At 43.4% G+C, this 54,124-nt stretch overlaps 2 protein-coding genes and 1 pseudogene across 2 annotated transcripts; 1 reads left to right on the top strand and 2 right to left on the bottom strand.

Annotated features, from left to right (window-relative positions):
• The first annotated feature begins 13,627 nt into the window (after window positions 1–13,627).
• Window positions 13,628–16,279, top strand: LOC116648872 (olfactory receptor 2A12-like). The gene is given in 2 exon segments (XM_032431208.1): window positions 13,628–14,265; window positions 14,267–16,279. Coding segments are annotated over 2 exon segments (939 nt in total). The 3' UTR covers window positions 14,568–16,279.
• Window positions 16,280–19,755: 3,476 nt separating this feature from the next.
• On the bottom strand, window positions 19,756–22,462 carry LOC116638638 (annotated as a pseudogene).
• A 14,132-nt stretch (window positions 22,463–36,594) lies between these two features.
• Window positions 36,595–37,533, bottom strand: LOC116640299 (olfactory receptor 2A12-like). Its single transcript, XM_032417219.1, has one exon. The coding sequence runs from the start codon at window positions 37,531–37,533 to the stop codon at window positions 36,595–36,597; it is 939 nt and encodes a 312-aa protein (XP_032273110.1).
• Between the last annotated feature and the right edge of the window lie 16,591 nt (window positions 37,534–54,124).

The raw sequence follows: 54,124 nt of genomic DNA, 5'->3' as shown, positions 1-54,124 counted from the left end.
TCCGTGGACACTGGAACCTGAAAAACAAGTTATATGCTTTCAAGATAAAATCATGGACAGACATAGAGTAAGCATCCCTTTAAAAGAAGTAGAATGTGGAAGAAATAAATGTGTCACAGGTACCAAGCAAGTGTGAGATCCAGGAGGGCAAATCCTATTAGGTTTCAAGGCTGAAGAAGAACCTCTATGGCTTGACGCTCTGCCCTCCCGCTTCTGCTTTCCCCTCTGCCTCTGCCCTTGGAGTCGTTCTTTCTTTTCCTGAAGGGTAGCACATGTTTGCAGACAGCAAAGGAGTTCAGCAGAGAGAGGGGAGAACAGGTTCCATGACTGAGCCTAGGTGCACACCACCTTTAAGAGGTAGACTCTGCAAAAGAGATTGAGAAGGGGCACTGGAGAGGTAGGAGGGATACAGGAAGTGGGCTGTCCTGGAATCCACATGAAGGAAGTGTTTCAAGGAAGGAGCGATCAGTTGTATAAACGCTGTCAATGAGAGTGACGACTGAGAATTGGTTTAAAAACGGGAGCTTGATTACAGTGGATTCAAAAGAGGAAGAGAGGAGGAATTTGGGACAGTGAGTATATCGCCTTTTTTTTTTTTTTTTTTTTTTGAGGAAATTTGCTGTAAAGGACAGCAGAAAAATAGATAGGTAGTTGCAGGATGAAGTGGAGTCAGAAGAGCTTTTTTTTGGTTTGCTTTTGTTTTTGTTTTGTTTTGAATAAACTTCATTGCAAAGATAGTATAAAGATTTCTCATACACCCCACAATGTGTTTCCCCTGTTGTCAGCATCTTATGTTATTATGGTGCGTTTGTTGCGATTAATGAACCAATACCAATATATAGCTATTAACTGAAGTCTATACTTTATTTAGATTTCCTTATTCTTTAACCCCCTACCCCCACCAAATGTCCTTTCTCTTTTCCAAGATCATCCAGGATACCACACACTTTTAGTTGTCCTGTCTCCTCAGGCTCCTCCAAATCATAACTTACAGAACACAGCTGGGGGTGGGGCAGCACCTTGTAATTAAATATTTTGGCGCCAAAATGTATAAATGTTCAAACCAGGTTAGGTCAGATCGGTCTTTTCCAGGTTTTGCCTCTAAATAAGTTATGAAAGAAACTGGTTTTCACAGTTTTTGTTTTTGTTTTTGTTTTTAAAGATTTTATTTATTTATTTGACAGAGAGAGACACAGCGAAAGAGGGAACACAAGCAGGGGGAGTGGGAGAGGGAGAAACAGGCTTCCCACGGAGCAGGAAGCCCGATGCAGGGCTCGATCCTAGGACCCTGGGATCATGACCTGAGCCAAAGGCAGACGCTTAACGACTGAGCCACCCAGGCGCCCCCGGTTTTCAGAGTTTTGTTGTTGTTTTTAGAATTGAGGAGGAGGGAGTTTAGACTTCTCTATTTGTCAAGAAACAACAAATGTTGGAGAGGTTGTGGAGAAAGGGGAATCCTCTTACGCTGTTGGTGGGAATGCAAGTTGGTACAGCCTCTTTGGAAAACAGTGTGGAGGTTCCTCAAAAAGTTAAAAATAGAGCTACCCTATGACCCAGCAATTGCACTACTGGGTATTTACCCCAAAGATACAGATGTAGTGAAAAGAAGGGCCACATGCACCCCAATGTTCATAGCAGCAATGTCCACAATAGCCAAACTGTGGAAGGAGCCAAGAAGCCCTTCAACAGATGAATGGATAAAGAAGATGTGGTCCATATATACAATGGAATATCACTCAGCCATCAGAAAGGATGAATACCCACCATTTGCATCGACATGGATGGAACTGGAGGAGATTATGCTAAGTGAAATAAGTCAAGCAGAGAAAGACAATTATCATATGGTTTCACTTACTTGTGGAACATAAGGAATAGCATGGAGGACATTAGGAGAAGGAAGGGAAAAATGAAGGGGGGGAATCAGAGGGAGAGATGAACCATGAGAGACTATGGACTACGGGAAACAAACTGAGGGTTTTAGAGGGGAAGGAGTTGGGGGGATGGGTTAGCCCGGTGATGGGTATTAAGGAGGGCATGTATTGCATGGAGCACTGGGTGTTATACGCAAACAATAAATCATGGAACACTACATCAAAAACTAATGATGTACTGTATGGTGACTAACATAACATAATAAAAAATTTATTAAAAAACGACTTCTCTGTTTGTGATTTTTGCACTTATATTCATTTTTGGGGTTAGTCAATGAGTTTCTCTTCTTATGTTGCCCTTGTTTAGTTTTGGTGTCAAGGGTAAATTCGATTCATAAAATGAATTGGGTAACTCTCCCTCTCTCCACTCTTTGAAACAGAGTGCTAGGGATTTGGTCAAACTGCCCTGCTTGATGACTGTCTTGGGGGAGCAGCACTAAGGGCATAGAAGATAATCTGAGGATGGGTTAAACTGATGATTGAGATTAAAAAGCCTCTAGTTTTGGGCGAAGCCCAGGACAAGATAAGGTTCTGAAGCAGGTCCAGACTGTGATGCAAGCTGCTCTGCCATTTGAACCGTATGGGTCGGCAGATCTGATGGTGCTCGAAGTGTCAGCAGCAGCAGAGAGATGTTGTTTGGAGCCTTTGACAGGCCACGAAAGGTGAATCACGACACAGACCCTGAGGATTTTGGAGTAAAGCTTTGCTATCCTCTGAGGATAACTACTCTCCTTTTGAGAAACAGCTTTTGGCTTGCCATCGGGCTCTCGTAGAGACTGAACACTTGACCGTGAACCACCAAGTGACCATGTGACCTAAATTCCCACTGTGAACTTGATCTTGTCTGACTTACCAGGTCAAACATTGGCATGTACAGTAACACTACATCATCAAATAGAAGTGAAATGTGTGAAACTGGACTCCAGCAATTCCTGAAGGTACAAGTAATTTGCACGAGGAAGTGGCCCAAATGCCTGTGGTCTCATTGCGGGGTGGGGGGAGCTCTGTGATTAATTGACGAGGAAGAGAAAACTCAGGCCCAGTTTACAGATGGGTCTGCATGATACACAGGCACCACCTGAATGTGGACAGCTATGCTGCTCGAGCTCCTTTCTGGGACATCCCTGAAGTCCGTGGTGGAAAGAAATCCTCCTAGGGGGCAGATCATCAAGCAGGGTACTTGGTGGTTCATTTCATCTGGAAGGAAAAATGGCCAGAGGTAAGAATCTATATTAACTAATGGACTGTAGCCAGTGAGTTGGCTAGATGGCCAGGGACTTGGAAGAAAACTGGTGAGAGCTGGTCTGAGGATAGTCCTTTTTCAGCTGACAAAGAATGTGATGATATTTGTGTCCCGTGTGAATGCTCACCAAAGGGTGCCCTCAGCAGAAGGATTTTAATAATCAAGTGGATAGAATGATCTGTTCTGTGGATACCGGTCAGCCTCTTTCCCCAACTACCACTATCACTGCTCAATAGGTTCATGAACAAAGTGGCCATGGTAGCAAGGACGGAGGATAGGCACGGGCTTAGCGACTTGGACTTTGACTCACCACGGCTGACCTGGCTGCAAGTCAGACTTGATGTATTTTCTTCCTTCCTTTCTTTCTAGAGAGTCAGTTGTTAAACTTTTAACATCATACCACTTGTTAATACCTAGACTGTCAGGTCGTGGCTATAGGACATAGTTCATATTACTAAATCTCCATGACTCAGTTTCCTCATCTGCAAAATGATGAAGATAACGCCGTCTATTTCATAGGGATATTTTGAATATTAAATGAGTTATTGTAAGTAAAGCATTTAGAAGAGGACCAGGCACACAGGAAGCAATACCTCATAAGGTTTGGCTATTACTACTATCATTACCATCATCAGTATCACTGTGTTTGCTGTTATTATCATTACTATACCTGTAGCTTGTCTGCATGGCCTTCCATTGGCTCACACGAGATTCAAAGCCTTGGGGGATGTAAACACCCAGGAGTCAAGATGCTGAGGGGATGCCTGGTTGGGTCCCTGCGAGTGACTTATTATTGCTGGTCAGATGGACAGCTCATTCTTCAATTTCTCAGAGAACAGAGCAGGGGAGGAAGGTTGGGGACGATGGAATGGGCCCATGGCTGAGAGGCAGGATGTCTGGGTTCTAGTCTCCTCCACTAAGTCATACAGGCCAATGACTTTCCTTCTCTGGGCTTAATTTTCCTGGCTATAGAAGAGGAGTGGGGAGCTGGGCCTGCTGACCTTGAATGCCCCTTTTGACTCAGCAGCAAAGTGACTAAAACCACTATCAATGCCTCCCTGAGGACCTGGCCTATGACAAATGCTCAGCAAGTGTCTGTCACCATCTTTGTCATCATCTGTAAAATGGGGACCATAACACCTTCCTCACAGGAGTACTGAGAGGACCTGCTGAAAAAAACAAAAACAAAAACATGTAAAAGTGCTCTGTAAACTGTAAAGTGCTGGGAGCCTGTCCCAAAGCGCCAGTAAGATAATCTTGATAATTAGAATCATCACCACCTCCTGCTATCCTTTCAGCTCCTTCCCCAGACACAAACCCAGAAAACTTTCTGGGGCGCCTGTCTTAGCAAATGAGGGCCAATTCCCACAGGGTCCCTCCCAGCGGCATTCTCCGCCTGGGGCCAATTAGACAGCCCCGGTAGTTAGCACTGTGCGCCCTGGCCCTCCCCTTCTCAAGAGCCCACCCTCTGCTCCTTGAGGCCTGTGGGCCCCTGGGTCCAGAATCAAGCATCTGGAGTGCAGTCTTCTCTCTCATGCCAACCCCTGGCTGGCCTCAACCCCCCTGGCGACTGCAACCAGCTCTGGGGACAGCAAGCAGGATTTCAGTTGGAGGTCGGGTACAGCCGTCAGTCTAGACTGGAGCCCTGAAGCATGTGATATTGTGGACACAGCCCCAGGCCAGGAGGCAGGCACCAGGGTTCCGGTGCTGGCTGTTCCATTGTTTAGCTCTGTGGTTTTGGCCAAATCCCTCGGCTCTTCCTGGCCACATTTCATTTTCTGGGAAACAGAGGGTAGGACCATGCTTGGCAGTCTTTAAGTAATTCTGTCATTTGAAAACTCACGGTGGCCTGAGTTTTGTCCTGTTCATGATTCTAGATTGCTTCTGACCTGGGGCAAGTCACTGTACCTGCCTGGGCCTCAGTTTTTCTCATCCATCCAGTGAGGAGATAGGCACCTGCGTGGACACCTCTTCACAGCTGAAGTGAGGGTACAAGACAAGTATGAGGAGAGTTAGGGCCTTGGCTCAGAGCAAGGGGTGCTTATCATTTGCATCATGGTTCTGAGAAAGAGAATTGAACGAGGTGCATTTTCATCATCCTGAGTTCTGGGCCCAAACTCCCTCCTCCCCTGAATCTCTGAGCTCATCGGGCTGGGCTGGAGGAAGTGAGGGGATGTGGTTGGGGTACAGGGGAAGACTCCCACAGGGCAGTCCCCTGAGAGTGTAGCTGAGGCTGAGGAAGAGCTGAGGTTTGGAGAGAGGCTTGGGATCACGCAGGAGGGAATGTGTCCCCTCCCTGCCATGTGTGACTCGAGGGGAGATCAGGAAGTAGACACAGGGATGAGATTGACCTTTACTAAGTGCTTCTTCTATGCTAAGCCCTGGGCTCCAACACACACACGCACGCACGCACGCGCGCGCGCCATCTCTCGATTTGCATCGTAACACGGTGTGAGAAGGAAGTCTTCCCTGTTCTAGAGAAGTGGAAACTGCGCTTGCCTCAGACCACAGTCATCTGAGGCAGCAGCGGACTCTGCCCCTGGGCTCCTCTGCTTCCCAGCCATGTGACCTTTGGCAAGTTCCTTACTATTTCCTTATCAGTCACATCCCTGTCTCTGGAGGCTGAAGTGGTGCCCATGCAAACTAGGCTTGGAGTAATTTTGGCCTTTGCTTCCAGTGGGGCCTAGCAGGTGTTTCTGCTTCCCGAACAGCCAAATGACAGTGCTGGCTGCTACACGGTCCACACCAGAAGCCTCGACCATGGGTGGTCCTGCTGAAGTTTCTGGGGAGGCTGACAAAGGTCCAGACAGAGGGGAGGAAGGGCCAAGGGCTCTGCCAGGTTTTCTGAGAGCCTCTATCGGGCTGAGAAGGACTGGAGCTGCTGGGCTGTGCCTCTCCTGGATGAGGCTGCTCGTCGAGGGCTCTGCTGAGTCCCACCAATAGCAGAGTGGGATGCCTCCAGCATTAGATTATCCTGAGGTATCTAGATTCTTAGGACTCAGGACTAGAAGCAGTGGTGTGTTGGTACATGTTTAATAATCATTCCTGGAAGGGAGGGAGGGGTTCTGATTTGTATCGTTTGCTGACTTCTATGGTGTTAATAACCCATCATGGCCAATTTCAAGCTAAAAACATGGTGTCACTGCACCCAGAGGTGGGAAGAGATGCACAGAATTACCTCATTATAGAGTATTTCCTTCATACAGATCCAGTAGGTGCAAACAACTTCTAGAACATGGAGAACAATAAAATGTAGAATAATTAAGGTATGAAGAGTTTTGAGCGTTTTTTGACCTTTTTTTTTTTTTTCATTTTGTAAGCTGATTTTTGCCCCAAATTATTGGGCTATAATTGACATGTAACACTGTGTAAGTCTAAGATATACAGATGTGATTATTGGATACCGGTACATATTGCAAAATGTTTACTGCAATAAAGTTAGTTAACACATCCTCACCTCATGTAATTACCATCTTGTTGCCATGAGAACATTATAGCTCTACTCTCATAGAAACTTCCAAGCATGCAATACGGTAGTGCTAACCATAGCCACATGAACTTACTCATAACTGAAAGTTTGTATCTCTTGACCAACCTCTCCATCTCCCCCACCCCTCAGGCCCTGGCAACCATCCTTGTTTCTGAGTTTGATGTTTTTATGTTCCACAAATAAGTGAGATCATACGGTATTTGTCTTTGTCTGATTTATTTCACTTCGCATAATAGCCTCAAGGTCCATTGTCATTTGTGTTAGTGTAATTTACTTAATCGCTGTTTACATAGATCAACTTTAATAATGGTTTTGTTTAATAACCATCTTATGACATTTCTGAAAATTCACATGGGTTCTGTGGCCTGTGCTGATGGCGGAGGGGGGAGCGGGTATCAGAGCCCGACTTCCTCATTCTGAATAGCTGGGGAATGGAGGCCCAGACGGAAGGCAGGTGCAAGAACTCCAAGGCATGGAGGCATGGCCAGGACTTGTGCCCGGGCTTTCAACACATTATCTCATTAATTCTCCCAGCCACTGTAGAAGGTTGGGGATATTAAGAAATTATTATCATTTTACAGAGGAGAATGCTGAAGCAGGCTAACAGCAAATTTAAGAGAACAGGCCCTAGAACCTGATAGATCCTGCTTTGAGTTCCGGTTCTATTCTTAGAAGATGTGAGCCCTTGGGCAAATTCCTTACTCCGAGGGACCTCAGCTTCCTTATATGCAATATGGGGCTGCTCCATTTACTTTCCAGTTACTGTTTGCCAGGATTGGCTCAAGACCTGGTATAGGGTAGGTGCTTCACGGTCAACTCTATAATTATCATCAGAGAGGCTGAGTCACTTGTCCAAGGTATTGGACTGGTGGGGAATGAGGGGAGGATTGTGATTTGTCCCAAGTGGTTCAGTAAGCAATAGAGGTATGACTCAAACATGGTCTAATCGACAAGTTGGGGGAACAGGGGAAGTAAGAGGCGAATCAGAATGAGGCCTTCATGAAGTTCTTAACATTTCTTCAAGGTGACCAGGTCCAACCCCTTCTCCCCTGGGCTGATCATATCCCCCAGAAGGCTGGAATAGGAAATAGGCAGGTCACTACCCTCCCCCCTGCCCCAACGTGGGTGTTGTTTGTGCACTCTGTCCACAAAGGCCTCTTCCTTGTAGCGTTCTTGTTAACAACATCAGAGAATACCATTTGGCACCCTCACCAGGGACAGGGATGGAGGCAGCAGGAGGCAGAGGGATGGCCCTTCTTCAGCTCTCCTAGGACAGCCTGGTGAGGAGGCAGGTCCATAAAGCCTCAGCAGCTTGGATCACTGAGGGGAGCCTGGGATAGCCAAAGCTCCCTCTGTCTGTGCCCCAGGACCAGGCAGGAAAGGCCTTTAGGAGCCAGAGCTGGCCTGGCCAGGCGCAGACAGCTGCACAATGGAGAGATGGCAGGGGGTTCAGACTCCAACCTCTCAGAAATCTCATGCCTTTCTGGAGACTAGGGACACTGGACTCAACTGCCCAGGTGTGTTCCCATTAAGTCAATCTCTTTTCCTCAAGTTCAAGTGACAGCCTCTCTGTGACTTGTTTCTGTGACTCTCTGAGGGGTGAGATGGTCACTGGGCTTGGGGCTGTGGGCAGGATCCAGGCATGTATAGGGGCTGGAGATCAGAAGAAGCCCTGAGTCCTCTCTGGACCTCCCCACCAACGTCCCTCTGGCCCTGTTACCTTATTTCCTAGTGTTCTTTCCTCACCACTTCACACCTCAATCCCCTCCCATTCCTTCCTTCTTCCTAGACCCCCTTCTTTCTTTCACTTATTAATTTAATAAATATTTATTCATAGTTCCCCTGTGTCAAGCCATGTTCTGAGGGCTAGAAACAGAGAAATGAATAACATAATTTCCTGAGCTCAAAGATCTTCAAGTCTAGCTGAGAGATATCCAGGAAAGGATAATGATGGTTGTCTTGGGGAGAAGGCTTCAATGATGACAGGGGTCACCATGATGACTAGGACCCACCTCCATGTTCTCGCGAGGCTGGCTTGGGTATTGTCTATTAAGACAGAAACTGCTGGGCTGACAGAATCTTAGAAGATTTGTTTTTTTTTTTTGAAACTATGGGATGTCCCCCATCCCATGAAATCAAGTGTGACTCGAGAGGCTTTTACAAAGATTTACTAAGTTACAGAATGGCAATACTTTCCCAAGTCCTCTTCCATGGATTCCCTCTGCTTCTAACCAATCCCATGGCTCCTCATCCCCATACGATGGGAGCAGATGGAGGGAGATTTATCACGAGAGAGAGCTTGTGGCTGCCACTTTAGCCCTTTGCCTTTGTAGGATTCTGATCCGGTCTTGTCAGGTGGTTGGCTGAAACTTATAGGCTATGATTCCACAGTAGCTCCTGCCAAATCTCAAGATCAAATTTGTGTGTAGATGGGGATGCATTCTTTACCCTTCCCACTTAGAGCCTGTTTGCTGGAAGCAAGTGAAGTTAATAATTAAGGGTTGGCTCTGAAGCCACATTGCCTCCATTCAAACCCCAGGTCCACCACACAAACCAAGCTACTTGGATTGAATCACTTCTCTCTCTGTGCCTTTATTTTTCCCTCTGTAAAATGGAGGTCATTATACTTACCTCAGTGAGCTGTTGTGAAGATGAGGTAGTGTAACAATGCCTGGCACAAAGAAATTAGTTAAATATTGTCTATTATCTATTATTATTATTATTGAAAGGGAGGTTATAAATTCACCCACATATCCATACTTTATTACAGGTATTCCAACTCAGTTAGTGGGAATTAAGTTAACAGGAGAGGGAGAAAGTTTTCCTGAGATACTAGATCTCAAACCACATATCAGAACCCTATAACTTGCTGGTAAGCACAGGGGGCCTGGGAGAAATAAAGGCAGCATCTATTCGAGGTTTGGGAGTGGGAGATGGTGGTGTAGGTCAATGGAGGCTTCTTGGTGGGATGACACTAAAGCTGAGACCTAATGTAGGAATGAATAAGAGTTGGATGTGCAACAGAGAGTGTGTGGGTGGCAGGATGCAGCAGGTGGGCAGATGGTGCTCCTCCATGCTGAAGACCTCAGCAAAGGTGTGAAGGTGCGACAGAGGTAGACACATACAGGAAATTGAGCATACCTGTATGGAGACTAGGCTTGTATGGAAGGAGATGAGGTGGGGAGAGGGTTGGTCCTGAGGCTGAAGAAGTCTGCAGGGGGCAGATCTTTCAGGAAGGGCTCTGTGCATCTGTCTAAAGCGATGAGGCATGGGGAACCCTGAAAGGATTTTCAGGAGGGGAAAAACAGTGCTTCCTATTGTATTTATTTTGAAATAGATTTTTAGCCAATTTCATGGTAATCAGAGAATATACTCTAAATGACTTCCATCCTTTGGATTTTTGGATCTTACATTTCTTTTTTTAAGATTTTATTTATTTATTTGACAGAGAGAGAGAGCGCGTGAGCACAAGCAGGGGGAGTTGCAGGCAGAGGGAGAAACAGGCTCCCTGCTGAGCAGGGAGCCCCATACAGGACTCGATCCTAGGATCCCGGGATCATGACCTGAGCTGAAGACAGATGCTTAACCGAATGAGCCACCCAGGCACCCCTGGATCTTACATTTCTGATGCAGCAGATGCTCAATTTTGATAAATGTTTCATGAAGCTACATGTCTTTTTGGTTAGTATCTGCATGGTATATTTTCTTCCGTTCTTTTTTCCTAGTGGGCCTGTGTCCTTAAGATGTGTTCCTCTCCTCCACCCCAGTTTTATTGAGATATAATTGACATAACGTTGTGTAAGTTTAAGGTGTGCATTGATTTAATACACTGAAATATTGGAAAGTGATTAAGGTGCTTTTCTTGTAAGCAATATGTAGGTTTTTTTTAAACTCAATTTGAAAATACGCCTTTTATTAAAATATTTAGTCCTTTTGCATTTAAAGTAATTGCTTAAATGCTTAAGTTCACATTTACCATCTTTCTACTTATTTTCTATTTGGCCTACCTGTTTTCTGTTTGATTTTTTCCTCTCTCAAAAGAGCATTATTTTGGATTAGTAAACATTTTTTTGGTCCATTTTCTACTACTTTAGGTTGTTAGTAATGCATTATTTATTCTTTTAATGATTTTAGAGATTACAACATAAATCTTGACTTATCAAAGTCTAATGCAAATAATTAGTTTTACCACTTTTCCAATTACACTAAATATTTAGAAAACTCTGACTTTTTTTACCCCCTCCATTTCTTGTGTTATTGTCATGATCTTTGTCTTTCATTTTTTTAATTCCACAAGACTTTATTATTGTTTTTCATTCATTTTAAATTTATATTTACCCACATATTTATCTTTTCCTTGAGGGACTTGTCCCTCTTTTTTGCATTTTCATGTTTCTATCACTTTCTTTCTGCCTGAAGAACTCCCTTCACATAATCTTTTTTTTATTATTTTATGTTAATCATCATACATTACATCATTAGTTTTTGATGTAGTGTTCCATGATTCATTGTTTGCGTATAACACCCAGCTCCATTCAATATGTGCCCTCTTTAATACCCATCACCAGGCTAACTCATCTGCCCACCCCTCTCCCCTCTAGAACTCTGTTTGTTTCTCAGAGTCCAGTCTCTCATGGTTCGTCTGCCCTTCACATAATCTTACTTTTTGTTCGTCTGAAAAAGTTATTTCACATTTAAATTTTTTTTAATTTTTAAAAAACTTTTTTGAAATAATTTCAAATTTATAGGAAGGCTGAAAGAATACTACAAAAAATCCCATATGCCCCATACCCAGATTTATTAATTTTTAATAATTTGTCATGTTAATGTTATGTTTTCCAGAATGCTTTGAGAGTAATTTGCAGACATCACATTCCTTTACCCCTTAATACTTCAGTGAATAGTTCCTGAGAATAGAGGAATATTCTCTTATATAGTAGCTGTTAAATTCAGGAAATTTAACATTGACACATTTATCTAATCTAATTCATATTCCAATTTTATCAGTTGTCACTGATTTTTTGCCATTCCTCCCTTCCAGAATTACATATTGCATTAATTGTTATGCTTTGTTTTTCAGTATTCTTCCATCTATTATTGATTCTCAGCTTTTCTTTCTTTCTTTTCTTTTCTTTCTTTCTTTCTCTCTCTCCTTTCTTTCTTTCTTTTTTTTTTAAAGAGAGAGAGAAAGAGCACTTGCGTGGGTCAGGGGGATGAGTGAGGGGAGAGGCAGAGGGAGAGAGAGAGCTTAAGCAGGCTCCCCGCTCAGCGCCGAGTGGGACTCGGGGCTTGATCCCATGACCCTGCGATCATGACCTGAGCCTAAGAGTTGGGCGCTTAACCGCCTGAACCGTCCAGGCACCCCGATTCTCAGCCTCTCTTTGTCTTTCATGATAAAGATATTTTTGAAGATTAAAAGCTAGGTATTTTTATAGAGTATCCCTCAATTTAGGTTTCTTTGATGTTTCCTCATGATTAGATTCAGGTTTTGCATTTGGAGCTGAAATAATATATAGATACTATATTGTTAGGATTTCAGATATGGAGACACACTGTGTCTATCTGCTCCTTACTGGTGATGTTAACTGTAATCGCTCATTTAAGATATTGTCCAGTTTCTCCACTGATAGCTAATACTTCTTACTTTTGTAGTTAATAATACTTTATGGATAGATAGCTTGTAACTATGTCACATTCTATTTCTTATCAAAATTACTTGCCATAGAGTTAGCATCCATACCAGTCAGGATGCTGTCAGGAAACAACACACCAGTGATGATGTGAACAGGGAAAATTTAATATAAAGAATCATTGAGGGGCACCTGGGTGGCTCAGTCATTAAGCGTCTGCCTTTGGCTCAGGTTATGGGATTGAGCCCCACATCGGGCTCCCTGCTCTGCCGGAGGCCTGCTTCTCCCTCTCGCACTCCCCCTGCTTGTGTTCCCTCCCTCGCTGGATCTCTTTCTGTCAAATAAATAAATAAAAATCTTAAAAAAAAAAATCATTGACAGGTAAAAGGTGGGTAACTACCAAAAAGGTTGAAAGAGATCCAGAAGTAGCAAGGAAAAAAAAAAAAAAAGCAGCTACTACCTCATGGCTGAAAGAGAGGACATATTGAAGGGACTGAGGATTTAGAACCTATCTCTCTCCCTCCCCTGCTCCTGGCACTCCCCCACCTCTGCCAAAAAAAAAAAGAAAGAAAAAAAGACTGAATTCAGACTTTTTCAAAGAGGGTGTGCCTACCACAGGGATACCTGTCAGCTGCTGGTCGGGACAGGCCAGAGTTTGCATAGAAGTGGCCACTGGGTGGAGAAAGTGTGGCCTGAGTGTGTGACTATAGTTGGTCCACTGAGGTCAGTTGAGGTGAGTGCTACAGGCCCTTCCAAGCACCAGCCCGCTGGCTCTCAAGCTGAGTGACTGAGGAAGGACTGCTGCCCCAACCTAAGTGCCTTCCTGGGGTTAGCACATCACAATGCCCCTCTAGCGCCCTCTATTGACAAAACCTCACATTGACAGCCGGCAAAGGAGAAAGGTTTGCAGAGTGAGGAGAGGCTTGGAGCAGCACTTCTAGACAAAGGATCTTTAAGGCAGAGGCGAACTCCACCTCTAAAGGTTTGAGGGCTGGAGCTGATGTGGTGTACATTGATTGTCACTAGACGTGGGCAACCAATCTGTCCACCGAAGGTGATTGCATATGAGCACTTTGCCATTATTTATTCTTTTAAGGCATATGTCAGATGCTTCATATATATTGCCTCTACTCCTCATAAAAACCCTGAGAGACGAGTATTACTAGCTACATTTTACAGATGAGGAGACTGAGGTTCAGAGATGTTAAGTAACTTGTTCAAGAGAGTAGAGTAATGGAGGTCAGAATTAAAATCCCTGCCTCCAGGGCCGACATTCTTGCTGGACTACCATACTTCGGATTTAAATGAGTGTGGTTCTCTTATAGGCCTCACCATGTGGATGGCTCCAGGGCAGAACCAAAGCTGGGTTTCTGAATTAATTCTGCTTGGCTTCCCCAGTGACCCCACATCCAACAGAGTCCTCTCCATTGCCTTCCTTCTCCTTTACCTGAGCTCAGTCCTGGGCAATGCGCTCATCATCACCCTGATCTGCCTGGACATGCAGCTCCTCACGCCCATGTACTTCTTCCTCTGCATCCTCTCCCTGCTAGATATGAACTGTGTCACCACCACCATGCCCCAGATGTTAGTGCATCTCCTCCCTCACTCTCAGACCATCTCCTTCGCTGGCTGTTGGCTGCAGATATATGTGTTTGGTGCCCTGGGCCTAACTGAGTGTATTTTCTTCGTAGTTATGGCTTATGACCAATATGTGGCCATCTGCCACCCACTGCGTTATACTGTCATCCTCAGCTGGGACCTCTGCACACAGCTGACAGCTGGGACCTGGGCCTGTGGTTTCTTCTTCTCTCTGATCCATACATTCCTCACCATAAGGCTGCCATACTGTGGGCCCAATGTGGTCAACCACTACTTCTGTGAAGGCCCCTCAGTACAAAGCTTGGCTTGCATGGATATCAACCTCATTGAGATGGTGGACCTGGTCATCAGTGTCTTCATGGTTGTTATCCCTCATTCTGGCTTCCTACATCCGTACTGGCCAGATCATTCTCAAGATCAAGTCCACTCAGGGCTGCTGCAAGGCTTTCTCCACTGGTGCTTCCGACCTGACTGTGGTCACACTCTTCTATGCTCCAGCCGCGTACATCTACATGAGGCCCAACTCCAGCTATTCTCCTGAGCGGGACAAGCAGATCTCACTCTTTTATAATGTCTTCACTGCCTTCTTCAACCCTGTGGTCTACAGTCTGAGGAACAAGGACATCAAGGGGGCTTTTCTCAAAGTGATGGGGTGGGGTAGGGTGGCCTGGTGAATTGGAAGACAGGAGAAGCCTGAGGTAGAGTGTCCAATGCTAAGGAAAAGGACAGCATTTATAATGTATGCAAACAATATGGTGCATTGGAACCAATATAGCCCCTGGTCAGGGGAACGAATGTGGTACATGAAACCAACATGGCTGTCTTGCTGAACTTGCTACATTGTGGTGCAGTGACAAACAATTCCATAATCTTCCTGGCTTACAACAGCAGAAGCTCATTTATTGCTCATTTTCCATGAAAGTTGTAAGTGGACTATGGCCTTCTGCCATTGGATTCTTGGATCCAATCTGAAAAAGGAGGCTCTATCTGGAATATCCCATTCTTATGACAAAGAGAAAGACACATGATGACTCTTAAAGCTTCTGCTCAGAAGTGACACACATCTCTTTGCTGATATCCTACTGGCCAAAGCAAGTCACATGGTCAAGCCCCATAGCAAAAGGGCAGGAAGTATTTTCTTCCCACAGAAAAGTAACACATGTCACATGGCAGTGGGTATGGATATATAATTCTTCTATAGTGAAAGCAGCAATAATGGAGGTGATAATATAATCTACCATAATGGCACTGGAATGAATAGGATACATGTAACGAACATGAAACATGGTAATTGTAAGTGACATGGTACATGGACACAGTAGAGGGCCAAGATGATTTAGGCAATCAAAGTGGTACATGTAAACAGTGAATATATGTAGCCAACATTAAAAATTAAGCCACTGGAACCAAGTGGCTCACAAACCTGACTTGGTGCATAGAACCAATGTGCATTGTGTTACAGAAGGACACAGAACCTGACATTAAGTGACCTGGGTTCTAATCCCAACGTTGTAACTTGTTTTATGACTTTGGGCAATTCATTTTCTTTCTCTGAATCTTAATTTATTCATCTATAAAATGATCATCTTAAATGTAATGGTATCCAAGACCTCTGTATTTCTAAAATTCTATGCCACAGTAGGTGGAATAATTGAAACTCAAGTGCAATAAACTTGAGAATCCTCTCTGAACCATAAAACGAGTAAGGAGAGCATAGAGGAGTAAAAGTCGCTGCATGTGTGTTGTCCTTTGTAAACCACAGTAGGCAGCACACATAGCAGTGACTCTCATTCTTTCAAGGGATCAAAATGACACATGAAGCTAAGAATCCTGGCATGGGGCCTCAGAGTTAGCATGAACATCCAGCTTCCTTTCAGACCTCATTGGTGGCCCAAAGGCCTCAAGGATGAGTCGATGCTGTTCCAGTATTTCTTGAACATCCATTATGGCCAGCCTTGGGGAAACCGAAACAGATATGTGGAGAGATTTACAGTCATAAAATTACAATGCCAAACCCAATGCCACAGTGACCCTGAAGGGCTGATGACCTCATAGGAATGAGGTTCTCTCTATGGGTGTCAGACATAGAGGACCAGACTGCTTCTCACCCTACTTCCATCCACCACTGCATACCCCAGCACTTTGTAAGCTCTCCAGAACTTGGAGTCAGGGAGAGGGAGATAGAAACCCCAAGAAGATGAATATTATTTCTCCCACCACTGGAATGATAGCTCAAAATGGAAATTAAGCTCAGTTACTGAGAAATGAAGTTACAGTTGTCTCAGGAAACAAGTAGTTACTGTAATAGAGAAAAATGGAGGGATCAAAAAGGAGAATTACAGACCAATATCCCTGATGAACATGGATGCAAAAATTCTCACCAAAATACTAGCCAATAGGATCCAACAGTACATTAAAAGGATTATTCACCACCACCAAGTCGGATTTATCCCTGGGCTGCAAGGTTGGTTCAACATCCGCAAATCAATCAACGTGATACAATACATTAACAAAAGAAAGAACAAAAATCATATGATCCTCTCAATAGATGCAGAAAAAGCATTTGACAAAGTACAGCATCCTTTCTTGATCAAAACTCTTCAGAGTATAGGGATAGAGGGTACATACCTCAATATCATAAAAGCCATCTATGAAAAACCTACAGCGAATATCATTCTCAATGGGGAAAAACTGAGAGCTTTCCCCCTAAGGTCAGGAACGCGGCAGGGATGTCCACTATCACCACTGCTATTCAACATAGTATTGGAAGTCCTAGCCACAGCAATCAGACAACAAAAAGAAATCAAAGGCATCCAAATTGGCAAAGAAGAAGTCAAACTCTCACTCCTTGCAGATGATATGATACTTTATGTGGAAAATCCCAAAGACTCCACCCCAAAACTGCTAGAACTCATACAGGAATTCAGTAAAGTGGCAGGATATAAAATCAATGCACAGAAGTCAGTGGCATTCCTATACACCAACAACAAGTCAGAAGAAAGAGAAATTAAGGAGTCGATCCCATTTACAATTGCACCCAAAACCATAAGATACCTAGGAATAAATCTAACCAAAGAGGCAAAGGATCTGTACTCAGAAAACTATAAAATACTCATGAAAGAAATTGAGGAAGACACAAAGAAATGGAAAAACGTTCCGTGCTCATGGATTGGAAGAACAAATATTGTGAAGATGTCAATCCTACCAAGAGCAATCTACACATTCAATGCAATCCCCATCAAAATACCATTCACTTTTTTCAAAGAAATGGAACAAATAATCCTAAAATTTGTATGGAACCAGAAAAGACCCCGCATAGCCAGAGGAATGTTGAAAAAGAAAAGCAAAGCTGGCGGCATCACAATTCCGGACTTCCAGCTCTACTACAAAGCTGTCATCATCAAGACAGTATGGTACTGGCACAAAAACAGACACATAGATCAATGGAACAGAACAGAGAGCCCAGAAATGGACCCTCAACTATATGGTCAACTAATCTTTGACAAAGCAGGAAAGAATGTCCAATGGAAAAAAGACAGTCTCTTCAACAAATGGTGTTGGGAAAACTGGACAGCCACATGCAGAAGAATGAAACTGGACCATTTCCTTACACCACACACAAAAATAGACTCCAAATGGTTGAAAGACCTCAATGTGAGACAGGAGTCCATCAAAATCCTAAAGGAGAACACAGGCAGCAACCTCTTCGACCTCAGCCGCAGCAACTTCTTCCTAGAAACATCGCCAAAGGCAAGGGAAGCAAGGGCAAAAATGAACTATTGGGACTTCATCAAGATAAAAAGCTTTTGCACAGCAAAGGAAACAGTCAACAAAACCAAAAGACAACGGACAGAATGGGAGAAGATATTTGCAAATGACATATCAGATAAAGGGCTAGTATCCAAAATCTATAAAGAACTCATCAAACTCAACACCAAAAGAACAAAGAATCCAATCAAGAAATGGGCAGAAGACATGAACAGACATTTTTCCAAAGAAGACATCCAAACAGCCAACAGACACATGAAAAAGTGTTCAATATCGCTCGGCATCAGGGAAATCCAAATCAAAACCTCAATGAGATACCACCTCACACCAGTCAGAATGGCTAAAATTAACAAGTCAGGAAATGACAGATGTTGGCGGGGATGCGGAGAAAGGGGAACCCTCCTACACTGTTGGTGGGAATGCAAGCTGGTGCAGCCACTCTGGAAAACAGTATGGAGGTTCCTCAAAAAGTTGAAAATAGAGCTACCATATGATCCAGCAATTGCACTCCTGGGTATTTACCCCAAAGATACAAAAGTAGGGACCCGAAAGGGTACGTGCACCCCAATGTTTATAGCAGCAATGTCCACAATAGCCAAACTGTGGAAAGAGCCAAGATGTCCATCAACAGATGAATGGATAAAGAAGATGTGGTATATATATACAATGGAATATTATGCAGCCATCAAAAGGAATGAGATCTTGCCATTTGCAACGACGTGGATGGAACTGGAGGGTATTATGCTGAGCGAAATAAGTCAAACAGAGAAAGACATGTATCATATGACCTCACTGATATGAGGAATTCTTAATCTCAGGAAACAAACTGAGGGTTGCTGGAGTGGGGGGTGGGGGGGGAGGGATGGGATGACTGGGTGATGGACACTGGGGAGGGTATGTGCTCTGGTAAGCGCTGTGAATTGTGCAAGACTGTTGAATCTCAGATCTGTACCTCTGAAACAAATAATGCAATATATGTTAAGAAAGAAAAAAAGAAGAAGAAGAATGTAGCAGGAGGGGAAGAAGGAAGGGGGGGAAATCGGAGGGGGAGAAGAACCATGAGAGACAATGGACTCTGAAAAACAAACTGAGGGTTCTAGAGGGGAGGGGGGTGGGAGGATGGGTTAGCCTGGTGATGGGTATTGAGGAGGGCACGTTCTGCATGGAGCACTGGGTGTTATGCACAAACAATGAATCATGGAACACTATATCTAAAACTAATGATGTAATGTATGGGGATTAACATAACAATAAAAAATTAAAAAAATAAAAAAAAAAAAAGAAAAATTGGAGAGATTACAGACCAAGGACAGAGGTGGGGCTGGGAAAAATCATTCAACAAATATGTATTGAGAAGTTAATGCTCGACAGCACAATGCTATTTACTTAGGCTATGGAATGCTGGTGAGGAAGATCTAAAGTATCCAGTAGAGCTCTAGACTTCATGGGTCTTACCCTGTAGTTATGACATAGAATGATAATCATAAGTGTACATTTTCCTCAATACCATCCCATCCATTATCTCAGCTGAGCCTCAAAAATCTCTATTAACAATTCAAGAAATAGCATAATATAATAGATAAGAGTCTGGGCTCTGGAACCATACTACCTGGGTTCAAATCTCAGTTGTGTTACTTTTTAGCTGGGTGGCATTTAGCAACTTTCCTAATCTTCTTGCGCTTCAGTTTCTTTATCTGTATGATGAAGATAATAATACCTATCTCTGGAGTTGTTATAAGAATTAAAATAATAAGTGCATATAAAGCACTCAGACAGTGACATTATATGCAAAGTGATCAATAAAGTCAGTTATTATTACTTAAGCACAATGAGTATCATGAAAAACATTTTACATGTGGAAATTACATCTCAGAGAAGTAAGGTGACTCTTCCAAAGCTGCAGAAGGCCAATGATGTATTTAAGCTTTGAACACAGTTCTCCCTGAGTCCTTTCCTAATATTTCCAGTGTCCAAGTTAATGCAAAAGTGGTTTTTTTCTAGATATTTTCCTCACCCTGGGCTCCTCATCCAGTCCAATGACTTCAGTGGAAGTGTGGATGGAGCAGACAGAGATCAGGGTGGGACAGACAGAGATCAGAGATCAGGGCACTGTAGGCAGTCCTAGTCCATGGCCTATTGACCGTCCTCACTCATTCCAATTAACTTGAGGAAAGCCCTCTTCACATCTTTGTTCCGGAGGCTATAAATGATGGGATTCAGAAAGGCAGAAATGACATTGTAGAACAGGGCCAACTTCTTGTCATCCTCTGGGGAGGCTTCAGAGCCAGGCTTCATATACATGACCATGCATGGAATACAGAACATAGTGACCACAGTGATGTGTGAAGCACAGGTGGAGAAGGCTTTGATTCATCCCTGTGTGGAGCGAATCTTTAGAACAGCCATGAAGATGTGAACATATGAGGTCAGGATGAGAGATAATGGGATCAGGAGCAAGATGAAACCCAAGATAAAGTCCACTTGGTCATTGAGGGATGTATCTGCACAGGCCAACTTTAAGACAGCAGGAATTTCACAAAAGAAGTGATTGATTTCATTGGGGCCACAGTAGGGCAGATTCACTGCAAAGACTGTGTAGACAAGGGCACGGGTGAGACCACAAAGGGCAGAGCTGACTGCCAGGACTACACACAGAGTGGCCCATCTTGACCCCATAATGGAGTGGATAGCATATGGCAACATATCATAGGCCATGGCTGCAAAAATCCAAGTCTCAGTGATGCCTAAGGTCAGGAACATGTATTCTGGACCACACACCCAATATAAGATATGGTCTTTTTCTTGCTTATTAGATGGACCAACATCTGGGGCACTGTGGTAGTGGCATAGCTGAGATCCAGTACAGAGAGGATGCTGAGGAAGAAGTACATGGGGTGTGTAGGCGGACATCTACTCTGATCAGGGTAACAATGAGCCCATTGCCCAGGACTGTAAATAAGTAAAGAAAGAGGAAGAGGAAGAAAAGAATCCAGTTGGTCCTGGGATTTCTGGAGAAGCCCAGGAGGATAAACTCAGTTACAGAGCTGTCGTTTCTCCAGCCTCAGCTACACATGGCCTTCCTTCTGAGGAAAGAAGAGAACATATTCCTGAATCCCTTGCAGTCTCAATGAGAGGACACCACATGAGATCCACAGATGCAGGGACCAAAGGCATCTCAGAGCTAAACAATCAAACCAAGTATGCACTTCCATGCCTAGGGAACATTCTGTTCCAATTGGCCAACTGTTGCTGCAGGCACTTAGTAGGGATTCTATAAATATGTATTGGTTTGTCTAACTAACTAGCTGTGATAAAATTCCAAGGGTGCTGTGGAAGGAATTATACCAGCAGAAGTCTTATTTTGAAGAACACACACACACACACACACACACACACACACACACACACACTAAACCAAAGTATGGAGGCTAGAAAAAAAAAAAGTTTTACAGTAAACCAAAAAGTTGTAGAGGTTTCTATAGTTCTCAAAGTCATTCTTTCAAATATCAAGGCTAATAGGTGTTGCAAAGGACAGTGTACATGTGAAACAAATAAAACCCTTAGCTGCTTCTCTTTGCCTTCTTCCTCTCTGGTGCTATACCTTTGAAAACCCACATACCATAAGTTTTCAGGAAAAAGGAAAGTTTCAAATAACCTTTTTGGGGAAGAGGAATCTTTCCCCTAAAACTTTTATCTCCTTTTATATCCCCACCTTCCAGGCCTACCTGCAGTGATTACAATTATAAAGAACAAGTTGGCAGGTAAATATGGGCAGAGACTCAGCAACTGAAACCTAGAGAAAACGTCTGTGCCCCTGGCATTTCTCAAGAAAATGAAGCATATTTACTTGGGAATTAGGTGTCTGTGTGTCTGGAAGCTTTTCTTAAAAACTAGTAAGGACTCCTTCACAGCCACATTGCTCCCAGGAGAGAGTCAGGTGGCAGGTGAGATTCCAGTTGGACCCGGGCTCAATCTTTGATCCCACCTGGGCAAACCTGGGTGACAGAACATGTCACTGACCAGTCCTACTCTCTTAATCCTTGTGCTAGCCCCTAAATGGCTGCAACAGAACATGGACAGCGGGGTGTACACATTTTCCAGACTCAAAAGAAGGAAAGGGTCATTTATAAAATGGCACTCTATAAAAATGTTCTAATAAATGTGATTTCACTAGATTATCAACACAACCCACAGAGGTCAGTATCACTATTCTCATTTCATAAAATCAGCCATCCAAGGTCAGACAGAGAGTAGGACTCAAACTTTCAAGTCCTATGCTCTTCCCACCATATTAAGCTGAAATGTGTTTCTCACACCATTAGCTTTCATGCAGGGTTTAGCAGTTACCAAGCACAAAATAAGCCCACTTTAGGTGACATTGTGAGAGAAAACCGACCTGTGTAATCACACTTGTAGAGGGCAGAAAGTGCATATTGCATAGCATTGCAGATGGTCAGGTCTTTTCACAGAGAACCCTAAAACCTTGGATCAGGATTTCAATATCTGGGTCATTGTACTGGTAGTGAAAAGGCTGAGAGTGTCAATTTGGTTTAAAATAATGCCATATAAAGTCATAGACAGGACTCAGGCTCAGAGGGGTGAGAATAATAACATTGATACTCATGTTAGAGAGACGATGCAATAGAATGGGGGCTAGCGGGATTTGAATATAAATCCTCACTCTGATTGCAGATACAACCTAAGGCTTTAAATACTGGTGTATGCTGAAAAATCTGAACTATATCTCCATCCTAGATGTCTTCTCTTAATTTATCTATCCAATTGCCTACTTGCCATCCATCTTCATTTGGATATCTAATAGAAATGTTAAAATAAACATTTTCTAAAGTCAAACTTCAGATCCCCTATAAGCTTGCTCCTCTCACGGCTCAAGCTCAATCACAGCAATTCCATCCTTTAATGTGGCTAAGAGTTTTTTAAAAAGCAACTCAAAGACTTTCTAACTTTTCTCTTTCTCCCATGTAATACATCAGCAATATTGCCAGTTCTCTTTAAAATATGTATCCCCCAAAAAGATCACTTCTCCTCATCTACACCATTACTGCTCTGATCCAGATCATCATCTTCTCTTGCCGGGAATATTGCAATATCCTGTAACCAGTTCCAGGGAATCCACTCTCTTCCCCTACAGTCTATTCTCAGCACAGTAACTAGAGTGATCTTATTAAAGTGAAAGTCAGATCATTTAAACATTATGTAAATCCTCCTCTCAAACTTTCCAGTGGCTTCAGGTAATGCCCAGAAGAAAAACCAAGGCCCTCATCACCTCCTTGGCTCCATCTCCTACCTCCCACCTCTCACTCTGTCTGTCCAGCCATCCAGCCTTTTGTTGCTCCTCATTCAAGGCATATTCCTACCTCAGAGCCTTTGCACTTACTGTTCTCACTGCTAGAAATTCTCTTTCCCCCTCATCTCCTTCAAGTATTTTCTCAATCTTCTCAGGGAAGACTTGAGTTTTTCTGACCATCCTGCTTAAAACTAAAATGTCCCACACTCCCTATTCCCATCTCCTGTTTTATCTTTCTTCATAGTAGTTAGCATCTTCTAATGTACAATATAATTTTAACAGTTTCCCTCACAAGAATGCAGGGATTTTTATCTTCCTGATTTATTGTGTACCATCAGATTTTAGAACAGTGCCTGGCATGTAGTAGGCATTATAAAAGTTGGATAAATGGATAGACTGGATCTGAGCAGGGCCTTGAGGCAAGCCACAGGTGCTACTTATGGTGGAACTATATTTAGTGCTGACCTTTGCGTCCTATAAAGCTAGCCATTGTCCTGAGCTCATTTTGGGTATTTCTTTGGACTTATATAGCTCTCGACATTTTTCTAAATAAGAACTGGACCAGACCATCTACAGATATCATCTACAGTCATCCCACAAGGCCACAAAGTCAATACCTGCTATTAATTAGGTAGAGTCCAAGGGCTGTGCAGAGCAGTTTTTAATTTTCGGACCTGCAATTTAAAAGGGAAAATGACAAACTAGAGCTTGTCTACACAGAGAAAAGAGCTTTTCAGTAAAGGACCCATGAAAGCACGAGAAAAGAGTTTTTCAGTAAAGGACCTGTGAAACCATGCTATTTAGGGAAGAGTGGGAGATACTGAGAATGCTTAGCTTGGGGACTTATGAGGAACCAGAGAGACCTCACCAAAGACTTCAAAAGTTGTCTACAGAAAAAGGTGGAAATGTGTGCTGTGTGTTCTCAGAGCAAAAAATTAGAAATGATTAGTGGAAGTTGTGGGGCGGGGTGTGAGGGGACAAGCTTTAAGCGCAATTTACAAAAAAAAAAAAAAAAAATCCAAAACCTCTAGTGATTAATCTGCCTGATAATGAAATATTCTGCTGGTAGTGGGAGAGTGAAATGACAAGCTCACCATTTTCAGAAGTGTTCAAGCATAAGTTATAAGTCTGTATCATTCAGGGACACTATCACTGCTTTGGAAGTGAAGTCAGAATGTACAACTTTAAAAGTCCCTTTTACCACAAATATCCTAAGGTTCTAAAGCTCAGTGACACCAAGATTCAGAGAATCTATGATTTTAGGGGTGACTTTTCACTATGCTTCCAACCTCATAACACAATCTAGAGTCAAAACAAAGTAATATGGTACTGATGAAAACCAAGGAAGCCTGAAAGAACGTGGGAATGCAGTATTAGTCAATTGGAGTGTGAACATTTAAAGGATAATTTAAAGGTTTTACTGGCTTATTTTTGCAGAAATATGCATGGTATACTATGCTTGGTACCCAGGAGGGGTTACTCTCCCGCCTTCTGAGCAAGCCCCACATAGGCTCTATTCAGGAAGGAAAAGGGAGAGCCTAAGAAAAAGAGCAGGCTAGAAGCTAAAGGAAGAACATTATTATAAAGCCTGCTTTAAATCTTTATGTTTTCCTGTTGAAAATACTTTATTCTTGTCTCCTTTGAGAGAATGTTCTAAGAATCAAATGAGGGAAATATGGAGTACTTAAAAAATTGTTAAGTAGCAGCTGTATGTAAATCACAAGAGGACTACACAAGATCCAAGACAGAGTGTGGACAAGAAATGTCCCGGAAGAGTATTTCCACTAAAGAAGAACAAAAACGTCTTCCCAGATCTTTCCTGTTCTAGTCTTTCTTCCATCCATCCCATCTTACACACTGCCAGAGAGACTGTTCAAAAAGGCAGAGCTGACCATGCTATTGCCCTGCTTGAAAGTCCTTTGAGGACTCCTGTTATCTAGGAACTAATGCCCAAAGTCCTTAGCACGGTGCTCAATTCCCTTTAGAATCTGATCCTTACCTACTGGCATCCTACCTTTACTTCCTGTGCTTCTGCTCAATCTTCATGCTTTTATATGGCCCTCCAGCTAGGAATGGGTTTTGCATTTTAGCATGGTTGAAGAAAATTATTCATTGATGTCTGTGGCTGCTTTTGCCTATGACAAGAGTGGAGAAGCTGTGATAAAGACCATATGTGTCCCACAAAGCCTAAAATATTTACTGGTCCTTTACAGGCAGGGTTTGCTGACTCCAGCTGAAGACAAACCAACTTGTTCACCATCCTCCAAATATTCCAGATCCTTTCACAAAGCTGTTTTCCATGAGGCGGTGTGTACCAAGGAGGCAGGAGAAGCTCTGGGGTCAAAGAAAATTAGATTTGAATCCAACTGTGCCACAACAGCACAACCATGAGAGTCATTTACCTCACTAAACCTTCATTTCATCATTTGTAAGGGGCGCCTGGCTGGCTCAGTTGGTAGAACATGCGACTCTTAATCTCAGGGTTGTGAGTTCAAGCCCCATGTAGAGATTACTTAAAATAAAATCTTTTTAAAAAATGTTAGCATTTCATCATTTGTAAAATTGGGAGAATAACATCTACCTTGAAGGTTTTTATGAAGATTAAGTGTTATCTTAGGTATATGTAACACTACAGCAGTAAACATCTGTTATTATTGCTGCTACTATCATCAAATGACTGCCCAGTTGAAATGCTCTTCTCTGTTTTCTCCTCTTGGTAAAATCCTAATCAGGGAATTGTTCTGTGATTCCCACCAAGCTTCTCCTGTGATTCTCACCATACTTCTGGGCTATGATAACACCTTTAATGTGCTTCTGTTACTCCCCAGACATGGGCTGGTACACACACTGGTTTGTGGAATTCCTTAATTGGAGAACCATGTCTTACCTTTCTATCTCCAGTTCTTAGCACAGGGAATGAGTAGGGGTTAATAAACATTGGATTAATGACTTTGTGAAGTTATGCCAATGGTTTAAGAGTTTGTTGCAAGGATGGACTCTCAGCCCAATGGTTTCTCCATCACTTTCTCTTTCAAAACTACTATCCAGGTCTTCTTCTCTAAGGACTTCCACCCAGGATACCCACTCCCAATACAACCAAAATCCTCTTCTTGGCAATTTGTTAGCTGAAATGCACAAAGTTAAATGGAAAATAGGAGAAATGAAATCAATAACGCATGAACACTCCTTGGTATTATCCTCCTCAAATGTGCTTCTTTGACAGTCTTAGTCTATGCCACTTGAAATGGCATTAAAGCGGGGGATGAGGCAGGGATGGATCCTATTTTCACCGAACACTTACCACAGACCAGTTACTTTACATCCAAGATAGGATACTTGTTAAGAGCATGGCACTAGAATCAGACTCAAGTTCTAATCCTGACTCCATGGGTAATTAGAAGAATGACCTTGGGAAAGTTATCTAAACTTTGTGTGTCTATGTCCTCTTCTAGAAACCGGTAATAATAATACATTCGTCTCAAAGAATTGTTCTAGTGATTAATTGAAATATTACATGTAAAGTTGCTTAACACTGTGCCTGCAGAGTAGTTAGCGCTCGAAAAAAGTGTAGCTATTACTGCTATATTAGTTCACTCTCACAATAAGGCTTTTTCAAAAATTCTGAATTATTAGGAAAAAAGGAAATTGAGACTCAGAGAGAGTAACTGTCCCGATGTTGCACAGTATTAAAGGACACAACCCAGATGGGTCTTTCGCCAAGGACCTCGTGTCACTGGGCTCTGCTGCTTCTGTACTACCTGCAGATGACTGTCCTGTCCCAGAGCTCTGGCTGACAGGGATCTGGTGGGAGTAGCCTTCCCAGGCTCCTAGTCTTGTCCTTCACACCCTTTAACTATCCTCCCACTCTGATCCCAAATTTAGTACACACTCCTTCACACTCATGTCCCACCACTGCCTTGGACAGCTCCAGTATCATATACTAGTCTATAAGAGGGTCCTATTTTAGCCACTCTCCAGAAGCTGCGACATCTCAGGAACTCCCTGGGAAATACCTGGTTGGTGTTTTAAGGAGGCCCATGGGTATCAGGGATCAAGGAGTCCCAAAGGTGTAGCCAAATAGATCCCAGTGTCACCTCAGGAGTCTTCCAATCCTGGGGGATCCCATTACTCACAGGAAGGGTCAGCACGGAGTGAGCAATCAGGATACAGAGAAGGGCTATATGTGTTCCAAAGGACACCTAAGATTTGGGGGAACTAGAATTACAGGAGGGGTGTGGAAATTGGTACTTTAACTCAGGCCTCCATAATTGGGGCCCCTACGTGAGTGCAGCTAGAAAGCCCACATCAGGACTCAAGTTCTAGCTGCTCTGCTGGTCTTATTTGAACTTTATTTAGGTCTTCGATAGAAAAAGAATGTCTAAACTGGAAAGCTCTTTTTTCCTAAAAAGATTTTATTTATTTATTTGAGAGAGAGAGAGAGAGATCACGAGTAGGGGGGAGGGGTAGAGGGAGAAGTAGACTCCCTGCTGAGCAGGGAGCCCGATGCGGGGCTTGATCCCAGGACCCTGAGATCATGACCTGAGCCAAAGGCAGACGCTTAATTGACTGAGCCACCCAGGTGCCCTAAACTGGAAAGCTCTTAAGTATTGCCTTCCCAAATCCACATTTTAGATGTGGGGAAACTGAGACACAGTGTCCAGAACTAACTGTGGAAAGTCACATAGACAACTAGGACTAGGAGTCAGGTATTTTGATCTCATTAGGTAATGTTGTCTCATCTGTCCAGTGATTGGTGTGTCCCACTGAAGGCTGAGCTGATTGCACACTTGAACTTGCCTCTTCGTATTTCTATGCCTTATCCACTCACTTTTAGCTCTCCTTTCTGGGTGCAGGAAAATCTCTTCCCATCTTTGTCTCCACTGATTAAAGCACAAAGTGGGTATTTGAGCAAGGTGGGCTGGGTAGGAATGGAGAGATGAGGGAGATGAGTCGAGAAATGATCAGGACCAGATCATGGAGTCTTGTAGACCAGCCTGAAGAGTTTATAGTATAACCTGAGGGCATCAAAGATCCATTGAAATTTATTAATTAAGAAAGTGACATGGTTTAGTGGCATTCTGGAGCTGACTCAGTGGCTCATGAAAGCCAATTGTGCTCACTTCTTTCCAACTCTGTGTTCAGTGATATCACACTGGTAGCATGAAATTGGTCATGGTGGAAATATTTACACCAAAGAAATTGGCAAGCACAACAAATCAGAGCTTTTTACTTTCTCCAGAGAACTGGTTGTTAAATATTTACCAGCATACCATTGAGTAGTCAGATTAGTGTTTTTGAAAGGTTAATAGCCAGTTTGGCTAATAAGACTGGAAGGAGGAAGACTAGTTGGAGTCCATTAAAAGAGTCCACCTGAGAGATTATTAGACTTTATTGGCCAGGAATAGTAAGGATGAAAAGAAGGAGACAGATTGAAGAGAACCAAAGGGATTTAGCAGCGACTAACTGGATGTGGAACATCAGTTGCTTTGGGCTGTTGGGTGGATGATGACACTATTTATTGAAAAAGCATTTGACAAAATACAGCATCCTTTCTTGATAAAAACTCTACACAGTGTAGGAATAGAAGGAACATACTTCAATATCATAAAAGTCATATATGAAAAACCCACAGTGAATATCATCCTCAACAGGGAAAAACAGAGCTTTCCGCCTAAGGTCAGGAACATGACAGGGATGTCCACTCTCATCACTGTTGTCCAACATAGTACTGGAAATCCTAGCCTCAGCAATCAGACAACAAAAACAAATAAAAGGCATTCAAATTGGCGAAGAAGATATCAAACTTTCATTCTTCGCAGACAACATGATACTCTATGTAGAAAACCCAAAAGACTCCACCCAAAAATTACTAGAACTGATACAGGAATTCAGCAAAGTCACAGGATATAAAATCAATGCACAGAAGTCAGTTGCATTTCTATACACTAACAATGCAGAAGAAAGAAAAATGAAGGAATCAATCCCATTTAGAGTTGCACCAAAAACCATAAGCTATCTAGGAATAAATCTAACCAAAGAGGTAAAGGATCTGTACTCTGAAAACTATAGAACACTTATGAAAAAAAGTTGAGGAAGACGCAAAGAAATGGAGAAACATTCCATGCTCATGGATTGGAAGAACAAATATTGTTAAAATGTCTATGCTATCTAAAACAATCACACATTCAATGCAATCCCTATCAAAATACCATCAGCATTTTTCATAGAGCTGGAACAAACAATCCTAAAGTTTGTATGGAACCAAAAAAGACCCTGAACAGCCAAAGTAATGTTGAAAAAGAAAACCAAAGCTGGAGGCATCACAATTCCGGACTTCAAGATCTATTACAAAGCTGTCATCATCAAGACAGAATGGTACTAGCACAAAAATAGACACATGGATCAATGGAACAGAATAAAGAACCCAGAAATGGACCCTCAACTCTATGGTCAATTAATCTTTGAAAAAGCAGAAAAGAATATCCAATGGAAAAAAGACAGTCTCTTCAACAAATGGTGTTGGGAAAACTGGAGATGCAGAAGAATGAAACTGGACCACTTTCTTATACCATACACAAAAATAAACTCAAAATGGATGAAATATCTAAAAGTGAGACAGGAAATCATCAAAATCCTAGAGAAGAACAGAGGCATCAACCTCTTTGACCTCAGCCACAGCAACTTCTTGCTAGACATGTCTCCAAAAGGCAAGAGAAACAAAAGCAAAAATGAACTACTGGGACTTCATCAAAATAAAAAGCTTTTGCACAGCAAAGGAAATAGTCAACAAAACTAAAAGGGAACCTATGGAATGGGAGAAGGTATTTGAAAGTGTCTTAGCAGATAAAGGACTAGTAACCAAAATCTATAAAGAACTTATCAAACTCAACACCCAAAAACCAAAAAATCCAGTCAAGAAATGGGCAGAAGACATGAACAGACATTTCTCCAAAGAAGACATACAAATGGCCAACAGACACATGAAAAATGTTCAACATCACAGACAGTTCATTTTCAGAGCCATTTACACCTCTGTCCTCTCCATGAGGGGACCTCAGTTTGCCTGCCCAGGGTTAGGTTGGCCTCTAAGGAACTACTCATTCAGTTCCGTAACATTTGCCTGGGAGCCAAGGAGATGATAAAATTTTAAGCAAGAAGCATCAAATGGAGCTGAATACCACAGAGAAGATCATCTAGAGTCAAGTCTTCTAAGTTGAAGCATACTGTGCCACACCAGAAAAGAATGCTTCACGTCAGTTGAAGGCTTTGATGTTATAACTCTGGCTATATCCAAACTCACATCAATGCAATCATTCTTAGATCTTGGTATTAGTTCTCATAATGGGCTGGGGAAAATCTTGAAAAACCAAATTGAAGCAAGCTATAGATCAGTTCATTTCTATTTCAGTCTTTTTCCAAATAATTTTTTTCATAGACTCTCTTTTATGTGTCACTTTTTTTGGCCCTGAGTCCTATTAAGATTATTTTAAATATTAGTGAGATAAAACTTCCACACAGTGTAATACACATGCATCTTAAATGCACAATCATAAATGTGCATGTGCCTAATACATGAAGCAAAAACTGACAGAATTAAAGTGAAAATCAGGCTACTTCATAATTGTAATGGCAATTACAATTGTAATACTGTGGCAATTGTAATACTCTTGTCATAGTATTTGATGGAACAATTAGACAAAAAATCATAAGGATGTAGATCTGAACAACAATGTCAACCCTCTTAATCTAATTGTCATTTATTAATCATTATAGCCCCAAACAGCATTCATTTAAAAGGCATATGGAATGTTCACCAATATAGACCTTATATTGGGCCATAGAATTTCAAAATATTGAAATCTTACAGAGTATGCTATTTGAACACAATGGAATTAAACTAGAAATCAAAAAAAGAATATACCTAGAAAACCCCGGAATATTGGAAGTTAAAAAACATATCTCTAAATAATTCATGTATCAAGGAAGAAATCACAAAGGAAATAAGAAAATATTTTGAACTGACTGATAATGAAAAAACAACATAGTAAAATCTGTGGCTGCAGCTAAAGCAATTCTTAGAAAATTTATAGCTTTAAGTACTTATGTTAGAAAAAAAAAATGAAAAGTCTTTTTTTAAAAAATTGCAGGTTCCACCTAAATAAATTGAAAAAAAAAATGAGATAGAAGTGGACAAACTATTAAGAAAATCAATGAAACCAAAAGATAATTCTTTGAAATGTTCAATAAAGGGGCGCCTGGGTGGCTCGGTCGTTAAGCGTCTGCCTTCGGCTCAGGTCATGATCCCAGGGTCCTGGGATCGAGCCCCGCATCAGGCTCCCTGCTCTGCGGGAAGCCTGCCTCTCCCTCTCCTACTCCCCCTGCTTGTGTTCCCTCTCTCGCTGTGTCTCTCTTTGTCAAATAAATAAATAAAATCTTAAAAAAAAAGAAACGTTCAATAAAATTGATAGATCTCTAGTTAGTTGATGAAGAAAAAAAAGAAAACACAAATTATCACTATCAGGAGGAAAGAGGAGATATCAAACAGGTCTCGCAGATACGAAGAGTAATAAGGGTATGTTCTGACCAACTTTATGCCAATAAATTCAACAACTAGATAAAATGGACAAATTCCTTGAAAAATACAGCTTACCAAAATGGGCATGAGAAGAAACAGAAAGTCTGAATATTTCTATATGCATTAAATAAATTAAATTATGGACAAAAAACTGTGTCACAAAATAAAAATTAATAAACTGGATTTCAGCAAAATTAAAAACTTTCATTTATCAAAAATACCGTTAAAGATGGGAAAAAAGAGAGAGAGGCAAACCAAGAAACAGACTCAACTTCAGAGAGCAAACTGATGGTCACCAGAGGGGAAGGAAGTGGGTGAGGGGATGGGTGAAATAGGTGATTGGGGGTTAAGGAGTGCACCAGATGAGCACTGGATGTTGTACTAAGTATTGAATCACTATATTGTACATCTGAAACTAATATTACACTGTATGCCAACTAACTGGAATTTAAATTAAAAAAAAATTAAAAAATGAAAAGGCTCAAAATGGGTCAAAGTTTTGAACATAAGACCTGAAACCATAGAACTCCTAGAAGAAAAGACAAGTGGAAACTTATTCCAGCCCAAACTGACTAAGATACTCACTGAAAAGAAAATAAAAAATTCAGCTAAGGATGTACATACAGGGATGATCATTATACCCCACCTTAGAAAAATAGAGCAAAAATAGGAGGATGGTTGGTCATCCACTCTAATGCAACCATTTTCAGTGCTAGTCATGTCATAGGGGAATGCTCATGATATTCTGTGAAAAAAATAGGCCACACTGAGATCGAGAAGATGAGCTCAGGGAATGGAAGGACAAAAATTGGACTTAAGGTAGTCTAAGGAGGAGGGCCCTGGCAAACATCATAGACTTTCAGTTTGGGACTCCCAGGGGACTGTGAGTAAAAGTCAGCCAGAAATATACCAATAAATACAAATACTGAAGCTCAGCTTTGAGTCAGCTCAACCCCTGAATAACTTAAGGTGATTTTCCACTGCCCAGACTGCCTTCCAGAGCAAAAAGTAAATCCACTCTGAAGGGATACAGAATCATCCAGAGCCTCAAATTATCTCTACAAGGTTTTTTATACTTAGTGTCTGGAATGCAATAAAAAATTACCAAACAAAAAGGTAAGAACTCACTCAAAATTAAGAGAAAAACAGAGGCAATAAGAAATGGACCTATAGGATATCTAGATCTTGGAGTATATCAGACACAGACTTAAAAATAACTGTGATTAAATAAGATGGAGAATTTCAGCAGAGACTTGGAAACTAAAAAAGAATAAAATTAAAATTTTAGAATTAAAAATATGATTGTAATTAAAAATTCATTCCTGGGTTTCACAGCAGTCTAGACCCAGCTGGATAGAAAAATTAGTAAACTGGAAATTAGGTCAAAAGAAAATACAGAAACTGAAGCACAATAAAATAAAATTACGGAAAATATCTGTGTAAGAGTCATATAGGTCATGATGAAAAGCTATAGAACAATGTTTGTATATGATCTCAATTGTGACAAATGGCACATAGATACATAAAGCAATACACAAAGATATTAAGAATAGTTAACTCTGAGGGGTGACATTTGAGGCATATTTTAATTACTTTACATTTTTCTGTATTTCCCTCCTCAAATCCACCCATTCATACAATAGCACTTCTCAAAGTATATTTTTAGAAAATTCTAGTTTCTTTAGGAAGAAAAAGTTCTGTGATTCAAAAAGTTTGGTAAATATTGTGTTAAAAGAATTAGCATAGGTGTTTTCCTTGTTTTTTTGTTTTAACACTCTACTTATTTATTTATTTATTTATGTATTCATTCATTCATTTATTAGGGAGAGACAGCGTAAGAGGGGGTGATGGGGGGGAGGAACAGAGGGAGAGGGACAAGCAGACTCCGTGTTAAGTGTGGAACCCGAGGCAGGGCTGAGATCATGACCCCAGCCAAAATCAAGAGTTGGGCACTTAACCAACTGAGCCAACCAGGCACCCCAGTGTTTTCTTTGTTATTAATTGTTCATTTATCTATTGGTTTATTACTATCAGTCTTCTCAGAGTCTTTAACCTCCTAACCTGTGCCCTGTGAAGCATGAAGAGGACATCAGTGTTTCTGAGGCTATATGGGCAAGAAATCTTTTCATCGCAGACTGTTTCACAGGACCAGAGTTCCAGGTAACAGTCCTTGGTAAATATAGTCATCTAGAGCAGGGGAAAACCTGAAGTTCTTTACCACTGCATGGCAGGCCCTATCTGTCATATCTGCTCTGCCCTGACTGGGCCTGTGTCCCAGCCATCCTTCCCATTCTCCATAGGCGCCATGTCTCTAGGCTTTCAACAACCTGTCTCCTCTGTCTGGGATCCCTCCACCCCTGCTCCCTGCTCTCTTCTTCATGTATCAAGCTTCTACTCATGCTGCCAGCCCCCAGCAGAAATATGGCCTCATCTGTGAAGCCTAGCACCTCTTCATCACTCCCTCAGAGTTTTGAACATGTTTCCAGCAGCACAGTTAGTACCTTATAGCATCCTTGTCTTGTACTTGTCTCTCACCACTAGACTGGGGCTTAGCTTATCATGCCTGCACCCATAGGACCTAGCATTTGGGCACCAGACAGTAAGCATCAATGAACATTTGACGCCATCATCATGACTAACTTTCTTTTCTCCGACAGGACAAGTATTTCTCAAGTAATCTTAATTTCTTTCTCCTATAAAGACAATATATACTGATTTTTAGAAATTTTAGAAAGTAGAGAAAATAAGAAATAAAATAAAAATCACATTATCTTACTACCTGGAGATATTCCATGTTAACATGTTAACATGTATCCATTCAGGCTTTTAAAAATGAATGTATGGGACGCCTGGGTGGCTCCGTTGGTTAAGTGACTGCCTTCAGCTCAGGTCATGATCCCAGGGTCCTGGCATTGAGTCCTGCATCAGGCTCCCTGCTCAGTGGGAGCCTGCTTCTCCCTCTCCCACTCCCCCTACTTGTGCTCTCTCTCTCTGTGTCAAATAAATAAATAAAATCTTTTAAAAAATAAAATAAAAATGAATGTATGAATATTTTATAAAACTTGGATTAATTTTATATACATAACTTTATATCTTGATTTTTTTCCTACCTAACATTATATCATACTTTTCAATGTAATTAAATGTTGCTTCAAAACATGATACACAGTATTGATTGTATAGCATTTAATAAAGTTGATATATCATATTTATAGCTGCTTCTAATAACTCTCTGATGAACATATTTGTACATAAAACTTGGTCTGCATTTCTGATTTCGTTCTTTTTTTTTTTTAATATTTTTTTTTTTTATGATTTTTTATTTATTTATTTGAGAGAGAGAATGAGATAGAGAGAGAGAGCATGAGAGGGGGGAGGGTCAGAGGGAGAAGCAGACTCCCCGCCGAGCAGGGAGCCCGATGTGGGACTCGATCCCGGGACTCCAGGATCATGACCTGAGCCGAAGGCAGTCGCCTAACCAACTGAGCCACCCAGGCGCCCTCTGATTTCGTTCTTAAGACAAAGTCCTAGAAGTGAAATTTCTGGACCCATATAAATATTGTAAAGGTTCATGATACATATTGTTACATGCTTTCTAATTATTGGTGTTTTTATTAAATGAATTAATATATGTAAAATTTTAGCAACTGTGTTGGTACGTAAGTGTTTAATAAATAGAGCCATAATTATTAGTATTATACTCTTCATATAACAGATTTATTGAGTGCCTACTATGCGGAGGGCACTGCTCTAGAAAGGTAAGACCAAGGGTATTCTTTCCAGCAATACGTGTGGGTGTCAGTCTCACTGCATCCTTCCTAGCATTATCACCATTTTTCTAAATTTTGCTAGTTTGATAGGTGAAAAATGTTATCCCACTTATTCAATTCATGTTTATTAATAATAAAAAGCAAAGTTTTTTCCATATGATTATAACTGAACAACATTTAATCCTTTTTATCTCCTCCCCTTTTTGTACCTGCCATGATTTCCTACATTTTGCTGGTCCTAATTCATCAACTCTCCCACTTACTGGCTTCATCTGCCCTCTCTGGCCTTTCCTGTGAAGTGTCTATCCCTTCACTCAAAATATCTGTTGAAAGCCGGAATGTGGGCAGCATGGGGCTGGATCCTAGGGGTCAACTGAACAATCAGGGTCCCGCTTCATGGAAGTTGCTATCCAGCAGAGAACTCAGATGTTGAACCACATGCCTTTATTATGAGAGAGAGGCACAGGGTGCTTTGGAAGGCTCACTCTGGGAGCTCAAGAAAAGGCTTCTTTGAGGAGCTGCAGTTTAAGCCAAGACCTGGGCGATGAACAGAAGTCAATGTCATAACGGCGTAGGATGGAGGTGGGGTGGGGGTGGGATTAAGGGTGAGGAGAGAACAAAGACCATATGTGGAAGCCCTGAAATGGAAAAGAGTGTGGCACATTTGAGGCAGAGAGGCCAGTTTACTTGGAAGGAGAGAAGGTGGAACAGAGTGACCTGAGACGGATCTTATGGGGAGGTCAGTGTGGCTGATCACAGCTGGCCTCCAGCCATCCCAGCTTGTCTCCAGTCTGTGTGTCCAAAGCAAGCACACCACACCCCTAAGTCACTGCATTGATGTTCACTCATTCCTCCTCCCAGGGCCAGGAATCCTCCAATGTCAGTGTCCTCGCCCTTCCCTCCAGCTAACCTAACACCATGTGTGTGGTTTCCAGAGAAGAATGAACCTTTCTCAAGATTCAGCCACAAGTCATACCCCAAAGCCCATTCCTTTTGTCTCAATAAAAGACTTTAATGGCTCACACACCTCTTCTTTGGTTACCTCCTGAGACTCTAAAACAAAAGAAAGCTGAAAGACTGACGTGTCTACAAGATATTTCATGATGACCAGTCTGTCAATTAAATCATGGGCTGTCCCCCAAGGGCTGTGTAGAGTTGACATTTGGGGCTGGGGGGCTGTGAGTGTCCTGGTGCTGATGGGTCATGGGAATGAGTGTTTGGAGCATTGATTGTGCATCATGAGTCTTGTTTCTCTGTCCCCCAGCTATCCTTCCAGGGTCTCATTCTGGGGCCTTGCCCCAGCCTGCCGCCTTGAGGAAAGCCCTCTTCACGTCCTTATTCCGCAGGCTGTAGATGATGGGGTTGAGGAAAGCAGAGATGACATTATAGAACAGGGCCAACTTTTTGTCATCCTCTGGGGAGGCTTCAGAGCTAGGCTTCATATACATGACCATGGCTGGCACACAGAACACGGTGACCACAGTGATATGGGAGGCACAGGTGGAGAAGGCCTTCAGTCGCCCCTGGGCTGAACGGATCCTCGAGATGGCAATGAAGATGTTGACATAAATGACAAGGATAAGGGAGAGTGGGACCAGGATGACACTAAAGCCAAGAATGAAGTCTACCCAGTCATTGACTGAGGTGTCTGCACAAGCCAGCTTTAAGACTGCAGGGACTTCACAGAAGAAGTGGTTGATCTTGTTGGGGCCACAGTATGGCAGACGCATGGCAAAGACAGTGTAGGTAAGAGCAGAGATGACACCCCAGAGTCCACAGAAAGTGACCATTACCCCACATAGCCATGGGCTCATGATGACCTTGTACCTGAGTGGGTGGCAGATGGCCACATACCTGTCTATAGACATCATGGCGAAGAGCCATGACTCGGTGATGCCTAGCACCAAGAAAATGTACATTTGGGCCACACAGCTGGCAAAAGAGATGGTCTTCTTCTGGCTGGCTAGATGTACCAACATCTGGGGCACAGTTGTTGTGGTATAGCCCAGATCCAACATGGAAAGGATGCCAATAAAGAAGTACATGGGTGTGTGGAGGTGTGAGTTCAGGCAGATGAGGATGGTGATTAAGCTGTTGCCCAGAATAATCAACAGGTAGGTCATCAGGAAGGCTGAGAAGAGCAGAGGAGTTGTCCTGGAGTTAAAGGAAAAGCCCAGAAGGATGAATTCAGTCACAGAGGACTGGTTAGGCTCTTGCATCCTGTTCTACTTCTAAAAGAAAAAGAAAGGAACCGATTCAGACAGAAGACTAGCCAAGCTATGCACCAGGGTGAGGGTTTCTGATGTGGTTGGAGTAGCAGTGGTCATTGTCCAGTTATGATGAGACACCATGATCCCCCTCAACATGACAGCCCATTTTACCTGCTCTTGGCCACTGCCACTACTCTCAAGAAATCTGTGAAGAGGAAAGGGCTTCCACATCTGGTCCAGGCTCTGTCTCTGACCCACCAGTAACTACCCATTTCAGCCTCAGATTCCTCAGGTATAAAATGAAAGCATTGGGCTATCAGATCTTTACTTCCCCTTAGCATCCCCTTCTTCTTAGTAAGGCAGCCAGGCATTTAGAGATAAATATTGGCATACAGCCTCTATGCAATTTGGCAAATTACGGTGAGAGAACTTACTTTGTCCTTTTGAAGACCTTAATTTATTTTCCACTCAGGCCGGGCCATCTCTCTGCTACCCGCGGGCCCCCTCTCAGGCCATGGTGTATTAGAAGGAACACTGAGTTCTAAGTGCTGGCTCTATAATTTACTGAGTGAATGACCTTGAGTAAGCCCTTTACCCCACCCATGTACCCCTTTGAGACTGCTCCCTTGAGTACAAAATAAGAATAATTGTCTTTGAGCTACAAGTTTGCTGTAAGAATACTATATCTATGATATATGATATCAAGGAATGATGTTTTGGCATGAAGAGCATCACACAGAAGGCCAACCATGGGATAGGTGCATAGTGAATGTTAACTGTATTTCTGGGTGGTTTTCCACACAGAGGACTGAGACTCAGGTCTGAGCTATGCAAGCAAACTTCCTGAGAAGTACCCCACCTGTAATCAATTTTCACTCTCCCAGATGCCCACCCTCTGTTGCTTTTCCCCATAACGGCCAGTATTTCATTCTTTCTTTTAGCTTCTTACTGACTCTCAGTTCTTTCTCAACTTAACCTCCCTGAACCTCAGCTTCTTCATGGAGAACAGGGAAAGGACAGCTTCACCGAAGAGATGTCATGTGCATCATTGGTACTTAGGGAATGGGAGCAATCTTGATGCTGTCAGTATTTTCCTTCTCCTGGCACCAATTCATCTGACCCAACCTACTTGTTCTCCAATCTGCTTGTTCTCCTTTGGAGCATCATGAATGAATCTGCACAAGAACCTGTGTCTACATTGAACACATCAGATGATTTCTTGACTTTGGCCAAAGGACTGCATACACTCTGAACCTCCCATATGCTAGGAACTGCTCCAGAACCTTCAGAGACATTATCCAATAGCTATCCAGTAGTCAGATAGCTGGAAAATAACTATTTTTAATTAAATCCCTACCTTTCACTGAAGGGTCTTTTTAAGTCACCTTCTCTCCCCAGTGGGGGGGAAGAGCATGGGGTTTAGAGATGACAGTGTGTTCTGCTTCAATCCTAACTCTGGCTTTACTTGCTATGTGACCTTGGGCTGCTAGCTTACTTCCTAAGCCTCAGTTTCCTCACCTATAAGATAGAAATAAAAATATCTACCTTGCAAGCCACATTCTTCCTGAGAGGAAGTTTCCCAAGGACCCAAAGTGGGAATACTCCAAGAGTGGGAAAATGTGCTGCCATTTCTACTTTTAATTTTTCACACACAGCCGATGGATGGACTGACTCTTGAATAGTCTTATGTTAAAGAGTGTTTAACGTGGTTGATCCATTCAGGGAGGCTGAGGGCAACTGGAACAAGAGGTCTATAAACCACCAAAGTGTGCCCAAGGATTCTGTTCCATAACCAGGATCTTGGGTCAGAAACTCAGGCTCGCTGAACCCCTGGTTCCCCATCATCCTTCCCCTAACTCTCTTGAGGGTAAAGCATTTTTTTTTCCCTGGGAAAAAAATTGCCTGACTCTCAGGGATTATAACCAGAAGCCCCACGTGAGGGAAAACAAAGGGAGACATTATTATCTACTATGATGAGCTTGGCTTTTGAGATGTAGCTTACAATATACCTTGACATTCATTCTCTCTTTGAGCCTCATGATGACTCTGAGATGTGTAGGATAGGGATCATTGTCCCCACCTCACAGATGAGAAACTGAGGCTCAGAGATGGAGTATATAGGAGAAATAGAATATCTTTCATTCTGTAGCAACAATAAGGTTTTCTATGTGTAGCAAAACCATAGCTAACCAGAACTCAACTAATATGAGTCCTCAATTTACTGAAATGTTTTCTGTTTTTGATTCTTAGGGGGAAAGGCAAATATGAGGGCAAAGAATTTTGTGTTGAGCTTAATTTAACTATATGATATATGGGTATAGATGTGCCCATGCGTGCACACGTGCACACAGACACACACACAGATTAATTGATAGTATCTCTAAGGTGAACAAAGTCATACCAATCATAAACTTGGGAAAATCTCCTCAGCTCCTTTCCCATCCCCCCACATCCTATCTGACTCCAAGTTTTATTGCTGCCACCTTCAAAATGCCTTTCACACCCACCTGTCCCTCTCTAATCTCACTGCCACTGTCTGGGTCATACACTTGGCCTCTCTCTCTCACCTGGTTTCATCTCCGTGCTCCAGCTGGGTCCTTACCCAGCCTATTCTCTGCACTAGCTTCCAGAGTGCTCTTTCTAAAACAAAACTCCTACTGGGCCACTCTTTCCATCCTTCAGCAACTCCCTCATCTATAGGAAAAAAGTCTAAGAGAGTTAGACCAATACCCTGGCTTCACTCCTTAAAGTCAGACTCAGTTTTCGTCACCAGGCTCCAAGGCAGGTTGGTGGGCTGACACTTTGGAGGGATCTTTGACCACTGCAAGGGCTGAAACAGAAAGCATCCCAGTGACCCAATATGCCATGTGCAGAGAGGAGACATAGGAAGGAGACAGATCCCAGGTCACAGTGGGAGCTTGTCCCAGAGTTCAGACTAGGACCCAGAACTCCTGGCTACCAGCTGCTCAGCAACTTGGCCTCTGTGTTAGCTCAAGGTGAGCCCAACCAAACTGGGATTCTGCAGGTCAGACACAGCCTACTAGCAGCTCAGCTTCACCATGCACAATGTTACGGTTTCCCACTGTACCCTCATTACTTAATACTGAGCCTGGCACATAATGAGCCCCAGTAACTGCTTGCTGAATGATCTACAGACTGAGAGACCCTGGGAACCAGAAAAAAAAAAAGAGAGAGAAAGAAGAGATTACAGACATTGTCTCTGTCCCTACACTTTCCTTTTCAGTTTATCAGAGATCTGGAGAAAAGTATCTGTGTCTGGAAATCATGAGTCCCTTGGGAAAATCAGGGCACAAGTAGGTTGAGGGAAAAAGATTGAGAGAGCTGGCACCAAGGGTTACAAATCTCTGTCATTTCTCTAGCCAATAAATAATAATAATAAAACAAAAACACTTTAAAATACTATAATAATTTAATAATTAAAGTAATAATTATTACTATTTAATAATTTAATATAATAAAATATTATTGTTGTTGTTTTAGCAACTCGCTATGGGCCAGACACTGTAACACATGCTTTCCGTGCATTGTAATTGGGGTGATAGTTGAAGGATTTAATAATACATATGGGCACCCTCTGATCAGAACACATACCTGCCATAGGAAACAGGAAAAGCTGTACCAGAATGTGCGCCAGCTGAGCAAGAGCCCTGCGTGTAGCCACCCTGCAAGTGGGCGTTATTGCCGTTCCCCTGCTACTGGTGGGGAGAGCGGAGACACAACTTGTCCAGGGTCACAGCTGTAGCTGACTCCAGAGCCTGGGCTCATAACCACCAGGTGATGCTGCCTCTCTGAGCATCTCGGACAAGAATGGAGTTGGACTGACCCACCTGGAAACAGGTCCGCCTGTTATCTCCCCATCACGTACTCTCTCACTTGCTCTCTCGTTTTCTGCCTCCTCCAGGGTAGAAGCTGAAATGAAAGGGAACAGGAAGAGCAGGAATCATGGCCAAAAAGCAGGGGGAGTGAAGCTGGGGCAGGCAGCCCTCCAGGCCAAGCAGATGCAGGGAGGCAATGAGGCCAGCCATGCTCCTAAGGCTGCTGCTGCCTGCTCTGCACACAGTGACACAGCCATATGGTGGCCCTGTCTGAGCCCGTGTATCCCCTCTGCTGTCCTCTCCATGGTCTCTGTCCTCCCAGCAAAGTGCACGAGGGGAATGTGCCCCCTGATGGGAGGTCAGAGGCCAGGCAGGCAATGCCAGCTGGCCCTTCCCCACACATCCTCCTGCTGCTGCATCCAGCAACCCCTGGAAGCCTCCAGGAGAGCACTGCTTGTGGGGCACAAGCGTAACCAGGGTGTTCTCTGAGGGCCTGGGGTGGAATGAGCCTCGGGAGCCTGGTGGGATCCAGAGAATGCTGGGAGACCAAAGACAGAGCAGGTGTAAGGAGGGGTCTGTTCCCCATCTGAGGGCAGCAAAGATGGACTAGGGCATAGACCAGAGCCCCAGAAGCAGACCAGGAAGGATCTGTGTACACAGATGGACAGACAAGGAGAGAGAGGACCACGAAGACAGGAAAGAGTATGACTAGACTGGAAAGGGATGGAAAGTGAAGACAGAATCTGCAGGTCAGAGAGGAACCTGGAGCCTGGACTCAGGGGCCCCTGGCAGCTGGGCTGGGGAGGCTTCCATCTTCATTCACCCCCTCTTGCCAGAGCACACAGAGAATGGATGCCAGAAACATATACCCTCCCCAAGCACCGCAGGCAGATGCCGCCATCAGAGTAAGACGTTGCCCATAGCACTCCCAACCCTGGTCCTCCCCTCCCAGCCAAGAAGGGAAATCCCAGTCCAGCTGAGATCCTGTGTTTAGGTGGTGGGTGATTCACCAAACTTTGGGACTGGAAGCAATCTTGGAGAATCTAATCCCTGCCAGGACATACATTTTCTCTGCAGCCTCCCTGGCAAAGGATGCTCCAACTCCTGTTCACATACTCCCAAGGACAGGAGGCTCACTATCTCGCAAGGCAGCTTAGGTAGCCTTGACTGCCCTTCACAAAATCTTTTCTTGTACTGAACTAAAAGCAAGTACTTCTGACATCAAGGTTGTGTTCTCTAAAATACCTCTTTGCCCCTCCACCCTCCTGCTTCTTACCACCACCCCACCCCCCGCCAGAATCCCCAGTCTGCATTACAATGCATTAGCCTTTACCTGCCTTACCTTTCCTTATGAGGGTCTGTGGGGTTGTCTGGGCTGCCTTCCTTGCTCTTGATAAGCCCTGATGCTCTGAGCAGTCCATTTTCCCCAAGCTGGAACCCTGCCCTACCCAGCATCTCTAATGCCAGGCAGCACCCCCAGCAGAGCCTTCACAATGACAGCACAGGGAGCGCCCCGCCCTTCTGCTCAGCACCTAAGGGCTCCAATGAACAGCCTCTGGGGAAGAAACTGGTGCACTGGTGAAGACCCAGGGATTTGTAGTCAGACAGATGTGGTCACTGTGACCTAGCCAAGCCACATAGCTTCCCAGAGCCTCAGCTGCCTCTCTGTAAAATGCAGCTGTGCTCCCTAGATCATAATAATACTTGCTATTGGGTTTTGTTTGGGTTTTTATGTATGTGTGTAGTCATTATGGGCCAGACGCTTTATATCTTTGCAGCATTATTATCACCACTTTAGAAATATAGAAATGGAAACAGATACTACTTGGTTGACTGTCCATTTCCCCCTTCTTTGCTGATAGAACTATATTCTTGCTGACAACATTTGTTTGAGTCAGTCAATACCTCATGAATGGTCCAAGCCCAAATTATAGTGCCATTTCTTCCTTTCCCAGAATCCTTTTCAGCGAGGGCAGTCACAAAATTTGGTTCTGTCTAGTGAGACCCAGGGAAACTCAGCCGAGGAGCTTCTGTGAAAAAACTTCTTTTCCTAACAAAAGGGATAGAATGACAGTCATACAGCCCCTTCTCCCAAAACCCCATGAATACAAATGTCATGTCTGCAGTTGGGCAAGTCATCTTGAGACCATAAGGAAAAAGCTCAGAGAATCACAGGGGTTCTCTCACTAACATTATCCAGCTGCAAAATACAAGTAGCTCCCTACCTCAAGACTTCTTGTTAGGTGAAGAAAATAAAATTGATTCTTGTATATCTAAACCACTGTTTGCTGGGTTTTCTGAGTTTTGTATGCAAATCCTAATGGATTAAGTACCTGCCTTTTAAAACACTTAATATTATTTGATAGCCTTGTCACCATCTACTCACATATTCTTTATAACCATTATTGTCAAGCATTTGTTCACCTATTGTTGGATGTGTAGTTTTAATCCCATTTTTTTTCTGTTACAAATGATGCCATATTGGATATCACCACAATGTATTGATTTCGGCACAAGAAATTTATTGGGTTGAATTAGAGTTACAAAATAGAAAGACACCAGTTTCAGACTTTTGTTCCCAATCAGGATGAAGTAACAGAGACCAGAATTATTATCCCATCTGTAATAACTAAAAACCTAGACAAATTGCATGGAATAATGTTTTCCAAGATACTGGACGTCAGGCAACAAAAGACAGTGATTTGTGAGAGATGAGAAACCAATGAATTGAGCCCTGTGGTTGTCCCAGCTTACTGCTCACAAAGTGACCAGGCTGCCACAGGAAGTGAGGACACAGAGGAGGCTAGTGGTTTCCCGGGGCGGAAGAGACAGAGTTGAGAATCTAGGTGGCTGCCATGAACTGAATGTTTGGGTCCCCTCAAGGATCATATGTTGAAATCCTAACCCCTAATGGGATAGTATTTGGAGGTGGGGTCTTTGGGAAGTAACTAGGTGATGAGGGTGGAGCTCTCATGATGAGATTAATGCCCTTATGAAAGAGGAAGAGACAAGAGATATTTTCCCTCCACCACGTGAGGATGCAACGAGAAGACAGTCATCTATACACCAGCAAGAGGGCTCTCACCAAGAACCTGACCATGCTGGCACCCTGATCTTGGAATTTCAGCCTCCAGAACTATGAAGAGTAAATGTTTGTTGTTTAAGCCACCCAGTCTACGGTACTCAGTTATAGCTGCCCAAACTGAGTAAGACACAGGCCAAGGTTGCTGGAGTTCACAGAGCAGAGTACTGGGGAAAAGAGAGCTCTGGAGGTCATGCAAGTCTCAGATGAGCACTGATGAGTGGATGTGTGTGAAGAAAGCACCAGGATGGGGAAGAGGGAAGACAAGAGGAAGGGTTAGATGGAACAATTCTCGGAGCTCGCTCAGGGCTGGAGATGTTTCCTGTTCTCACTAGCTGGACTAAATGCTGTTCTCGTCTTGCCCAACAAAACTTAAAAGCCAAATTCAAGAGAGTCAAACTGTTTACAAGTAACTTAACTACATTCTAGAAAAACAGCCTAAGAATATTTATCAGGAATTCAAAAATATCTGACACTCAGTAAAGTAAGATTCAAAATGCCTGGCATCCAGTGAAAAGTTACCAGGAATGCAATGAACTGAGAAGATACGACCCATCATGAGAAACTTCACCCAGTTAAAACCAACTGAGAAACAACACAGATGACGGAATAAGTAGGCACAGACATTAAAAAATTATATCTATATTCCATATGTTTAAGAAGCTACAGGAAAAACTGAGCATATTAAGGAGAAATGTGAAAGATAGAAATGTAACTTTTAGATATGAAAATTATGTTAGATGAAAAAAGCACTAGGTGGAATTACAAAGACTAGTAAACTTGCTAGTATGATGATAAAAGCTAAGAAATCTCATAGTGATTGAGGTGTTTTTTTTTTCTTTTGAGAAGATGAATAATATTTATAATAGTCTAGCCAGACTGGTCAGGAAAAAGAAGATACAACACAGATTTCCAATGCCAGGAATAAGAAAAGTAACATCAGTATAGATTCCATAGATACTAAAGGGATTTCATAGATATTATGAACAACTTTATTCCAATAAATTAGATAACTTACATAAAATGGACAAATTCACTGAAAGACATTAACGAACCAAAGCTCATTTGAAAAGAAATAGGAGAGCTGATAACCACAGACCTATTTTAAACACTGATTGTGGCATTAAAACCTTTTCACAAAGAAAACTCCAGACCTAGATGGATTCACTTGTGAAGTCTACCAGTGCTTTAAGGAAGGAATAATTCCAAGTCTGCACTAACTCTTCTAGAAAATACAAGAGGAGGGAATAGTTGGCAACTCAAGGTAAGGCGAGCATCAACCTGATATGAAAGCCAAACACAAATATTACAAGAAAACTATAGACCCACATCCCTCATGAGCACAGATGCAAAAATTCTTCACAAAACTTTTTTTTCAAGATTTGCTTTATTTGAGAGAGAGAGAGCACAAGGGGGAGGGAGGAGCAGAGGGAGAGGGAGAGGCAGACTCCCCACTAAGCAGGGAGCCTGACTTGGGGCTTGATCCCAGGAACTCTGGGATCATGACCTGAGCTGAAGGCAGACACTCAACCGACTGAGCCCCCCAGACACCCCTGTTCACAAAATTTTAACAAATGCAACCCAAAAATATATTTTGAAAGGTGAATACACCATGGCCAAGTGTCAGGTGAAAAGAGAGTGTTTGGTAGAATTCCCCTGGGAAGCCATGTGGCCCTGGCCTTTGTTTTTTGGGAGGTTTTTGATTACTGCTTCAATTTCCTTACTGGTTATTGGTCTGTTCAGATGTTCCACCTCTTCCTGTTTCAGTCTTGGTAGTTTATAAGTTTCCAGGAATACATCCATTCCTCCAGGTTTCTTCCTTAAATAATAATAAATAAACTCAAGTGAGAATCTGACCAACAAATAGAGTGCTTAAAACACTTACGAAATCATGAAAACCCATAGTAGTTTAATAATTGTATCATAGTTCTTTTAAAGTATTAATAAAAACACTTAAAAATCTTTTAAACCCTAAAATATAGATGCTGAAATGTTAACAGTAATTATCTCCAAGTCTAAGGTAATGGATAATTTTCATTTTCTTTTTGTTTGCATCGGTGTTCTAGAATTTAAGAATAAACATGTACTACGTTTGCAATAAAGAAAACAAGCAATGAACTGAGAGAAGACATTCAGGCAGAAATCTTTTGTCTTGCTACCAGTTTTCTAGAACTTAACAGTTACACCTGCAGAGTTATAAAATACCCAAGGCCATAGAAAGTCAATTAAAATAATACACCCTTATAAAGTCAGATAATCCTCAGAAGGTCTGCTAGATAACATCTAACACTGTACCAAGAGGGCACCAAGAAATCCCTGTTGCCCTCCTGCGAGTCTTAGACGATTTTTTTTTCTTACAACACCCACCCTTGTGATCTTAAATAATCTTCAAAAATTATTCTTGATTTAAAAAAAACTGGTCTCATTATGTCTGGCCTCACTGTATCAGTGTTGTAGGAATGTCAGTCATATGGACTGTCTCTAGTTTGCTTTGCAAATCTAGAGACACGCAGTATTGAGCCACTTCTAAAGCCACAGAATTAACTTCTGCCTGGAAGTTTCCATATGGAATCTCAAATTGGACTTTCTAAATGCTTCATTATTCATTATGCTGAAGTTGGAAAACCAATCCCAAGACAGTCTGTCTTTCATATTTTACCCATAGTATCTATAAATTTCAGTGCATTCCCCTCCTATCAAGGCTCCAACATTTATTCAAGTTTCCTCCTGGCCAGTGGGTGATATTTCTTACCATCTATAAGGTTGGGACCTTATAAGCCAGATCCCAGGTCAGTTTTTCTGAGAGAGCTTTATAGAGATTGAATTCACAAGTAAAGTCAACTCAACCCTTGCTACTAAATAGTATCATCTCAGCATGCCCGATTAAAAGGTAATAACTCTTAAATATAATCTTTGTTAAACAATCAATTTGACCAAGTATATCCTGATTAAATAGAAGACATAATTATTGAATGTAGGCTAATAAGTAAAGAGACTAATTTAAGTGTCTGAATTCTGGTGAGCTAGTAAAAATCAGGTATCAGTTAAAAATGTTTCACTGCAGTTCAAAAAACCTACATCTACTAAATTGAGTGTTAGAGACAGCTCGAGGGGGAAGAGAAAGGGTTTTCTCATATATCCAAAAAACCCAGAACATTAAAAGCAATAGCAACAATGATCCAAACAAACACTTCATTGTCTTAGTCAGCTCTATGGGAGTCCTCTTGCTCTGCTGAATCTTGGGCCAGCAGCTACCATCACGGAGTCTCATGACTGTTCCTCATTGGCTGTTGCTCTAATGGCCTCAGCTCCCTGTTGTCTGTTGGCCAGCGACCACCCTCTGCTCCTTGCCACATGGACTTCTCCATAGGGCAGCTCACGACAAGCCAACTTACTTCATCAGAGCAAGAAATTGAGAAGAGTCCGTGAGAGAGAATTCAAGCAACATAGAAGTCAGTCTTTTATTACCAAATCTCAGAAGTAATATCTCATCGCTTTTGCCCTGTTTTGTTCATTCAAAGGAAAATGCCAAGTCCCACCCACCCTCAAGTGCTGGGGATTGCACAGACGTGTGATTACCAGGAGGTAGCAATCACTGGGGGCTCTCTTAGAGAGCTGCCTACCTGGAAGGCACATGTATGGGGATCAGACAGGAAAGAACAGTTGGTCGTCTTGCATAACTTTTTCCACAGATGAGAACCTTTGAAGGTTCTTGAGCCCGGGAGGAACCAAGTCAGAGCTGAAGAAAAATGACTTTAGCAGCTGTGTGTATTGCCTACGGAGCCTGGGTGATATTGTGATTTATAATAAGGGATATATATTTAGTCTTCTGGTTCCTGGCACAGAGCTCCTAAGAACCTTGGAATTTCCTAAGTAATGAGAGCCATAAAGGCTCTTTTGTTGTCTTCTGTTGTGTCAATGAGGTGACTTTTGGATCGCCAGTGGAGCCAACCATGGATTAGAGAAGTTTCAGTCCCACCCTCAACCTCTGGGAAGATGAGAGGGGCTGGAGATGGAGTTCAGTCACCAATGGCCAGTGATTTAATCAATCATACCTATGTAATAAAGCCTCCATAAAACCCTAAAAGGATGGATTCAGAGAGCCTCTGAGTTGGTGACCACCTGGATGTGCTGGGACGCCCCATGCCCCCTCCCACATACCTCGCCCTGTGGGTCTCTGCCATCTGGCTACGCCTGAGTTACATCCTTTTACAACAAACCGGTCTTCTAGTAAGTAAATATTTCTCTGAGTTCCATAAGCCATTTAGCAAATTAACTGAACCCAAGGAATGGTCAGATGCACAGATGACAGCTTGGACTTCCGGTTGGCATGTGAAGTGGGAGAGTGGGGGACAGTCTTGTAGGACTGAGCCCTTTACCTGTGGGATCCGACCCTATCTCCAGGCGGATTGTGTTAGAATTCAGGTGAATTGTAGGACACCGACTGGTATGGGAGATCTGCTTGGTGGTATGGGAGGCAAACCTACATTGGGATTTGGTGTTGGCATCGTCACCCGGCCACATGAGGAAGGAAGTGGGTCACACACCTACAGTCCTGAGTGCTTGGGGTGGGCAGCCAGGGAGAGGGTGTTCCAGGCGGGGCCAAGGAAATGCCAGAAAAGAAACTGCCCTCAAGAAGTGTGAGGAGATCTCAGGGTGGGAGCTTCCCTGTGGGGCAGGCAAAGGCCTTCAGCCCCGAGGGTCGCAGAGGAAGCTGAAGTCAGCTTACCTGGCCATAGACACCACCAAATCCTGAGCTCACCTCAACAAGAGCAAGAGGCCTCTGAGGCCTGGTCAGTGCTGCAGGGGATTCCCAGTGGGAGTCCGACTCAGGAGAGCAGGAAACAGGAGAGAGACCCTGTCACTGGGGAGGAAGGACGTAGCCCTCAATGTGGCAACAGTTGGAGAGGGAGGGGACTTCATTGGGGAATACAGGGTACAGTGTGGCTCCAGGGCTCCCAGCCCTGGCTTCACACACCCTCCGGCATCCATGAGGCAGGCTAGTATGAACCAAGTGGCCCAGCCTGAGGAGGCCTCCTGTCCCAGAAACCAGATTCTGGGGCTCAGCTCACAGTGGCTTCTCCCTCATGGAGCTCCCAACTAAATCATACGTATGTAACGAAGCCAAACCCCAGTCTGGCTCCTGGGGGCCATATTGGGCCAAGTTCCAAATGCTATGCCAGCCCCCTGGGCCATTTGTGAGCAACTGCCTTCTCATGCCCAGAAAGGATGGAGCCTGGCCTTTCTTTTGCCCTCCAGGCAGAACTGATCTCCTGCCCACCCTTTGGCTAGAAACACCAAAAGAGGGGGCTCCAAGGTCTTTGCTGCTACTTCAAAACTGCAGGGTGTAAGTTCTTCCTGTTACCTGTCTTTAGTCTTTTTTGCTACAGTTCTGACCCTTTCTCTCTTGCTCTTCTCTCCACCAAGAGGAAAGCTTCTTGCAAGTGATCTGAAATGCCAGAACATACACTCAAAGGGCTGAGACCTGAGAGCCACTGGGCAGTTTAAGACCTCCATGGGTATGGTCCTGTATAAGACACAGGGAAGTGTACCCATGTCCCACATTAGGCATAATTAATATATCACTATATAACCATGAAAAAGTTGAATGGATTCACGCTAACTGATAAAATGTTATTTTAAAAGTCATTTAAATATTAATATTTACTAATTTTTATTTTGTGAGATCCCTATTTTCCAGCTTTTCTTTAGGGTCTCCTACGTGTCTGTAGATTATGAAAGCCCAAGGACCCTAGACACTTTGCCTGCAGTACCTAATGGGTGAAACAGCCCTGGGGACACCACTTGGCAGGGGAGAGGACAATTTCTTGGCCTTCATCCTAGACCTCCCATGTTGCCTCATTTTTTTTTTTCCCCTGGGGAAGGAGGAAGAGCTGAGAAAAGACCTGCCCTCAGCGCCCTGTCGGAGCCCCGCACACCCCCTCCCCATTGTCGGCAATGCCACCCCCAGCTGAGCTTCATCTCCCCACGCTGGACGTAGGCCTCCAGGAGGGCACGGCCTGAGGTCCTTGGGGAGTGAGGCTCCTCAGCAGGAGCCTGGGCCAGGGGCTACAGGGACTGTCCTGACTAGGGCCCTGGGGCCACATGCCACTCGGAGTGGCCCCCAGAGCCTGAGGGAGCCCTGCCCACAACCCCCTTCCCTGCAGTGTTATTAGCTCAGGACAGCAACGGCCCCGACCATGCTGGGGACAAACGAGCCTTGCAGGGAGGTCGAGGCGGAGCCCAGTGTGGGCCACAGTCCTGCTCACTGGCCGCGCGTCTCTCTCCTCTTGTCCGTGTGAGTGGGCGCACAGCTGCCTGTCTCTGCCTTTCTCTTTCTTGCCTTCCCTCCCTGTCCATTGGTCTCTTCTGGCTCTGTTTCAGCTACTGCCCTGCTTCTCTGCCTCCAAGTTTCTGTGTCTCTCCTCCCCCTGCTGCCGGCAGCTCTGGCTCTTCTGTTCTGACTGGGTCTGCGGCTCGCTCGGCCTCGTGCCCTCTTGACTCCTCCGGGGATTGCTCTCTGGGCCTCTGCAGGAGCCTGTGGTGAGGCTCCTCTCTTCACGCCCCTGCCCTATGGCCTCCATCCCTTTCCTTGCCTGCCTGGCCTCCGCTGGCTCTGGCGGGTGCAGAGGCCCGGGGCAGCCCTCCTGTGGCTCCCCCCTGACACCCACCCCCCACCTCCACCCCCACCCCCCACCCCCCCTTCCCAGCACCGCAGACAGACCTGGGCCTGTCTTCTCCTCCGGCTCCCGCCTCATTCCCCTTCCGTGTCTTGCCTTGTTCTGTCCCTCTGACCCTCTCCCACTGGGTCTCCATGTTCCACGGCTCTTTCCTTAAGTCCTTTCTTCTCTTCAGGCACAACAGGAAGAACCATGGCCTTTGTCTGCTCATTCTACTGATGCAGAATGTATGTGGGAAAGAGCACTGGATGCATAGAAGAGAAACAGAGGGAATGCGAATGGGGGATAAGCTCCAGAGACACACTCAGCCCCATACTTCCTGGCAACTATGACAGAGAGCATCCTCTGAACTATAGGTATCTTGGCGGGAGGCATCTGCCTTGCTCCCTCCTCCTCAATAAGAGATTTTTAGAGGAGGTCCCAAGGTGGTCCAAATCCCTGCCTCCCTGAGATCTCCTTGCAGCAACCCCCTCCTTCTCTCCCATATCCTAGTGCTGTCCTATCAACCTTCCCCACCTTCCATCTGCATCCCTTGTCTTACCCACTTCCAAGGGTCCCCCTGATTAGGACAGGGACATGGGAGAGCCCGGCTGCCTCAGCCTCCCCAGCAGCAGTCCCTTCTCTTCATTGGCAACTGAAGGCCAGATGTCTTAAGGGAGATGTGCACACTAAGTCAGACAGAGACAAAGAGGGAAAAGAAAGGTAGTTGGATGGAGAGCAAGTCAGAGAGTTGGGGAAGAAGAAGCAGACAAAGGAAAGGACAGAGCAAGCAGCCCAGGCATGAAGGAACTTGCAGATGTGCAGATTTGTAGACGGTAGAGTGAACCAGAGCAGGCAAAGAAGGGATGACTCAGAGGAGAAGACACCCAAGCCACGGGCCACTGTCCCCACTCCCACCACTCTTTACCTGTTGTTGGGTTCTGTATGAGGGATGGGTCCCGGGTCTGAGGAGCTCTCCTTTGAAACTGTGCTCCTGGGGGCCCTGGTTCCCAGGGGGACAAATCCGATGACTTCCAATGAACTCCCTGTGCCTTTGAAATCCCCAGGAACTGAGCATCAAGTCTAAACTCCAACACCTGGGACTCAAGGCCGGGTACAGTGAACCCCCTGACCAAGCCCTGACTGTTCCCCAGAGGTCCACACCCTCCCGGGCTCTATATTTCCTCTGGGTTAGCGCCAGAATGCATGGGTTGGATCCCTGGTTTCACAGTTACCAGCTGTGACTTTGGGCAAGTTTCAAAAACCTTTCCAGGCCTCCAGGCCTTTTATCAGTAAACTAGAACGTGCTTCATAGGGAAGATGGTAGGGAAGACAAAATGAGTTAACAAGTATAAAGCTTTTAAGACTGTGCCTGGTATACAATTAAGTCATCTGTACATTTATTATTCTCCTTCATTTGCACCTTATGAAGATCTTCTCCCCTTAGGTCTTCAAGTCTGCCCTAAATTTCAGGTCCACCTCCCTCAGGAATGCAGCCATGACTACTTGACCCTGTCTGCCCTCTTGTTACATTCACTCCCCATTGTTGTTCTTGGGAGTCCTGCATGCCCTGTGAGGGCTCTGAGGAGGGAACGAAGGCACAGAGGTGTGAAGTTTTTGTATACTACTGGGATTCAGTTTCAATATGTGGAAACTCAATAACATGCTCTTAAATAAGCAATAGGTCATGGAGAAGTCACAGGGGAAATCACAGGGGAAAGGAGAAGATATTTGACATGAATGAACACAAAAACACAACATGCCAAAATTCATAGAATGCAAAAAAAAAAAAAAAAAAAAAGACAAAAAAAACCCAGTGCTTATTTAAAAATAAGAAAAATCTGGGGCCCTGGGTGGCTTAGTCGTTAAGCAGCTGCCTTCGATTCAGGTCATGATCCCAGGGTCCTGGGATCGAGCCCCGCATCGGGCTCCCTGCTCAGCGGGAAGCCTGCTTCTCCCTCTCCCACTCCCCCTGCTTGTGTTCCCTCTCTCGTGTCTCTCTCTGTCAAATAAATAAATAAAATCTTTTAAAATAAATAAATAAATAAATAAAAATAAAAATAAGAAAGATCTCAAATCATCTCATTCACCTTAAGAAACTAGAAGCACTTGATTGAACCAGCTCGACTGTGGTAATCATTTTACAATGTATGCATATTATCAGAACATCGCATGGTACCCTTTAAACCTATACAATGTTTGTCAGTCACACTTCCATAAAGCTGAGAGAGAAGAAGTATTAGAGTTTTTAGTAAATGTTTTTTTTTCTGCAACTATGCATGTGGTCATATATTCTTTATTCCTTTAATGCATCTTTTAGTTCACTTATCCAGTTCACCAAAATTGTCAAAATTATTATAATAAAATTATTAAGACTATATCTTTACTGTGTGTTTTGATTTTTGCAGATTTAAGGGGACTAGCCTTGAAGAGAGAATCAAAAGGGACTTTTTCTTATCTGTATTGGTTCAATGTTTATAATAACTGTATTAATGGTCATTTGTATAACTAGAGAAAAATAAAGGGAAGTTACGAATGGCAGTAAAAGCACCTTTGGGGTTTCTGGTGTAATTGGGCCATCACTGTCAGCTTCGAGGCTCCTAATAGCGCTGATACTCGGTGACTGACTTACGCGTCAAAGCTAGCTCAAGGCGGAGAAAAACTTCTCAGGCAGCATCCACCAGCTGAATCTGGATCCCGCCTTGGGACTGTGCATGTGGCTTCCCAAGCGTCATCCCCGGCCCCAGGCTTTGAGCTACTGAGAATTCCCTGCCAGCTCTGCATTAGCTTGACGCTTCCCAGGAGGATACAAGAACTGTCGGTTATACAGAGCTACACTTTTCTCAGCTCAATTAAGCCAGAAGTAAACGTCTTGATCACTCTTCTTCCTCCCCCCACCCCTGCTGTGAGTCTCCAAGTTTGTTCCCCAGTTACTGGGAGCCACTCCTGGGTCCCTTTACCCCAAGAGGTCCTGGCTGGCTATGGCCCAACTAAGCCACAGCGGAGTTGCTCTGAAGTGAGAA

This window comes from Phoca vitulina, unplaced genomic scaffold (genome assembly GCF_004348235.1).
Source record: "Phoca vitulina isolate PV1807 unplaced genomic scaffold, GSC_HSeal_1.0 scaffold2, whole genome shotgun sequence".
In the NCBI taxonomy this organism is placed as follows: Eukaryota; Metazoa; Chordata; class Mammalia; order Carnivora; family Phocidae; genus Phoca; species Phoca vitulina.
Note: the sequence above shows the minus strand (reverse complement) of the source record. Positions and strands in the feature narration are given on the sequence as shown.

Excerpts from the sequence above, each read along its gene's own strand:
- LOC116640299 (XM_032417219.1), bottom strand. The coding sequence starts at position 37,533 with ATGCAAGAGCCTAACCAGTCCTCTGTGACTGAATTCATCCTTCTGGGC.